Raw genomic sequence first — 68,051 nt, 5'->3', positions numbered from 1 at the left:
CATGTGATGTCGAGTATAGAGATTGAGCGAAACACCACAGAGAGGTATTCAGCAAAGTTTTAAAATGTTGTGAAAAAATCAAATGAGGCATTTGAACCATTAACGTGAGCCTTTTCCAATTCCTACATATCCAAGTGTAGAATTAAATTCACATATTAGTTCAACAACTGCAGCGTTTGTGCATGTTTTATAAGATAGTACTCACTGTACTTACTGGTGTTAATCAGATCAATGTCCCTGTTTTATAAGATAGTACTCACTGTATTGACTGGTGTTAATAATATCAATGTCCCTGTTTTATAAGATAGTACTCACTGTATTTACTGGTGTTAATCAGATCAATGTCCCTGTTTTATAAGATAGTACTCACTGTATTGACTGGTGTTAATCAGATCAATGTCCCTGTTTTATAAGATAGTACTCACTGTATTGACTGGTGTTAATCAGATCAATGTCCCTGTTTTATAAGATAGTACTCACTGTATTTACTGGTGTTAATCAGATCAATGTCCCTGTTTCCTAAGATAGTACTCACTGGTGTTAATCAGATCAATGTCCCTGTTTTATAAGATAGTACTCACTGTACTTACTGGTGTTAATCAGATCAATGTCCCTGTTTTATAAGATAGTACTCACTGTATTTACTGGTGTTAATCAGATCAATGTCCCTGTTTTATAAGATAGTACTCACTGTACTTACTGGTGTTAATCAGATCAATGTCCCTGTTTTATAAGATAGTACTCACTGTATTTACTGGTGTTAATCAGATCAATGTCCCTGTTTTATAAGATAGTACTCACTGTATTTACTGGTGTTAATCAGATCAATGTCCCTGTTTTATAAGATAGTACTCACTGTATTTACTGGTGTTAATCAGATCAATGTCCCTGTTTTATAAGATAGTACTCACTGTATTTACTGGTGTTAATCAGATCAATGTCCCTGTTTTATAAGATAGTACTCACTGTAAGATTACTCACTGGTTACTGTTAATCAGATCAATGTCCCTGTTTTATAAGATAGTACTCACTGTATTTACTGGTGTTAATCAGATCAATGTCCCTGTTTTATAAGATAGTACTCACTGTATTTACTGGTGTTAATCAGATCAATGTCCCTGTTTCATAAGATAGTACTCACTGGTGTTAATCAGATCAATGTCCCTGTTTTATAAGATAGTACTCACTGTAATTACTGGTGTTAATCAGATCAATGTCCCTGTTTTAAAAGATAGTACTCACTGTATTTACTGGTGTTAATCAGATCAATGTCCCTGTTTCATAAGATAGTACTCACTGTATTTACTGGTGTTAATCAGATCAATGTCCCTGTTTTATAAGATAGTACTCACTGTATTTACTGGTGTTAATCAGATCAATGTCCCTGTTTTATAAGATAGTACTCACTGTATTTACTGGTGTTAATCAGATCAATGTCCCTGTTTTATAAGATAGTACTCACTGTATTTACTGGTGTTAATCAGATCAATGTCCCTGTTTTATAAGATAGTACTCACTGTATTTAATTGTGTTAATCAGATCAATGTCCCTGTTTCATAAGATAGTACTCACTGGTGTTAATCAGATCAATGTCCCTGTTTCATAAGATAGTTACTGTATTTAATGGTGTTAATCAGATCAATGTCCCTGTTTTATAAGATAGTACTCACTGTATTCACTGGTTTTAATCAGATCTCCAGTCTTCTCTTCTTCGTCCTCCTCCAATGTGACAGTAATCTCCTCCTCCTCTTCCTCCTTCACTCCAAAAACGTCTTCCTCTTCTTTCACTGTAACAGTCATGTCTCCTTCCTCCTTCATTCCAAAAACTGCATCCTCCTCTTCTTCTTTCAAGGTAGCCAACATCCTCCTCCTCTTTCACTCTGAAAGCGTCTTCCTCTTCTCCTTTCACTGTAACCTCTCCCTCTTTTATTGTAACATCCTCACCCTCTACTTGTTTTTAATTACTGTGACAGCCTTCTCTTCTTTCTCCGTCCAGCAGACCCCCTCTTCTTTAACAGGAGGAGAGTTAACTTAGTGACCTCCTGTCATGGGGTGTTAGCTTGCTACCTAACTAGCATCAGCGACTAGTCTTATTGCTAACTTAACCAGCTAGCTAGATGTCTAACAACGTCAATATGAAATTAAACGGGGTAACAGCTAGACGACATAAAGGTGTTTAAAACACATATATAAGCCAGAAAGCCGTTCGCACTACCTTCTGAAAGCTTCTAAAGAGCTCCAATATTTCGGCCCTGTTGGTTAGTAAGCTCCCGAGGTGGCTGAACTGCTCATGTTGATGACGCGTTCCGTCCACTAGATTATACGTCACACTCTGGCAGCGTCGCCTGAAAGACGCACATCGCCATCTGCTGACTGGAGTGGTCAACGCAGTTGAGACACGTTTTTTATTTATTTTTTATTTCCATACAAAACGTGGTTCATTTAATTTAATTCATGAATATATTATTGTATTGAGACGTACAAAGGAAAGCATGTGTTGATTGATGATCATTTAAAATTAGTGGTGAATGATGATGGAGGAAAACAAACCTAACTGAATCCCCAGGCCTTGGTATATTACCAGACTGCATACAAACCTAACTGCATTCCCAGGCCCTGGTATATCAACAGACTGCATACAAAGTGGCACTGAACACTGCACACAAGTTATACTTTACCAATCTCATTGGAAATGGTGAGGGGAACCCCAATATACAATTTTCTGTCATAAATAAATTAGGTCAACTCCAGATAACTCCCCCTTTACCCCCGTGCTTAACTTGGACAGGAGCTCACCAGAGCTGAGTACCCGGCACCTCAAATGCTCTACTATTTGCATAATCGTTGTTATTAATATATATGTTATACGTTATTGACATGCTATTAATACATATATATATATACATTTTAATAACAAGGATTATGTAAATATTGGAAGGATGACTTTATCTCCACGGAACATGTTGGTATCCGGTTACTAAGCAACCGGTCTGTCTAATAGTTGCTGGCTCAACGTCTAAATTCTTAAAAAATAAACACTGCATTTCCAACCACAAAACGTTATCTTCTTGATTATTTTATTCCTCACAATACAATTTTACATGGTTCATTAACAGTTTAATAATAGTCGTTGACTTTGTTATAAATTCGAATGACATATTTTTTTGAGGCTCCACATGTTGTCCTGGAAAAATACTAATGTTATTTACAACAACCAAAGAGCAACTTCGTCTTAAATTCAGCACATCTTGAACGTTGAGACTTTGGCAATATATTATCTAAAGAGACTAGTACTCAGACTAGGAAAGTAGCTAAGGATTCGCTGTCATTTTCCATTAAATGTCTTGTGTTATGTGTTGTTTTTGACCCGGAAGTGGATACTATCCACGTTGCACTGGCCGACAAACTGGACAGGAAGAACAACTAGGCTATATTCAGGTTGATCACCGTAGATTTGAGTCCGATTAATTCCTTATAAATGGGGAACGAATTCTGGTTACAAACACGTATAAAACGTAGCTAATTAATTGGTATGTCCAAGAACAAGCCACAAAAAACCCAGTATGGTCTGTTCCAAAGCCGGGGAGATGGCAGCACTTCTAGAAACCCCCCTATCTTATCTTGTTTCTCAAATTCCCCTTTCACTACCGTGTTTCGTCGCCGGCTGTCCTTACCCAACACCGAAGCACAACCTCCCCCTGTAAAATCCCTAAAGTCGATGTCCGCACCCGGAAATCGAATTAATAAATCAGTCAATTTAAGATACATATATGTTGTTGTTTTTTTTGCATTTGATATGTCCCACTTCCGCGGTGAAAGGCGACAGATGTAGAGCAGTGTTAGTCAGACTATGAGACAAACAATTGTCAGGAGACTCTTCTGAAGTCGGTACAGCCGATCTGCCCGCTTCTGTCTGAATGCATAGCCCCTCGTTGATGATCCCTTACTGATGTAAAGGGGAGAATGAGTATGATCAGGAGACAAGGAAAACCCGTTTGGACGATTTCTGATGATGTCATCCAAATAAATCAACATCAGCAGGTTTTTTGTTCAGCAGGTTTTTACTTGATTAAGTACAATTCAATTTGACATTAATGTTAGGATTTTTTTAAATTTATATTCCTAAAATGTAAGTATAAAATTATGCTATCGTTGCTTTCCTGTTGACAAGACATTTTGATAAATACCCCAATGTCAAAACATACTTTTAACGTGTCCACAGGGCCGGGTTAAGAAATCACAGGCAGTGACATGCTGCCCAAACTACAACCTTCCGGACTGTAAGGCATATTGGTAACTACCAAAATAAAGGAAACACTTGAGTAAACGAGGGATACAAAGTATTCGTTATGATGTGATGTGCCTTTTACTGAGGAGTGGCTTTTGACTGACGACTCTACCATAAAGGCCTGATTTATAGGGAGTGCTGCAGAGATGGTTGTCCTTCTGGAAGGTTCTCCCATCTCCACAGAGGAACTAGAGCTCTGTCAGAGTGACCATCGTGTTCTTGGTCACCTCCCCTGACCAAGGCCCTTCTCCAACAATTGCTCAGTTTGGCCGGGCGGCGAGGTCAAGGAAGAGTCTTGGTGGTTCCATTCAAGAATGATGGAGGCCACTGTGTTCTTGGGGACCTTCAATGCTGCAGAAATGTTTTTGTACCCTTCCCCAGATCTGTGCCCCAACATAATCCTGTCTCAGAGCTCTACAGACCTCTACATTTGACCTTGTGGCTTGGTTACCTGTGGGACGTTATACAGACAGGTGTGTGCCTTTCCAAATCATGTCCAATCAATTGAATTTACCACAGGTGGACTCCAATCATGATCAGTGGATACAGGATGCACCTGAGCTCAATTTAGAGTCTCATAGCAAAGGGTCTGAATACTTATGTAAATAAGGTATTTCTGTTTTTAATACATTTGCAAACATTTCTAAAAACCTGTTATCGCTTTGTCATTATGGGGTATTGTGATGTCATTATGGGTTATTGTGATGTCATTATGGGCTATTGTGATGTCATTATGGGGTATTGTGTGTAGGTTGATGGACAAAAACAATTGAATCGATTTTAGAAAACGGCTGTAACATAACAAAATGTAGGAAAACTCAAAGGGTCTGAATACTTTCCAAATGCACTATATACAGCAACCACCTCCCCCATAATGCACTGCACACGGCAACCACCTCCCCCATAATGCACTGTACACAGCAACCACCTCTCCTATAATGCACTGTACACAGCAACCACCTCCCCCATAATGCACTGTACACAGCAACCACCTCTCCCATAATGCACTGTACACAGCAACCACCTCCCCCATAATGCACTGTACACAGCAACCACCTCTCCCATAATGCACTATATACAGCAACCACCTCTCCCATAATGCACTATATACAGTGCCTTGCGAAAGTATTCGGCCCCCTTGAACTTTGCGACCTTTTGCCACATTTCAGGCTTCAAACATAAAGATATAAAACTGTATTTTTTTGTGAAGAATCAACAACAAGTGGGACACAATCATGAAGTGGAACGACATTTATTGGATATTTCAAACTTTTTTAACAAATCAAAAACTGAAAAATTGGGCGTGCAAAATTATTCAGCCCCCTTAAGTTAATACTTTGTAGCGCCACCTTTTGCTGCGATTACAGCTGTAAGTCGCTTGGGGTATGTCTCTATCAGTTTTGCACATCGAGAGACTGAATTTTTTTCCCATTCCTCCTTGCAAAACAGCTCGAGCTCAGTGAGGTTGGATGGAGAGCATTTGTGAACAGCAGTTTTCAGTTCTTTCCACAGATTCTCGATTGGATTCAGGTCTGGACTTTGACTTGGCCATTCTAACACCTGGATATGTTTATTTTTGAACCATTCCATTGTAGATTTTGCTTTATGTTTTGGATCATTGTCTTGTTGGAAGACAAATCTCCGTCCCAGTCTCAGGTCTTTTGCAGACTCCATCAGGTTTTCTTCCAGAATGGTCCTGTATTTGGCTCCATCCATCTTCCCATCAATTTTAACCATCTTCCCTGTCCCTGCTGAAGAAAAGCAGGCCCAAACCATGATGCTGCCACCACCATGTTTGACAGTGGGGATGGTGTGTTCAGAGTGATGAGCTGTGTTGCTTTTACGCCAAACATAACGTTTTGCATTGTTGCCAAAAAGTTCAATTTTGGTTTCATCTGACCAGAGCACCTTCTTCCACATGTTTGGTGTGTCTCCCAGGTGGCTTGTGGCAAACTTTAAACAACACTTTTTATGGATATCTTTAAGAAATGGCTTTCTTCTTGCCACTCTTCCATAAAGGCCAGATTTGTGCAATATACGACTGATTGTTGTCCTATGGACAGAGTCTCCCACCTCAGCTGTAGATCTCTGCAGTTCATCCAGAGTGATCATGGGCCTCTTGGCTTCATCTCTGATCAGTCTTCTCCTTGTATGAGCTGAAAGTTTAGAGGGATGGCCAGGTCTTGGTAGATTTGCAGTGGTCTAATACTCCTTCCATTTCAATATTATTGCTTGCACAGTGCTCCTTGGGATGTTTAAAGCTTGGGAAATCTTTTTGTATCCAAATCCGGCTTTAAACTTCTTCACAACAGTATCTCGGACCTGCCTGGTGTGTTCCTTGTTCTTCATGATGCTCTCTGCGCTTTTAACGGACCTCTGAGACTATCACAGTGCAGGTGCATTTATACGGAGACTTGATTACACACAGGTGGATTGTATTTATCATCATTAGTCATTTAGGTCAACATTGGATCATTCAGAGATCCTCACTGAACTTCTGGAGAGAGTTTGCTGCACTGAAAGTAAAGGGGCTGAATAATTTTGCACACCCAATTTTTCAGTTTTTGATTTGTTAAAAAAGTTTGAAATATCCAATAAATGTCGTTCCACTTCATGATTGTGTCCCACTTGTTGTTGATTCTTCACAAAAAAATACAGTTTTATATCTTTATGTTTGAAGCCTGAAATGTGGCAAAAGGTCGCAAAGTTCAAGGGGGCCGAATACTTTTGCAAGGCACTGTACAGCAACCACCTCCCCCATAATGCACTATATACAGCAACCACCTCCCCCATAATTCATATACAGCAACCACCTCCCCCATAATTCACTGTACACAGCAACCACCTCTCCCATAATGCACTGTATACAGCAACCACCTCTCCTATAATGCACTGTACACAGCAACCACCTCCCCCATAATGCACTGTACACAGCAACCACCTCCCCCATAATGCACTGTACACAGCAACCACCTCCCCACTGTACACAGCAACCACCTCCCCCATAATTCACTGTACACAGCAACCACCTCCCCCATAATTCACTATAATGCACTGTACAGCAACCACCTCTCCTATAATGCACTGCACACAACGCAACTACCTCCCCCATAATGCACTGTACACAGCAACCACCTCTCAGAACAACGTATAATGCACTGTACACAACGTTATCAACCACCTCCCCCATAATGCACTGTACACGGCAACCACCTCTCCTATAATTCACTGTACACAGCAACCACCTCCCCCATAATGCACTGCACACGGCAACCACCTCTCCTATAATGCACTGTACACAGCAACCTTCTCCCCAGAACATAATGCACTGTAATGAACGTGTACTCAGTGCCGTTCCATCATTTGATTTTTATTCAGACAAAAATAAATGTTGCATCAATCAAATGCTTTTTCACAATCAGCACCTGTTTTCTTCCTCATCACATCAACGTGGTGGATTAATACATTTGGGAAGATCATCAACGTTATGAGGCAGCAAACAACGAATCTTCTTCATGTCACAACTCTTACATCAACGTTATCAGAACAACGTCATCACATCAACGTCATCAGAACAACGTCATCACATCAACGTCATCACATCAACGTTATCAGAACAACGTCATCACAACAACGTCATCACATCAACGTCATCACATCAACGTCATCAGAACAACGTCATCACATCAACGTCATCAGAACAACGTCATCACATCAACGTCATCAGAACAACGTCATCACATCAACGTCATCAGAACAACGTCATCACATCAACGTTATCAGAACAACGTCATCACATCAACGTCATCACATCAACGTTATTAATATGTTCTTCATGTCAACAACAAGAACGTCATCATGACATTTTCATACAGTACACTTTAGTTTGAAGACCAGTACACTGTCACTGTCACGTGGCCCTTTGGGGTGTATATCATGACTAGTACACTGTAATTTCTGGACTATTAAGCGCCCCCTGAATATAAACACTGTCACCCACTGAATAAATTTTTTTTTTTTATATCATTTTGTACTGGATAAATAATATAAACCGCACCCACTGAATCATAAATAAGCCGCAGGTCTATAAGCCTAGGTGCCTACCGGTACATTGAAACAAATTAACTTTACACAGCCTTTAACGAAACACGGCTTGTAACAAAAATAAAAAAAATAGCAGTAAACAGTAGCCTACCAAGAAAGTCATTGGTCACCATCTTCCTCCTCCTGTGCACTGAAACCACTGAAGTCATCTCCTTCGGTGTCGGAGTTGAATAGCCTCAGAGCTGCTGACACAGACTCGTCCGTACCCTGATGGACAGGCCTTTACGTCTCATAAAGCTTAGACACCACGATGGTCCACCTCTAAAATCCTCAAACTTCACTGCGGTGGCGATTGTTTTGGCTTTCAGTCGGATCTGCACAGTTGAAACACCCCGGCCGTCTGCTCTCTGTGTGTTGACCCAGTCTTCAAGCTCATTTTTCTAGTTCGGGCCATCTGCTTTTCTTCCCTCTGAAAGCATTTGTTGTCTTTTTGCACGGAGTCAGTTCCTCACGCTGCTGTTTCCAACGTCTTATCATCGGCTTATAGTCCGGAAATTACTCACGACGTGGCCCTTTGGGGTGTATATCGTGACTAGTACTGTCACGACGTGGCCCTCTGGGGGTGTATCAAGAAGTACACATTTTATTAAATCTATTTAATAAAATCTACAACTTTCCAAATCACATCATTAACATCTCAATGGTTCATACTTGTATTCAATCAAATCCATAATCAAAATAAAATACACATTTTTAAAATGTTAATCTGATTTCAGACATGATCATGTCTCGAGAGGAAAAAACTCAACTAGGCCTATTTTTTCATACAAACATGATTTCACATGGCATCAACAACATTATCATAGTGGAACATTGGAAAGGCTTTTCTACTGTGTGTTCCCTCTCATGTGTTTTCAGGCATCAACAACATTCTCAGCCAAAAACATGTCAGAACACAGCATCTATATTGTCTTATTCTAGGTCCTGTGTCTTTCCACAATTAGGTTCCCTAACTGACTGAACCCTCTTTCCACACTGGGAATCTATTCCACCAGCTCAGAGCCTCGAACCAGGATCTCTAGAGGCACAGCTCGCACTACGATGCCTTAGACCACTGCGCCACTCGGGAGGCTGTATTTTCTGATAGTTAATCAGAGATTTTTTACCAGAGTATCTCTTGCCACATTGATTTCTCTCCTGTGTGTCCGCTGGTGTATAATCAGACTGCTAGATGTAACAAAACTCTTCCCACATTGAGCACAGCCATAAGGTTTCTCTCCTGTGTGTGTTCTCCGGTGTATAGTCAGACGGCTAGAAGTAACAAAACTCTTCTCACACTGATCACAGCTATAAGGTTTCTCTCCTGTGTGTGTTCTCTGGTGTACTATCAGGCAGCTTGAGTGAGTAAAACTCTTCCCACATTGATCACAGCTATAAGGTTTCTCTACTGTGTGTGTTCTCTGGTGTGATGTTAAATGTCCTGACTTAAGAAAACGCTTTCCACAGTCAGAGCAGTGGTAAGGCTTCTCTCCTGTGTGTGTTCTCTGGTGTATAGTCAGCTGGCTAGATGTTGTGAAACTCTTCCCACATTGATTACAGCTATAAGGTTTTTCTCCTGTATGGATTCTCTCATGTCTTTTAAGGTCTGCTGAAGAGGTAAATCTCTTCCCACAGTCAGAGCAGCAGTGAGGTTTCTCTCCTGTGTGAATTCTCAGGTGTACTTTTAGTGAATCTGATCTTGAGTAAGTCTTCCCACAGTCCGGGCAGTGGTGATATTTCTTCCCTGTGGATCTCTGCAGGTGTTTCTTGGGGTGTTCTAATGTGGAGAGACTCTTCTCTGCCTCGTCAGCATCATGATGTTGTTGAGGCTCTCCAGATGATCCCCGATAGTCACATCTCTCTCCTGTGTGAACAACAAAGTCAGACAGATGGTTAAAGGCCCACAACAGCAGAAATCCACTGTTTATTTGAGGTTAAAGTTTATGCCCAGAGCAGGAAGTTGTACAACAACTGACGTCTGAAAATAATGTTTAAATGCTTTTACAAACTTATTTTGACAATTGTCTTAATATGAGTCGAGCAATAATATATTTTGTTAGAAAAAAATAGCACTTAGTAGTAAAGTTGATGATTGTAGTTAGTGGTAACTAGAAATTGAGAAATAAGTTATTAAAGTTGTTGAAATCCTAAGCAGTGTGCCAGATGACTTTTGGTCACCAATACAGGCCCCTTTCTGTGTTAAGCTAAAATTGCGGCACGATGTACAATTCGGTTGTAGAAACTCCTCCCTGCTAATGAGGAAACCGCTAGTTATGGATGTAGTAAACGCAGCAAAAAAAAAAGAAACCTTCTTTCAAAGATAATAAGTACAAATCCAAATAACTTCACAGATCTTCATTGTAAAGGGTTTAAACACTGTTTCCCATGCTTGTTCAATGAACCATAAACAATTAAAGAACATGCACCTGTGGAACGGTCATTAATTAAGACACTAACAGCTTACAGACAGCAGGCAAGTAAGTTATGAAAACTTAGGACACTAAAGAGGCCTTTCTACTGACTCTAAAAAACACCAAAAGAAAGATGCCCAGGGTCCCTGCTCATCTGCATGATTGTGCCTTAGGCATGCTGCAAGGAGGCATGAGGACTGCAGATGTGGCCAGGGCAATAAATTGCAATGTCCGTACTGTGAGACGCCTAAGACAGCGCTACAGGGAGACAGGACGGACAGCTGATCGTCCTCACAGTGGCAGACCACGTGTAACAACACCTGCACAGGATCGGTACATCCGAACATCACACCTGCGGGACAGGTACAGGATGGCAACAACAACTGCCCGAGTTATACCAGGAACGCACAATCCCTCCATCAGTGCTCAGACTGTCCGTAATAGTCTGAGAGAGGCTGGACTGAGGTCTTGTAGGCCTGTTGTAAGGCAGGTCCTCACCAGACATCACCGGCAACGACGTCGCCTATGGGCACAAACCCACCCACTTTTTGCCAGTGACGAGTTTATTGTCGAAGGAATGAGCGTTACACCGAGGCCTGTACTCTGGAGCAAGATCAATTTGGAGGTAGAGGATCCGTCATGGTCTGGGGCGGTGTGTCACAGCATCATCGGACTGAGCTTGTTGTCATTGCAGGCAATCTCAACGCTGTGCGTTACAGGGAAGACATCCTTCTCCCTCATGTGGTACCCTTCCTGCAGGCTCATCCTGACATGACCCTCCAGCATGACAATGTCGCCAGCCATACTGCTCGTACTGTGCGTGATTTCCTGCAAGACAGGAATGTCAGTGTTCTGCCATGGCAAGCGAAGAGCCCAGATCGCAATCCCATTGAGCACGTCTGGGACCTGTTGGATCGGAGGGTGAGGGCTAGGGCCAATTCCCCCCAGAAATGTCCGGGAACTTGCAGGTGTCTTGGTGGAAGAGTGGGGTAACATCTCACAGTAAGAACTAGTAAATCTGGTGCAGTCCATGAGGAGGAGATGCACTGCAGTACTTAATGCAGCTGGTGGCCACACCAGATACTGACTGTTACTTTTGATTGTTTTATGAAAATAAACGCAGTTGACAGTGAGGACGCTTGTTTTATTGATGAGTTTATATCTGCATTTTTCACAATGCATTATCTACTAATTCAGAGTGCATTATCTACTCATTCGCAGTGCATTGTCTACTAATTTGCAGTGCATTATCTACTAATTCGCGGTACATTATCTACTAATTTGCGGTACATTATCTACTAATTCGTGGTGCATTATCTGCAAATTCGCAGAGCATTGTCTAATTCACAGTGCATTATCTATGAATTCGCAGTGTGTTATCTATGAATTCGCAATGTATTATCTATTCGTTCACAGTACATTATCTGCTAATTCACAGTGAATTGTCTGCTAATTCACAGTGCATTATCTACTAATTCACAGTGCATTATCTACTAATTCACAGTGCATTATCTACTAATTCTATTATCTACTAATTTACAGTACATTTACTACATTTCCGATATGTATAATGGTAAGGAGACAGGGATACTGAAGTGATGGAGGTAGATATGTATAGGGGGAAGGAGACAGGGATACTGGAGTGATGGAGGTAGATATGTATAGTGGGAAGGAGACAGGGATACTGGAGTGATGGAGGTAGATATGTATGGGGGAAGGAGACAGGGATACTGGAGTGATGGAGGTAGATATGTATAGGGGTAAGGTGACTATATACAGGGTCAGTACCATATGAACAATGTACAGGGATACTGGAGTGATGGAGGTAGATACAGTGCCTTAGGAAAGTATTTGGAGAACTTTGCGACCTTTTGGACATTTCAGGCTTCAAACATAAAGATATAAAACTGTATTTTTTTTGGAAGAATCAACAACAAGTACAGGATACAATGGATGATGGAACGGTTTAGATATTTCAAACTTTTTAACAAATCAAAAACTGAAAAATTGGGCGTCAAAATATTCCATTTACAATCAGTGCAGCAAACTCTCTCCAGAAGTTCAGTGAGGATCTCTGAATGATCCAATGTTGACCTAAATGACTAATGATGATAAATACAATCCACCTGTGTATAGTAATCAGTCTCCGTATAAATGCACCTGCACTGTGATAGTCTCAGAGGTCCGTTAAAAGCGCAGAGAGCATCATGAAGAGTGATGGAGGTCCGAGATACTGTATGAAGGGGGATTTGGATACAAAAGATTTCCCAAGATTTAAACATCCCAAGGAGTGATGGAGGTAGATATTGTAATGGGAAGGAGACAGATACTGCAAATCTATGGACCTGGCCGATCCCTATAAAGGAGACAGGGATACAAGGAGAAGACTGATAGAGATGTAGCAAAGGGCCCAGGATCACTCTGGATGATGGAGAGATCTACAGCTGAGGTGGGAGACTCTGTCCATAGGACAACAATCAGTCGTGATATTGCACAAATCTGTTTATGGAAGAGGGCAAGAAGAAAGCCATTTCTTAAAGATATCCATAAAAAGTGTCGTTTAAAGTTTGCCACAAGCCACCTGGGAGACACACCAAACATGTGGAAGAAGGTGCTCTGGTAGGTGATGAATTTTTGGCAACAATGAAAACTTATGTTTGGCGTAAAAGTACACAGCTCATCAACCTGAACAGGGATCCCCACTGGAAACATGGAGGTGGCAGATCATGTTTAGGGCCTGCTTTTCTTCAGCAGGGACAGGGAAGATGGTTAAAATTGATGGGAAGATGGATGGAGGAAATACTGGACCATTCTGGAAGAAAATATGATGGAGTCTGCAAAAGACCTGAGACTGGGACGGAGATTTGTCTTCCAACAAGACAATGATCCAAAACATAAAGCAAAATCTACAATGGAATGGTTCAAAAATAAACATATCCAGGTGTTAGAATGGCCAAGTCAAAGTCCAGACCTGAATCCAATCGAGAATCTGTGGAAAGAACTGAAAACTGCTGTTCACAAATGATCTCCATCCAACCTCACTGAGCTCGAGCTGTTTTGCAAGGAGGAATGGGAAATAATTTCAGTCTCTCGATGTGCAAAACTGATAGAGACATACCCCAAGCGACTTACAGCTGTAGTGAGCAAAAGAGGTAGACAAAGTATTAACTTAAAGGGGCTGAATAATTTTGGAATTTTTTCAGATTTTGATTTGTTAAAAAGTTTGAAATATCCAATAAATGTTGTTCCACTTCATGATTGTGTCCCACTTGTTGTTGATTCTTCTTCTTCTTCAAAAAGTTTTATATCTTTATGTTTGAAGCATGAAATGTGGCAAATATGTATAAAAGTTCAAGGGGGCCAAATACTGGCAAGGCACTGTATTTATATGTATACGGCTATAGGCCACCAAGGCAATGTTTGTATAGGGGGAAGGAGACAGGGATACTGTAGTGATGGAGGTAGATATGTATAGGGAGACGGAGACAGGGATACTGGAGTGATGGAGGTAGATATGTATAGGGGAAGGAGACAGGGATACTGTAGTGATGGAGGTAGATATGTATAGGGGTAAGGTGACTATATACAGGGTCTGTTCCAGTACCATAGGGGTACAGGGATACTGGAGTGATGGAGGTAGATATGTATAGGGGGAAGGGACTATATACAGGGTCAGTACCATATTAACAATGTACAGGGATACTGTAGTGATGGAGGTAGATATGTATAGGGGAAGGAGACAGGGATACTGGAGTGATGGAGGTAGATATGTATAGGGGGAAGGAGACAGGGATACTGGAGTGATGGAGGTAGATATGTATAGGGGGAAGGAGACAGGGATACTGGAGTGATGGAGGTAGATATGTATAGGGGGAAGGAGACAGGGATACTGGAGTGATGGAGGTAGATATGTATAGGGGGAAGGAGACTATATACAGGGTCAGTACCATATTAACAATGTACAGGGATACTGGAGTGATGAGGTAGATATGTATAGGGGGAAGGAGACAGGGATACTGGAGTGATGGAGGTAGATATGTACAGGGGTAAGGAGACAGGGATACTGGAGTGATGGAGGTTGATATGTATAGTGGGAAGGAGACAAGGATACTGGAGTGATGGAGGTAGATATGTATAGTGGGAAGGAGACAAGGATACTGGAGTGATGGAGGTAGATATGTATAGGGGTCAGGAGACAGGGATACTGGAGTGATGGAGGTAGATATGTATAGGGGTAAGGTGACTATATACAGGGTCTGTTCCAGTACCATATGAACAATGTACAGGGATACTGGAGTGATGGAGGTAGATATGTATAGGGGGAAGGAGACCGGGATACTGGAGTGATGGAGGTAGATATGTATAGGGGTAAGGTGACTATATACAGGGTCTGTTCCAGTACCATATGAACAATGTAGGATACTGGAGTGATGGAGGTAGATATGTATAGGGGTAAGGAGACAGGGATACTGTAGTGATGGAGGTAGATATGTATAGGGGACAGGAGACAGGGATACTGGAGTGATAGAGGTAGATATGTATAGGGGTAAGGAGACAGGGATACTGGAGTGATGGAGGTAGATATGTATGGGGGAAGGTGACAGGGATACTGGAGTGATGGAGGTAGATTTGTATAGGGGTAAGGTGACTATATACAGGGTCTGTTCCAGTACCATATGAACAATGTACAGGGATACTGGAGTGATGGAGGTAGATATGTATGGGGGAAGGAGACAGGGATACTGGTGATGGAGGTAGATATGTATAGGGGTAAGGTGACAGGGATACTGGAGTGATGGAGGTAGATATGTATAGGGGAAGGAGACAGGGATACTGGAGTGATGGAGGTAGATATGTATAGGGGTAAGGTGACTATATACAGGGTCTGTTCCAGTACCATATGAACAATGTACAGGGATACTGGAGTGATGGAGGTAGATTTGTATAGGGGTAAGGTGACAGGGATACTGGAGTGATGGAGGTAGATATGTATAGGGGAAGGAGACAGGGATACTGGAGTGATGGAGGTAGATATGTATAGGGGTAAGGTGACTATATACTGGGTCTGTTCCAGTACCATATGAACAATGTACAGGGATACTGGAGTGATGGAGGTAGATATGTATGGGGGAAGGAGACAGGGATACTGTAGTGATGGAGGTAGATATGTATAGGGGAAGGTGACTATATACAGGGTCAGTACCATATTAACAATGTACAGGGATACTGTAGTGATGGAGGTAGATATGTATAGGGGGAGGAGACAGGGATACTGGAGTGATGGAGGTAGATATGTATAGGGGAAGGAGACAGGGATACTGGAGTGATGGAGGTAGATATGTATAGTGGGAAGGAGACAGGGATACTGGAGTGATGGAGGTAGATATGTATAGGGGAAGGAGACAGGGATACTGGAGTGATGGAGGTAGATATGTATAGGGGAAGGAGACAGGGATAGTGGAGTGATGGAGGTAGATATGTATGGGGGAAGGAGACAGGGATACTGGAGTGATGGAGGTAGATATGTATAGGGGTAAGGTGACTATATACTGGGTCTGTTCCAGTACCATATGAACAATGTACAGGGATACTGGAGTGATGGAGGTAGATATGTATAGGGGGAAGGAGACAGGGATACTGGAGTGATGGAGGTAGATATGTATAGGGGAAGGGACTATATACAGGGTCAGTACCATATTAACAATGTACAGGGATACTGGAGTGATGGAGGTAGATATGTATAGGGGGAAGGAGACAGGGATACTGGAGTGATGGAGGTAGATATGTATAGGGGTAAGGTGACTATATACAGGGTCAGTACCATATTAACAATGTACAGGGATACTGGAGTGATGGAGGTAGATATGTATAGGGGGAAGGAGACAGGGATACTGGAGTGATGGAGGTAGATATGTATAGGGGTAAGGAGACAGGGATACTGGAGTGATGGAGGTAGATATGTATAGGGGTAAGGAGACAGGGATACTGGAGTGATGGAGGTAGATATGTATAGGGGAAGGAGACAGGGATACTGCAGTGATGGAGGTAGATATGTATAGGGGTAAGGAGACAGGGATACTGGAGTGATGGAGGTAGATATGTATGGGGGAAGGAGACAGGGATACTGTAGTGATGGAGGTAGATATGTAGAGGGGTAAGGTGACTATATACAGGGTCTGTTCCAGTACTATATTAACAATGTACAGGGATACTGGAGTGATGGAGGTAGATATGTATCGTGGGAAGGAGACAGGGATACTGGAGTGATGGAGGTAGATATGTATAGGGGTCAGGAGACAGGGATACTGGAGTGATGGAGGTAGATATGTATAGGGGTAAGGTGACTATATACAGGGTCTGTTCCAGTACCATATGAACAATGTACAGGGATACTGGAGTGATGGAGGTAGATATGTATAGGGGTAAGGTGACTATATACAGGGTCAGTACCATATGAACAATGTACAGGGATACTGGAGTGATGGAGGTAGATATGTATAGGGGTAAGGTGACTATATACAGGGTCAGTACCATATTAACAATGTACAGGCATACTGGAGTGATGGAGGTAGATATGTATAGGGGTAAGGTGACAGGGATACTGGAGTGATGGAGGTAGATATGTATAGGGGAAGGAGACTATATACTGGGTCAGTACCATATTAACAATGTACAGGGATACTGGAGTGATGAGGTAGATATGTATAGGGGGAAGGAGACAGGGATACTGGAGTGATGGAGGTAGATATGTAGAGGGGTAAGGAGACAGGGATACTGGAGTGATGGAGGTAGATATGTATAGGGGAAGGAGACAGGGATACTGGAGTGATGGAGGTAGATATGTATAGGGGTAAGGAGACAGGGATACTGGAGTGATGGAGGTAGATATGTATAGGGGGAAGGAGACAGGGATACTGGAGTGATGGAGGTAGATATGTATAGGGGTAAGGAGACAGGGATACTGGAGTGATGGAGGTAGATATGTATGGGGGGAAGGAGACAGGGATACTGTAGTGATGGAGGTAGATATGTATAGGGGTAAGGTGACTATATACAGGGTCAGTACCATATGAACAATGTACAGGGATACTGGAGTGATGGAGGTAGATTTGTATAGGGGTAAGGTGACAGGGATACTGGAGTGATGGAGGTAGATATGTATAGGGGGAAGGAGACAGGGATACTGGAGTGATGGAGGTACATATGTATAGGGGTAAGGTGACTATATACAGGGTCTGTTCCAGTACCATATGAACAATGTACAGGGATACTGGAGTGATGGAGGTAGATATGTATAGGGGTCAGGAGACAGGGATACTGGAGTGATGGAGGTAGATATGTATAGGGGTAAGGTGACTATATACAGGGTCTGTTCCAGTACCATATGAACAATGTACAGGGATACTGGAGTGATGGAGGTAGATATGTATAGGGGTAAGGTGACTATATACAGGGTCAGTACCATATTAACAATGTACAGGGATACTGGAGTGATGGAGGTAGATATGTATAGGGGAAGGAGACAGGGATACTGGAGTGATGGAGGTAGATATGTATAGGGGAAGGAGACTATATACAGGGTCAGTACCATATTAACAATGTACAGGGATACTGGAGTGATGAGGTAGATATGTATAGGGGGAAGGAGACAGGGATACTGGAGTGATGGAGGTAGATATGTAGAGGGGAAGGAGACAGGGATACTGGAGTGATGGAGGTAGATATGTATAGGGGAAGGAGACAGGGATACTGGAGTGATGGAGGTAGATATGTATAGGGGAAGGAGACAGGGATACTGGAGTGATGGAGGTAGATATGTATGGGGGAAGGAGACAGGGATACTGGAGTGATGGAGGTAGATATGTATAGGGGGAAGGAGACAGGGATACTGGAGTGATGGAGGTAGATATGTATAGGGGGAAGGAGACAGGGATACTGGAGTGATGGAGGTAGATATGTATAGGGGTAAGGTGACTATATACAGGGTCAGTACCATATTAACAATGTACAGGGATACTGGAGTGATGGAGGTAGATATGTATAGGGGTAAGGTGACAGGGATACTGGAGTGATGGAGGTAGATATGTATAGGGGGAAGGAGACAGGGATACTGGAGTGATGGAGGTAGATATGTATAGGGGTAAGGTGACTATATACAGGGTCTGTTCCAGTACCATATGAACAATGTACAGGGATACTGGAGTGATGGAGGTAGATATGTATGGGGGGAAGGAGACAGGGATACTGGAGTGATGGAGGTAGATATGTATAGGGGTAAGGTGACTATATACAGGGTCAGTACCATATTAACAATGTACAGGGATACTGTAGTGATGGAGGTAGATATGTATAGGGGGAAGGAGACAGGGATACTGAAGTGATGGAGGTAGATATGTATAGGGGGAAGGAGACAGGGATACTGGAGTGATGGAGGTAGATATGTATAGTGGGAAGGAGACAGGGATACTGGAGTGATGGAGGTAGATATGTATAGGGGGAAGGAGACAGGGATACTGGAGTGATGGAGGTAGATATGTATAGGGGGAAGGAGACAGGGATAGTGGAGTGATGGAGGTAGATATGTATAGGGGGAAGGAGACAGGGATACTGGAGTGATGGAGGTAGATATGTATAGGCGTAAGGTGACTATATACAGGGTCTGTTCCAGTACCATATGAACAATGTACAGGGATACTGGAGTGATGGAGGTAGATATGTATAGGGGGAAGGAGACAGGGATACTGGAGTGATGGAGGTAGATATGTATAGGGGAAGGGACTATATACAGGGTCAGTACCATATTAACAATGTACAGGGATACTGGAGTGATGGAGGTAGATATGTATAGGGGAAGGAGACAGGGATACTGGAGTGATGGAGGTAGATATGTATAGGGGGAAGGGGACTATATACAGGGTCAGTACCATATGAACAATGTACAGGGATACTGGAGTGATGGAGGTAGATATGTATAGGGGAAGGAGACAGGGATACTGGAGTGATGGAGGTAGATATGTATAGGGGGAAGGAGACAGGGATACTGGAGTGATGGAGGTAGATATGTATAGGGGGAAGGAGACAGGGATACTGGAGTGATGGAGCTAGATATGTATAGGGGGAAGGAGACAGGGATACTGGAGTGATGGAGGTAGATATGTATAGGGGGAAGGAGACAGGGATACTGGAGTGATGGAGGTAGATATGTATGGGGGGAAGGAGACAGGGATACTGTAGTGATGGAGGTAGATATGTATAGGGGTAAGGTGACTATATACAGGGTCAGTACCATATTAACAATGTACAGGGATACTGGAGTGATGGAGGTAGATATGTATAGTGGGAAGGAGACAGGGATACTGGAGTGATGGAGGTAGATATGTATAGGGGAAGGAGACAGGGATACTGGAGTGATGGAGGTAGATATGTATAGGGGTAAGGTGACTATATACAGGGTCTGTTCCAGTACCATATGAACAATGTACAGGGATACTGGAGTGATGGAGGTAGATATGTATAGGGGAAGGGACTATATACAGGGTCTGTTCCAGTACCATATTTACAATGTATAGGGATACTGGAGTGATGGAGGTAGATATGTATGGGGGAAGGAGGGATACTGGAGTGATGGAGGTAGATATGTATAGGGGTAAGGTGACTATATACAGGGTCTGTTCCAGTACCATATGAACAATGTACAGGGATACTGGAGTGATGGAGGTAGATATGTATAGGGGTAAGGTGACAGGGATACTGGAGTGATGGAGGTAGATATGTATAGGGGAAGGAGACAGGGATACTGGAGTGATGGAGGTAGATATGTATAGGCGTAAGGTGACTATATACAGGGTCTGTTCCAGTACCATATGAACAATGTACAGGGATACTGGAGTGATGGAGGTAGATATGTATAGGGGGAAGGAGACAGGGATACTGGAGTGATGGAGGTAGATATGTATAGGGGGAAAGAGACAGGGATACTGGAGTGATGGAGGTAGATATGTATAGGGGTAAGGTGACTATATACAGGGTCAGTACCATATTAACAATGTACAGGGATACTGTAGTGATGGAGGTAGATATGTATAGGGGTAAGGTGACTATATACAGGGTCAGTACCATATTAACAATGTACAGGGATACTGGAGTGATGGAGGTAGATATGTATAGGGGGAAGGAGACAGGGATACTGGAGTGATGGAGGTAGATATGTATAGGGGGAAGGAGACAGGGATACTGGAGTGATGGAGGTAGATATGTATAGGGGGAAGGAGACAGGGATACTGGAGTGATGGAGGTAGATATGTATAGGGGAAGGAGACAGGGATACTGGAGTGATGGAGGTAGATATGTATAGGGGGAAGGAGACAGGGATACTGGAGTGATGGAGGTAGATATGTATGGGGGAAGGAGACAGGGATACTGGAGTGATGGAGGTAGATATGTATAGGGGTAAGGTGACAGGGATACTGGAGTGATGGAGGTAGATATGTATAGGGGGAAGGAGACAGGGATACTGGAGTGATGGAGGTAGATATGTATAGGGGTAAGGTGACTATATACAGGGTCTGTTCCAGTACCATATGAACAATGTACAGGGATACTGGAGTGATGGAGGTAGATTTGTATAGGGGGTAAGGTGACAGGGATACTGGAGTGATGGAGGTAGATATGTATAGGGGAAGGAGACAGGGATACTGGAGTGATGGAGGTAGATATGTATAGGGGTAAGGTGACTATATACAGGGTCTGTTCCAGTACCATATGGTACAGGGATACTGGAGTGATGGAGGTAGATATGTATGGGGGAAGGAGACAGGGATACTGGAGTGATGGAGGTAGATATGTATAGGGGTAAGGTGACTATATACAGGGTCAGTACCATATTAACAATGTACAGGGATACTGGAGTGATGGAGGTAGATATGTATAGGGGGAAGGAGACAGGGATACTGGAGTGATGGAGGTAGATATGTATAGGGGGAAGGAGACAGGGATACTGGAGTGATGGAGGTAGATATGTATAGGGGGAAGGTGACAGGGATACTCTAGTGATAGAGGTAGATATGTATAGGGGTCAGGAGACAGGGATACTGGAGTGATGGAGATAGATATGTATAGGGGTAAGGAGACAGGGATACTGGAGTGATGGAGGTAGATATGTATGGGGGGAAGGAGACAGGGATACTGGAGTGATGGAGGTAGATATGTATTGGGGTAAGGTGACTATATACAGGGTCTGTTCCAGTACCATATGAACAATGTACAGGGATACTGGAGTGATGGAGGTAGATATGTATAGGGGAAGGAGACAGGGATACTGGAGTGATGGAGGTAGATATGTATAGGGGAAGGGACTATATACAGGGTCAGTACCATATTAACAATGTACAGGGATACTGGAGTGATGGAGGTAGATATGTATAGGGGAAGGAGACAGGGATACTGGAGTGATGGAGGTAGATATGTATAGGGGAAGGGGACTATATACAGGGTCAGTACCATATTAACAATGTACAGGGATACTGGAGTGATGGAGGTAGATATGTATAGGGGAAGGAGACAGGGATACTGGAGTGATGGAGGTAGATATGTATAGGGGGAAGGAGACAGGGATACTGGAGTGATGGAGGTAGATATGTATAGGGGAAGGAGACAGGGATACTGGAGTGATGGAGGTAGATATGTATAGGGGAAGGAGACAGGGATACTGGTGATGGAGGTAGATATGTATAGGGGTAAGGAGACAGGGATACTGGAGTGATGGAGGTAGATATGTATGGGGGAAGGAGACAGGGATACTGGAGTGATGGAGGTAGATATGTATAGGGGTAAGGAGACTATATACTGGGTGATCAGTACCATATTAACAATGTACAGGGATACTGGAGTGATGGAGGTAGATATGTATAGGGGAAGGGGACAAGGATACTGGAGTGATGGAGGTAGATATGTATAGGGGGAAGGAGACAGGGATACTGGAGTGATGGAGGTAGATATGTATAGGGGTAAGGTGACTATATACTGGGTCTGTTCCAGTACCATATGAACAATGTACAGGGATACTGGAGTGATGGAGGTAGATATGTATAGGGGTAAGACTATATACTGGGTCTGTTCCAGTACCATATTTACAATGTACAGGGATACTGGAGTGATGGAGGTAGATATGTATGGGGAAGGAAGGGATACTGGAGTGATGGAGGTAGATATGTATCGGGGTAAGGTGACTATATACAGGGTCTGTTCCAGTACCATATGAACAATGTACAGGGATACTGGAGTGATGGAGGTAGATATGTATAGGGGTAAGGTGACAGGGATACTGGAGTGATGGAGGTAGATATGTATAGGGGGAAGGAGACAGGGATACTGTAGTGATGGAGGTAGACATGTAGAGGCGTAAGGAGACAGGGATACTGGAGTGATGGAGGTAGATATGTATAGGGGAAGGAGACAGGGATACTGGAGTGATGGAGGTAGATATGTATAGGGGGAAGGAGACAGGGATACTGCAGTGATGGAGGTAGATATGTATAGGGGGAAGGAGACAGGGATACTGGAGTGATGGAGGTAGATATGTATGGGGGAAGGAGACAGGGATACTGGAGTGATGGAGGTAGATATGTGTAGGGGTAAGGTGACTATATACAGGGTCAGTACCATATTTACAATGTACAGGGATACTGGAGTGATGGAGGTAGATATGTATAGTGGGAAGGAGACAAGGATACTGGAGTGATGGAGGTAGATATGTATAGGGGTCAGGAGACAGGGATACTGGAGTGATGGAGGTAGATATGTATAGGGGTAAGGTGACTATATACAGGGTCTGTTCCAGTACCATATGAACAATGTACAGGGATACTGGAGTGATGGAGGTAGATATGTATAGGGTAAGGTGACTATATACAGGGTCTGTTCCAGTACCATATTTACAATGTATAGGGATACTGGAGTGATGGAGGTAGATATGTATGGGGGAAGGAGGGATACTGGAGTGATGGAGGTAGATATGTGTAGGGGGAAGGTGACTATATACAGGGTCTGTTCCAGTACCATATGAACAATGTACAGGGATACTGGAGTGATGGAGGTAGATATGTATAGGGGTAAGGTGACAGGGATACTGGAGTGATGGAGGTAGATATGTATAGGGGGAAGGAGACAGGGATACTGGAGTGATGGAGGTAGATATGTATAGGGGTAAGGTGACTATATACAGGGTCTGTTCCAGTACCATATGAACAATGTACAGGGATACTGGAGTGATGGAGGTAGATATGTATAGGGGTAAGGTGACAGGGATACTGGAGTGATGGAGGTAGATATGTATAGGGGGAAGGAGACAGGGATACTGGAGTGATGGAGGTAGATATGTATAGGGGTAAGGTGACTATATACAGGGTCAGTACCATATTAACAATGTACAGGGATACTGGAGTGATGGAGGTAGATATGTATAGGGGGAAGGAGACAGGGATACTGGAGTGATGGAGGTAGATATGTATAGGGGTAAGGTGACTATATACAGGGTCAGTACCATATTAACAATGTACAGGGATACTGTAGTGATGGAGGTAGATATGTATAGGGGGAAGGAGACAGGGATACTGGAGTGATGGAGGTAGATATGTATAGGGGGAAGGGGACAGGGATACTGGAGTGATGGAGGTAGATATGTATAGGGGGAAGGAGACAGGGATACTGGAGTGATGGAGGTAGATATGTATAGGGGGAAGGAGACAGGGATACTGGAGTGATGGAGGTAGATATGTATAGGGGTAAGGAGGGATACTGGAGTGATGGAGGTAGATATGTATGGGGGAAGGAGACAGGGATACTGGAGTGATGGAGGTAGATATGTATAGGGGAAGGTGACAGGGATACTGGAGTGATGGAGGTAGATATGTATAGGGGGAAGGAGACAGGGATACTGGAGTGATGGAGGTAGATATGTATAGGGGTAAGGTGACTATGGGTCTGTTCCAGTACCATATGAACAATGTACAGGGATACTGGAGTGATGGAGGTAGATATGTATAGGGGTAAGGTGACAGGGATACTGGAGTGATGGAGGTAGATATGTATAGGGGAAGGAGACAGGGATACTGGAGTGATGGAGGTAGATATGTATAGGGGAAGGTGACATATACTGGAGTGATGGTTCCAGATACCATATGAACAATGTACAGGGATACTGGAGTGATGGAGGTAGATATGTATGGGGGAAGGAGACAGGGATACTGTAGTGATGGAGGTAGATATGTATAGGGGAAGGGACTATATACAGGGTCAGTACCATATTAACAATGACAGGGATACTGGAGTGATGGAGGTAGATATGTATAGGGGAAGGAGACAGGGATACTGGAGTGATGGAGGTAGATATGTATAGGGGAAGGGGACTATATACAGGAGTCAGTACCATATTAACAATGTACAGGATACTGGAGTGATGGAGGTAGATATGTATAGGGGGAAGGAGACAGGGATACTGGAGTGATGGAGGTAGATATGTATAGGGGGAAGGAGACAGGGATACTGGAGTGATGGAGGTAGATATGTATAGGGGGAAGGAGACAGGGATACTGGAGTGATGGAGGTAGATATGTATGGGGGGAAGGAGACAGGGATACTGGAGTGATGGAGGTAGATATGTATAGGGGTAAGGAGACAGGGATACTGGAGTGATGGAGGTAGATATGTATAGGGGGAAGGAGACAGGGATACTGTAGTGATGGAGGTAGATATGTATAGGGGTAAGGTGACTATATACAGGGTCAGTACCATATTAACAATGTACAGGGATACTGGAGTGATGGAGGTAGATATGTATAGTGGGAAGGAGACAAGGATACTGGAGTGATGGAGGTAGATATGTATAGGGGAAGGAGACAGGGATACTGGAGTGATGGAGGTAGATATGTATAGGGGTAAGGTGACTATATACAGGGTCTGTTCCAGTACCATATGAACAATGTACAGGGATACTGGAGTGATGGAGGTAGATATGTATAGGGGTAAGGTGACTATATACAGGGTCTGTTCCAGTACCATATTTACAATGACAGGGATACTGGAGTGATGGAGGTAGATATGTATAGGGGAAGGGACAGGGATACTGGAGTGATGGAGGTAGATATGTATAGGGGTAAGGTGACTATATACAGGGTCTGTTCCAGTACCATATGAACAATGTACAGGGATACTGGAGTGATGGAGGTAGATATGTATAGGGGTAAGGTGACAGGGATACTGGGTGATGGAGGTAGATATGTATAGGGGGAAGGAGACAGGGATACTGGAGTGATGGAGGTAGATATGTATAGGGGGAAGGTGACTATATACTGGAGTGATGGAGTACCATATGAACAATGTACAGGGATACTGGAGTGATGGAGGTAGATATGTATAGGGGTAAGGTGACAGGGATACTGGAGTGATGGAGGTAGATATGTATAGGGGGAAGGTGACTATATACAGGGTCAGTACCATATGTACAATGTACAGGGATACTGTAGTGATGGAGGTAGATATGTATAGGGGAAGGAGACAGGGATACTGGAGTGATGGAGGTAGATATGTATAGGTGACTATATACAGGGTCAGTACCATATTAACAATGACAGGGATACTGTAGTGATGGAGGTAGATATGTATAGGGGAAGGAGACAGGGATACTGGAGTGATGGAGGTAGATATGTATAGGGGAAGGAGACAGGGATACTGGAGTGATGGAGGTAGATATGTATAGGGGAAGGAGACAGGGATACTGGAGTGATGGAGGTAGATATGTATAGGGGAAGGAGACAGGGATACTGGAGTGATGGAGGTAGATATGTATAGGGGAAGGAGACAGGGATACTGGAGTGATGGAGGTAGATATGTATGGGGGAAGGAGACAGGGATACTGGAGTGATGGAGGTAGATATGTATAGGGGTAAGGTGACTAGGGATACAGGGTCTGTTCCAGTACCATATGATACAATGTACAGGGATACTGGAGTGATGGAGGTAGATATGTATAGGGGAAGGTGACTATATACAGGGTCAGTACCATATTAACAATGTACAGGGATACTGGAGTGATGGAGGTAGATATGTATAGGGGGAAGGAGACAGGGATACTGGAGTGATGGAGGTAGATATGTATAGGGGAAGGAGACAGGGATACTGGAGTGATGGAGGTAGATATGTATAGGGGAAGGAGACAGGGATACTGGAGTGATGGAGGTAGATATGTATAGGGAAGGAGAGGGATACTATATACAGGGGTAGTACCATATTAACAATGACAGGGATACTGGAGTGATGGAGGTAGATATGTATAGTGGGAAGGAGACAGGGATACTGGAGTGATGGAGGTAGATATGTATAGGGGTCAGGAGACAGGGATACTGGAGTGATGGAGGTAGATATGTATAGGGGAAGGAGACAGGGATACTGGAGTGATGGAGGTAGATATGTATAGGGGTAAGGGGACTAGGGATACTGGGTCAGTACCATATTAACAATGTACAGGGATACTGGAGTGATGGAGGTAGATATGTATAGGGGAAGGAGACAGGGATACTGGAGTGATGGAGGTAGATATGTATGGGGGAAGGAGACAGGGATACTGGAGTGATGGAGGTAGATATGTATAGGGGTAAGGGGACATATACAGGGTCAGTACCATATTAACAATGTACAGGCATACTGGAGTGATGGAGGTAGATATGTATAGGGGGAAGGAGACAGGGATACTGGGTGATGGAGGTAGATATGTATAGGGGAAGGGACAAGGATACTGGAGTGATGGAGGTAGATATGTATAGGGGTAAGGAGACAGGGATACTGGAGTGATGGAGGTAGATATGTATAGGGGGAAGGTGACTATATACAGGGTCTGTTCCAGTACCATATGAACAATGTATAGGGATACTGGAGTGATGGAGGTAGATATGTATGGGGGAAGGAGACAGGGATACTGGAGTGATGGAGGTAGATATGTATAGAGGTAGGTGACTATATATAGGGTCTGTTCCAGTACCATATTAACAATGTACAGGGATACTGGAGTGATGGAGGTAGATATGTATAGGGGGAAGGTGACAGGGATACTGGAGTGATGGAGGTAGATATGTATAGGGGTAAGGAGACAGGGATACTGGAGTGATGGAGGTAGATATGTATAGGGGTAAGGTGACTATATACAGGGTCTGTTCCAGTACCATATTAACAATGTACAGGGATACTGGAGTGATGGAGGTAGATATGTATAGGGGGAAGGAGACAGGGATACTGTAGTGATGGAGGTAGATATGTATACAAGGTACAGGATACTGGAGTGATGGAGGTAGATATGTATAGGGGAAGGTGACAGGGATACTGGGTGATGGAGTAGATATGTAACAATGTAAGGAGACAGGGATACTGGAGTGATGGAGGTAGATATGTATAGGGGGAAGGACAGGGATACTGGAGTGATGGAGGTAGATATGTATAGGGGAAGGAGACTAGGGATACTGGGTGATGGAGGTAGATATGTATAATGGGTAAGGTGACAGGGATACTGGGTGATGTTCCAGTACCATATGAAGGATGTACAGGGATACTGGAGTGATGGAGGTAGATATGTATAGGGGAAGGTGACTATATACTGGGTCAGTACCATATTAACAATGTACAGGGATACTGTAGTGATGGAGGTAGATATGTATAGGGGAAGGAGACAGGGATACTGGAGTGATGGAGGTAGATATGTATAGGGGAAGGAGACAGGGATACTGGAGTGATGGAGGTAGATATGTATAGGGGAAGGGGACAGGATACTGGAGTGATGGAGGTAGATATGTATAGGGGTAAGGAGACAGGGATACTGGAGTGATGGAGGTAGATATGTATAGGGGGGGAAGGGACTATATACTGGGTAGATGTATTAACAATGTACAGGATACTGTAGTGATGGAGGTAGATATGTATAGGGGGAAGGAGACAGGGATACTGGAGTGATGGAGGTAGATATGTATATGGGGAAGGGACTATATACAGGGTCAGTACCATATTAACAATGTACAGGGATACTGGAGTGATGAGGTAGACATGTATAGGGGTAAGGAGACAGGGATACTGGAGTGATGGAGGTAGATATGTATAGGGGTAAGGTGACTATATACAGGGTCAGTACCATATGAACAATGTACAGGGATACTGGAGTGATGGAGGTAGATATGTATAGGGGGAAGGAGACAGGGATACTGGAGTGATGGAGGTAGATATGTATAGGGGGAAGGAGACAGGGATACTGGAGTGATGGAGGTAGATATGTATAGGGGAAGGGACAGGGATACTGGAGTGATGGAGGTAGATATGTATAGGGGGAAGGAGACAGGGATACTGGAGTGATGGAGGTAGATATGTATAGGGGGAAGGAGACAGGGATACTGGAGTGATGGAGGTAGATATGTATAGGGGGAAGGGGACAGGGATACTGGAGTGATGGAGGTAGATATGTATGGGGGGAAGGAGACAGGGATACTGGAGTGATGGAGGTAGATATGTATGGGGGAAGGGTGACAGGGATACTGGAGTGATGGAGGTAGATATGTATAGGGGGAAGGAGACAGGGATACTGGAGTGATGGAGGTAGATATGTATAGGGGAAGGGGACAGGGATACTGGATGATGGAGGGATATGTATAGGGGAAGGAGACAGGGATACTGGAGTGATGGAGGTAGATATGTATAGGGGTAAGGAGACAGGGATACTGGAGTGATGGAGGTAGATATGTATGGGGGAAGGAGACAGGGATACTGGAGTGATGGAGGTAGATATGTATGGGGAAGGGGACAAGGATACTGGAGTGATGGAGGTAGATATGTATAGGGGGAAGGAGACAGGGATACTGGAGTGATGGAGGTAGATATGTATAGGGGGGAAGGAGACAGGGATACTGGAGTGATGGAGGTAGATATGTATAGGGGGAAGGAGACAGGGATACTGGAGTGATGGAGGTAGATATGTATAGGGGGAAGGGGACAGGGATACTGGAGTGATGGAGGTAGATATGTATAGGGGGAAGGAGACAGGGATACTGTAGTGATGGAGGTAGATATGTATAGGGGGAAGGTGACTATATACTGGAGTGATATTAACAATGTACAGGGATACTGGAGTGATGGAGGTAGATATGTATATGGGGGAAGGAGACAGGGATACTGGAGTGATGGAGGTAGATATTTATGGGGGAAGGAGACAGGGATACTAGAGTGATGGAGGTAGATATGTATGGGGGAAAGGAGACTATATACAGGGTCAGTACCATATTAACAATGTACAGGGATACTGGAGTGATGGAGGTAGATATGTATAGGGGGAAGGAGACAGGGATACTGGAGTGATGGAGGTAGATATGTATAGGGGGAAGGAGACAGGGATACTGGAGTGATGGAGGTAGATATGTATAGGGGGGACAGGATACTGGATGATGGAGTAGATATGTATAGGGGAAGGAGACAGGGATACTGGAGTGATGGAGGTAGATATGTATGGGGGAAGGAGACAGGGATACTGGAGTGATGGAGGTAGATATGTATGGGGGAAGGAGACAGGGATACTGGAGTGATGGAGGTAGATATGTATGGGGGAAGGAGACAGGGATACTGGAGTGATGGAGGTAGATATGTATAGGGGGAAGGGGACAGGGATACTGGAGTGATGGAGGTAGATATGTATAGGGGGAAGGGACAGGGATACTGGAGTGATGGAGGTAGATATGTATAGGGGTAAGGTGATAGGATACTGGAGTGATGTAGATATGTATAGGGGAAGGGGACAGGGATACTGGAGTGATGGAGGTAGATATGTATAGGGGTAAGGTGACAGGGATACTGGAGTGATGGAGGTAGATATGTATAGGGGGAAGGTGACTATATACAGGGTCAGTACCATATTAACAATGTGCAGGGATACTGGAGAAGAGATCGACCGATTAATCAGAATCAGAATGGCCAATTAATTAGGGCCGATTTCCAGTTTTCATAACTAATCGGTATTTTCGGACACCGATTTTTAAATATGAGATAAAGGGTGAGGGAATAGAAGCTTATTTGACGTGTTAAATAGTGTTATAATCAAATAGTGTTGTTATCAAATAGTGTTATTATCAAATAGTGTTATTGTCAAATAGTGTTATTGTCAAATAGTGTTATTGTCAAATAGTGTTATTATCAAATAGTGTTATTGTCAAATAGTGTTATTGTCAAATAGTGTTATTATCAAATAGTGTTATTATCAAATAGTGTTATTGTCAAATAGTGTTATTGTCAAATAGTGTTATTATCAAATAGTGTTATTGTCAAATAGTGTTATTGTCAAATAGTGTTATTGTCAAATAGTGTTATTATCAAATAGTGTTATTATCAAATAGTGTTATTTGACACGTATCTTTTTGACACGCAAAGACCTAAACGGCGTTCCGTAGTATGCTTTGACATCGGTTTTGCACATTGGCTTTAATAAACTAGACGTTGGGCCGATACCGATGTTGGCATTTAGTTAATAATATCGTCCCTACTTTATATCTTATTATAACGACATGACAAAATGGGACATTATTATTAATGACTTATTAAACAGCTGTAACAAGATGTCCACCACAGGAAATCCTCTCTGGCACTCGACGTTATAGAAAGATCCATATATAGCGACTGATTCTTGAAGAATATAACTGATAAACGCCTCATATACACAGAGTTTCCAAAACATCAGGAAACACCGTCTCTTACCAGGACAGACTGACCCTCATGGATGTCACTTGTTAAAATCCACTTCAAAATCAGTGTAGAGGAAAAGGAAGAGACAGGTTAAAACACGTTTTTTTTAAAGCCCTGAGACAACTGAGACATGGATTGTGTATGTGTGCCTATTCAGAGGGTGGGTGAAGATTTAAGTGCCTTCAAACAGGGTATTGTAGTAGGTACCAGGAGCATGAGGCATTCATAGTGTGTGCTTCTGTTATTAAGACGTTACTTACTGGTGTTAATCAGTTCTCCAACCTCTTCTTCTTCCAATATGACAGTTATCTCTCCCTCCTCTTCTTTTACTGTAATATCTTCCTCCTCCTTCACTCTGAACGCGTCTTCCTCTTCTTTCACTGTAACATCCTCACCCTCTACTTCTTGTTTTACTGTAACAACCTCCTCTTCCTCTACTTTTGTTACTGTGACATCCTCCTCTTCCTCTTCCTCTTTCACGACAACGTTCAGCCACCGACCCTCTTTCTCCGTCCAGCAGACCTCCTCTTCTCCAACAGGAGGAGAGTAGCTTAGGAGCTCATGGTCGGTGATATTAGCTAACAGTTAGCTAGGCTTAAGCTAACTTAACCAGCCAGCTAGCAGACCAATAACAACGTAAATATGAAATTAAATCGGGTAACTAACTAGACGATAGAAGTGGGTTTAAAACACAGTGGCTAATATACACTAAAGCGTCTAAAGAGCTTTATTGGTTCGGCTATTTGTCTATCAAGCTACCGAGGTGTCTGACTAACTGTTGCTGCTGTTGAAAGAAGCGTTCCGTCCACTAGATTATACGTCACACCAACAGCATCGCCTTAAATTCCCAGACCGCCATCTGCTGACTGGAGTGGGTAACGCAGTTGAGTAAAATGTTTATTTAAAATTTGATGCAAAAAGTCAATCACTTTTTAACGATTGTTTTTATTTGATTTCAATCATAATATTATAACATTATATGAAATGTTTATATATAAAGGGAATTCATTTCAAATTGGCTTTATTGCCATGGAAACAAAATTGAGATGACAAAACAACCCAAACAAACAAATGGAAACATCTCAAATATATTTCGAGTGTTATATTACCAGTGTTTTAGCAATGTGCAAATAGTTGTAGTACGAATAGTAGGTAGATAAATAAACAAATAAATATACGTGGTATTTACAATGTTGTTTGTGTTCCACTGGTTGCCCTGTTCTCATGGCAACGGGCCACATATTTTGACAGTGGTGGAAAAAGTACTAGAAAATGACTCAAGTAAAAGTGAAAGTCACTCAGTAAAATACTACTTGAGTAAAAGTCTAAAAGTATTTGGTTTTAAATATACTTAAGAATCAAAAGTAACTGGAATTGTTCAAATGTATCAAAAGTAAAAAATATAAATAATTTAAAATTCCTTATACTAAACAAACCAGATGGCCCCAATCTTTATTTTAATTAACGATAGCCAAGGGCACACTCCAACACTCAGACATAATTTACAAACAAAGCATTTGTGTTTAGTGAGTCTGTCAGATCAGAGGCAGTAGGGAGACGACCATGTGACATGATTAAGGACGTTTCAAGTTTCTACGTCAGAACCCATCACTGCCGACACACAGTGTGAGGTTGCTATGGAGACAATTACATTATTAGTAACGGAGTGTTTTCCAGACGAGGGTGGATATAGATGGCTAACAGTAGCTAGCTTACGTTAGCTAACGCCAGTCAAAGATAGCATGAACAAACATGTTTACTCTGCTGAAGGTAGCTACCAGTCTAGCAGTGACTCCCAGTACCGTGGCGTAAGTGACATTGATTAACAATGTGTAAATATCTATATGATTTAGCTAATGGCAATCAGAGTTTAATACAGAACCAGCTAGGCTAGCAAGCTAACTTACCCAGCCAGGCTAGCAATCAAATCAAATCAAAATGTATTTGTCACATACACATGGTTAGCAGATGTTAATGCGAGTGTAGCGAAATGCTTGTGCTTCTAGTTCCGACAATGCAGTAATAACGAGCAAGTAATCTAACTAACAATTCCAAAAAACTACTGTCTTATACACAGTGTAAGGGGATAAAGAATATGTACATAAGGATATATGAATGAGTGATGGTACAGAGCAGCATAGGCAAGATACAGTAGATGATATCGAGTACAGTATATACATATGAGATGAGTATGTAAACCAAGTGGCATAGTTAAAGTGGCTAGTGATACATGTATTACATAAGGAATCAGTCGATGATAGAGTACAGTATATACGTATGCATATGAGATGAATAATGTAGGGTAAGTAACATTATATAAGGTAGCATTGTTTAAAGTGGCTAGTGATATATTTACATCATTTCCCATCAATTCCCATTATTAAAGTGGCTGGAGTAGAGTCAGTGTCATTGACAGTGTGTTGGCAGTAGCCACTCAATGTTAGTGGTGGCTGTTTAACAGTCTGATGGCCTTGAGATAGAAGCTGTTTTTCAGTCTCTCGGTCCCAGCTTTGATGCACCTGTACTGACCTCGCCTTCTGGATGACAGCGGGGTGAACAGGCAGTGGCTCGGGTGGTTGATGTCCTTGATGATCTTTATGGCCTTCCTGTAGCATCGGGTGGTGTAGGTGTCCTGGAGGGCAGGTAGTTTGCCCCCGGTGATGCGTTGTGCAGACCTCACTACCCTCTGGAGAGCCTTACGGTTGAGGGCGGTGCAGTTGCCATACCAGGCGGTGATACAGCCCGCCAGGATGCTCTCGATTGTGCATCTGTAGAAGTTTGTGAGTGCTTTTGGTGACAAGCCGAATTTCTTCAGCCTCCTGAGGTTGAAGAGGCGCTGCTGCGCCTTCCTCACGATGCTGTCTGTGTGAGTGGACCAATTCAGTTTGTCTGTGATGTGTATGCCGAGGAACTTAAAACTTGCTACCCTCTCCACTACTGTTCCATCGATGTGGATGGGGGGTGTTCCCTCTGCTGTTTCCTGAAGTCCACAATCATCTCCTTAGTTTTGTTGACGTTGAGTGTGAGGTTATTTTCCTGACACCACACTCCGAGGGCCCTCACCTCCTCCCTGTAGGCCGTCTCGTCGTTGTTGGTAATCAAGCCTACCACTGTTGTGTCGTCCGCAAACTTGATGATTGAGTTGGAGGCGTGCGTGGCCACGCAGTCGTGGGTGAACAGGGAGTACAGGAGAGGGCTCAGAACGCACCCTTGTGGGGCCCCAGTGTTGAGGATCAGCGGGGAGGAGATGTTGTTGCCTACCCTCACCACCTGGGGGCGGCCCGTCAGGAAGTCCAGTACCCAGTTGCACAGGGCGGGGTCGAGACCCAGGGTCTCGAGCTTGATGACGAGCTTGGAGGGTACTATGGTGTTGAATGCCGAGCTGTAGTCGATGAACAGCATTCTCACATAGGTATTCCTCTTGTCCAGATGGGTTAGGGCAGTGTGCAGTGTCAATCTAACTTACCCAGCCAGGCTAGCAAGCTAACTTACCCAGCCAGGCTAGCAAGCTAACTTACCCAGCCAGGCTAGCAAGCTAACTTACCCAGCCAGGCTAGCAAGCTAACTTACCCAGCCAGGCTAGCAAGCCAACTTACCCAGCCAGGCTAGCAAGCCAACTTACCCAGCTAGGCTAGCAAGCTAACTTACCCAGCCAGGCTAGCAAGCTAACTTACCCAGCTAGGCTAGCAAGCTAACTTACCCAGCTAGGCTAGCAAGCTAACTTACCCAGCTAGGCTAGCAAGCTAACTTACCCAGCTAGGCTAGCAAGCTAACTTACCCAGCTAGGCTAGCAAGCTAACTTACCCAGCTAGGCTAGCAAGCTAACTTACCCAGCTAGGCTAGCAAGCTAACTTACCCAGCTAGGCTAGCAAGCTAACTTACCCAGCTAGGCTAGCAAGCTAACTTACCCAGCCAGGCTAGCAAGCTAACTTACCCAGCCAGGCTAGCAAGCTAACTTACCCAGCCAGGCTAGCAAGCTAACTTACCCAGCCATGCTAGCAAGCTAACTTACCCAGCCAGGCTAGCAAGCTAACTTACCCAGCTAGGCTAGCAATCTAACTTACCCAGCTAGGCTAGCAAGCTAACTTACCCAGCCAGGCTAGCAATCTAACTTACCCAGCTAGTCTAGCTAACTTACCCAGCTAGTCTAGCTAGCCAACTTACCCAGCTAGTCTAGCTAGCCAACTTACCCAGCTAGGCTAACTAATGTTACGAATCTTCTGTTTTGTTGTGAAGGGAAAAATAATCTATGGTATCGCATCACTTCTCAGCTGTCGTCGAAATGGACTCACCATCAGTTCAGCCTGAAAATCCCTCTGATAATCTTTTGGTCACTGCGTCATTCTTGATAGCCACACTGGCATAAACTTAGGTTTTCTGGGTCTCTTTTATTTGGTTGGTTGGGTTTTGAATAAGACTCTACCAACCTTGCACAACTCATATATTCATAGTTTTTTTGTGACAATTGCTGAAGCTCAGTAAATTTTGATTGGGAATCATTGATGGAATAGATGGCTAACCATCTGTTAGGTTCTAATTTTTCAGAGTAAATAACTCACGGACACTAGAGAAGCTTAAGCAAGTTTAATTCTTCCAAAAGGGTCTTTACAGCTGTAATTCAGACAACATGTTTCCACCATCACCAGTATATACACACCACTTGGGACACTCATCTCCAATCCTGACATCTTCTGGTTCGACAGGAAGAGGGTAATGAACCATAATTACTCCCTTCAGGGGATCTGACCTCAACCCCTCTTTCGCCTAATCCACAGATGTCCATCCACTTCCCCTATAGCAATCCTGTGATCTCCTCCAGTCCACCCAACACATTCCACAGCCATTACCCAGCTAGTCTAGCAAGCTAACGTACCCAGCTAGGCTAGCATCTGTCTTTCTACAGAGAACCATTAACCTCTGACATACAAACCCAGTCTCTCTTCCACTCCTTTATTTACTTACGCGTATAACAATGTTCCGAGTTTACCATGTCTCTGATTTTCAGGTAGATATAAATCAGGACTGAGACTGGACCAGTCAGGAACACACAACACTTCTTGGAAAGACATTCTGGTGTGCATTTGGCATTAACATGTGTGTCATTGTCCCCACTGGAAAGTAAGACTCAATCCCAGGGTTAGGGTCCCAGGGTTAGGGTCCCAGGGTTAGGGTCCCAGGGTTAGGGTCCCAGGGTCAGGGTCCCAGGGTCAGGGTCCCAGGGTTAGGGTCCCAGGGTTAGGGTCCCAGGGTCAGGGTCCCAGGGTCAGGGTCCCAGGGTCAGGGTCCCAGGGTTAGGGTCCCAGGGTCAGGGTCCCAGGGTTAGGGTCCCAGGGTTAGGGTCCCAGGGTCAGGGTCCCAGGGTTAGGGTCCCAGGGTTAGGGTCCCAGGGTCAGGGTCCCAGGGTTAGGGTCCCAGGGTTAGGGTCCCAGGGTCAGGGTCCCAGGGTTAGGGTCCCAGGGTCCCAGGGTTAGGTCCCAGGGTTAGGGTCCCAGGGTTAGGGTCCCAGGGTCAGGGTCCCAGGGTTAGGGTCCCAGGGTTAGGGTCCCAGGGTTAGGGTCCCAGGGTTAGGGTCCCAGGGTCAGGGTCCCAGGGTTAGGGTCCCAGGGTTAGGGTCCCAGGGTTAGGGTCCCAGGGTCAGGGTCCCAGGGTCAGGGTCCCAGGGTCAGGGTCCCAGGGTCAGGGTCCCAGGGTTAGGGTCCCAGGGTTAGGGTCCCAGGGTCAGGGTCCCAGGGTTAGGGTCCCAGGGTTAGGGTCCCAGGGTTAGGGTCCCAGGGTTAGGGTCCCAGGGTCAGGGTCCCAGGGTTAGGGTCCCAGGGTCAGGGTCCCAGGGTCCCAGGGTTAGGGTCCCAGGGTCAGGGTCCCAGGGTCAGGGTCCCAGGGTTAGGGTCCCAGGGTTAGGGTCCCAGGGTCAGGGTCCCAGGGTTAGGGTCCCAGGGTTAGGGTCCCAGGGTTAGGGTCCCAGGGTTAGGGTCCCAGGGTTAGGGTCCCAGGGTTAGGGTCCCAGGGTCAGGGTCCCAGGGTCAGGGTCCCAGGGTCAGGGTCCCAGGGTTAGGGTCCCAGGGTTAGGGTCCCAGGGTTAGGGTCCCAGGGTCAGGGTCCCAGGTCATGGTCCCAGAAGACTGAAATGGGTTTTCTTAGCTTACTCTGTTTCTGAAGAGGGATGGAAATGATGGTTGATTTGGAAAAATGGCATATACTCTCAGCCAATCAGCCAGCAGCCACAGGTAATCAGGATGCTTTCATACCTACTTTTCCAACATGAACTTGCTCAGGCTTTTGGAGAGCAACGTCAGTGAAACCTGGAGTCGAGGCTACATGATATTAGAAACTCCTTTTTCTGTTTATATGCAGCAATATCTGGAATGTGAACACTTCTAGGGTCTCCAACTACATCAAAACATCACATTTATTGTCCTGATGCTCCATCTATAACATGTTCTATAAATGTTCCACCATTTACAAATTTAAAATTGTGATAATTTGACATTAGATCAATCAAAAGTGGTAGGATTTTTAAATACAAGTTGAACACACACACACACTACCACATCAAAAGTTATCACAAATAGATCATTCCACACTCTGTGTTCTACTACCCAGGTCTGGTGTTGGAGATCATTCTACACTCTCTGTTCTACTACCCAGGTCTGGTGTTGGAGATCATTCCACACTCTGTGGCTCTTGCCTTGTGTTTTGCCAGGGAGTCTGATCGAAGAAAACCCTTCCCACACTGATCACAGCTATAAGGCTTCTCTCCTGTATGTTTTCTCTGGTGTCTTCTCAGGCCACTTGAGGCTGAAAAGCTAATTCCACAGTCAAGGCAGTGGTAAGGTTTCTCACCTGTGTGTATTCGTTTATGAATAGATAGGGTTGTGGAGAGAGAAAAACTATCCCCACATACATCACAGCTATACGGTTTCTCTCCGGTATGTTTAGCCTGGTGTGTTTTCAGGCCGCTGAAGGTAATATAGCGCATTCCACAGTCGGAGCAGTGAAATGGTTTCTCCCTAGCGTGGATTCGTTTGTGAGTAGCCAGGGCTGTCCGGGCAGCAAAAGTCTTCTCAGTGTGTACTCTCTGGTGTGATATCATTCCACCGGAGGTTGTAAAACTCATCCCACAGTCAGAGCAGATGTATGGTTTCTCTCCAGTGTGGATTCTCTGATGTGAGATCAGTCTACATGAGGTAGTAAAACCCATCCCACAATCTGAGCAGTGGTACGGTTTCTCTCCAGTGTGGGTTCTCTGGTGTAATTGCATTCCGACTGAGGAAGTAAACCTCCTCCCACAGTCTGAGCAGTGGTATACTTTCTCTCCGGTGTGGAACCTCTGGTGTTTTTTAAGAGCTGATGAATATTTGTAACCTTTCCCACAGTCAGAGCAGCAGTGAGTTTTCGTTTTGGGTCTCCGCTGGTGTTTCTTGAGGTGTTTTGAAGTGGAGAGACTCTCCTCTGCCTCGTCAGCATCATGATGTCGTTGAGGCTCCCCAGAGGATCCACGATTGTCACATGTCTCGCCTGTGTGAACGACAGAGTCAGACGGTTAACTCTGACCTTCTATTGCGACCTCAGTCACTTGTTTTAATAAGGCATCTCTGAAGAAAAAACATGAAAGATGGAGTCTTTAGGAACCGCTGTTAAACTCCAGTCGTACAGTAGCATAACTGTCTTACTACTAGAGATATTAGATCCAACATGGAGGATAACTGTCTCATTGCTAAAGATATTAGATCCAACATGGAGGATAAATGTCTTATTGCTAAAGATCTGACTAGTCTATTGATCTATTAGGTCTATTACATGTATCCTATACTGACTAGTCTATTACATGTATCCTATACTGACTAGATTAGATCCAACATGGAGGATAGGTGTCTTACTACTAGAGATATTAGATCCAACATGGAGGATAAGTGTCTTACTACTAGAGATATTAGATCCAACATGGAGGATAACTGTCTCATTACTAGAGATATTAGATCCAACATGGAGGATAACTGTCTCATTACTAGAGATATTAGATCCAACATGGAGGATAAGTGTCTTATTACTAGAGATATTAGATCCAACATGGAGGATAACTGTCTCATTACTAGAGATATTAGATCCAACATGGAGGATAACTGTCTCATTACTAGAGATATTAGATCCAACATGGAGGATAACTGTCTCATTACTAGAGATATTAGATCCAACATGGAGGATAACTGTCTCATTACTGGAGATATTAGATCCAACATGGAGGATAAGTGTCTTATTGCTAAAGATATTAGATCCAACATGGAGGATAAGTGTCTTATTGCTAAAGATATTAGATCCAACATGGAGGATAAGTGTCTTACAACTAGAGATATTAGATCCAACATGGAGGATAAGTGTCTTACTACTAGAGATATTAGATCCAATATGGAGGATAACTGTCTCATTACTAGAGATATTAGATCCAACATGGAGGATAACTGTCTCATTACTGGAGATATTAGATCCAACATGGAGGATAAGTGTCTTATTGCTAAAGATATTAGATCCAACATGGAGGATAAGTGTCTTATTGCTAAAGATATTAGATCCAACATGGAGGATAAGTGTCTTACGACTAGAGATATTAGATCCAACATGGAGGATAACTGTCTCATTACTAGAGATATTAGATCCAACATGGAGGATAACTGTCTCATTACTAGAGATATTAGATCCAACATGGAGCACGACATAAGTGTTTTCACCAGCATAGGGAATGAGACACCAAAATATTCTGGACATTCCTTGCATCAGAGTGGCCATTTTGTTGCTGATTAAATCTTGGATAGGAATCTGCAGCTGAAACGATAAAGCGTCTCGCTAATAAACTGAAGAATGGGCATGGAGAAATGTACACAACAGGTGGGTCTAATCCTGAATGCTGATTGGTTAAAACCGCATTCCAGCTGGTGTTTATTCCACAAGTTACCACCGGCTAAATCTATGATGTTAAAATGTCTATTTACTCTGTTCCATCTGACTGCACAATCCACTGTCTCATCAGCCCAGCCAGGCAATTTATAAACTTGATCTCCACTATTTAAAGCATCTAGACATTATCCCACATGTCTTTTAGACTAACATTTAGTTTTCAACAATGGAGATTTGTATAAACCTTGCTGTCTGTCTCTCTGACATTTGCAACATTGTTTGTGTAGGGGTCTGGAAGAGAGAGAGGCAGGTAAGCGTTTCTCATCCAGTCGAAATCATGAATCAGCTGGCATCATATATAGCATGGTCAACTATGGCTAACTGAAGCTGGAAAGACTGCAAACAAAATGCACTTCGTTTCGTTTGACCTTTTTCAATTTACATTTCCGTAATAACCCTTTTCAATGTAAATTGAAAAATGGCAATTTAATTTTCTATTCCAGGCGAAATCGTGCCTCATTATCTCATTGTTATGGATTTATCCAAATTAATGTTACTAGAAAACAGCTTAAACAAATGCAGCTACTTTGCTGTTATTCTGCCTGGCTGTACTGTTTGACGTGACTGTAAATTAGCCGTAGTTGGCTAGATGGCAAGCGAGGGATAAGAACGCTACCAGTCAGTATGGCAATGGAACATTTAGAACGAACGACTGGTTCAAAAAAGCGCCTATAGATATAGAACAAAAGAACAAACGACTGGGTCAAAAAGAACAAACGACTATAGATATAGAACAAAAGAACAAACGACTGGGTCGCGTCTATAGATATAGAACAAAAAGAACAAATGACTGGGTCGGGTCTACAGATATAGAACAAAAAGAACTACTGGGTCGCGATATAGAACTATAGCAAAAAGAACCCTAGATTTGTGTCTGGACTATATAATTGTGGAAGGATGAAATAGTATGAATAAATTAATAAAAAAAAGAACAAACGACGTTTTTAATGAAAATATGTCAATCATTATTTGAATATGTTGGTAACCCGTTGTATAAACCTGATAATTCCCATTGAAGCCGGTGTTTTGTTGGATATATTGGCACGGTTTGCCGGCCCAGACGAACAACACCTGTGCCAATATACAACAAACACCAGCTTCGTGGGCATTATCACTTAAGTAACCGTTCTCAAATTCATTGACAGACCTATGGATGCAAACCATCCATGATATCAACATTATAGCTTTAACCATGTTGAGGCTATACAGTGTTGGTTTACATTTAATTCGTTTACAGAGTAAAACAAGCTTCTATTTGGGGTTTCTGATGGTTATGACAGTTGAACTAAAGCTCATGAGGCATTCATAGTGTGCGCTCCTGTTAGGACAATACTTACTGGTGTTAATCAGATCGCCAATCTCATCCTCTTCCTCCTCCAGTATGACAGTTATCTCTCCTTCCTCCTTCATTACAAAAACGGTATCCTCCTCTTTCTCTTCCTCCTTCACCTTCACATCCTCCTCCTTTTTCACTCGGAACGCTTCTTCCTCTTCTTTCACTGAAATGTCCATCTCTTCATCCTCTTCTTTTACTGTAACATCCTCATCCTCCTCTTTCACTCTGAACGCGTCTTCCTCTTCTTTCACTGAAACGTCTTCCTCTTCTTGTTTCACTGTAACAGCCTCCTCCTCCTCCTCCTCTTTCACTTCTTTAACAGGAGAGTAGCTTAGTGACCTCATGGTCGGAGATGTTAGCTAGCTATGCTAGTGCTAACTTAACCAGCCAGCTAGCTGACCAAAAACAACAACGTAAATATTAAATTAATTGTGATAACTAACTAGATGACATAAATGTGTCCAAACACCGTGGCTAATATACCAGAAAGCGTAAAGAGAGCTTTAATGTTTCAGCTATTTTTGGTTTCCGAGATGGCTGACGAGCTGTTGTTGTGTTAAAGAAAAAGAAGAGTTCCGTCCACTAAATAACACGTCACAGTCAGCAGCCATCTGGGTAACGCAGTTGAGGGGAAACATTTTATTTGATTTAGATGCAAAAAGTGAATCACTTTTAACGATTTGTTTAAAAAAATATATATATATATTTCATATTTCAATGATAATATTATAACATTATGTGAAACGTACATAAAGGGAACCATGCATTGATTTAATGCAAATACAAAGTGATGATTTGAAACATTTAGGCTGAGTCAATCAGAATCTGCTTAGTGTCATCGTCCATTTCTCTCTCTCTCTCTCTCTCTCTCTCTACTTATATATATATATATATATATATATATATATATATATATATATATATATATATATATATATATCGTCTGACTCACTCTCAGTCTTTCTGTATCTATACCACTTTCTCTCTCTCTCTGTTTAGCCTCTCTGTATCTATACCACTTTCTCTCTCTCTCTGTTTATTTCTCTCTGTCTATTGCTGTCTCATCCTCTCCTCTCCAATAAACAAAATAGAGACACAAAACGTCAACAACAAAAATATTATTATACTCAAAAAGGTGTAAAAAATACCAAAGACGTGTCGAGTGTTATGTTACCAGTGTTTTAGCAATGTGCAAATAGGTGTAGTACGAATAGTAGGTAGATAAATACACATATAAATATGGGTGATATTTACAATGTTGTTTGTTCTCCACTGGTTGCCCTGTTCTCATGGCAACGGGCCATACATCTTGCTGCTGTGATTTCACACTGTGGTATTTCACCTAATAGATATGGGAGTTCATCAATGTTTGATTTAAAAAAAATAAAAAAAAAATCTTTGTGGGTCTGTGATTTGTGGGAAATATGTATCTCTAATGTGGTTTAGGAAGTGCAGCTCGGTTTCCACCTCAGTTTGTGGGCAGTGGGCACATGGCCAAGAATTTCCTTCATTTCTTTACATGTTCTTCTTTGTGTGCTCTCTGTTTAGGGACAAATAATAACCACATTTCCTTTTTTGGTTAATTCTTTCCAATGTGTCAAATAGTTATCTTTGTTGCTTTCTCATAATTTGGTTGGGTCTAAATGTGCTGATATCCTGGGGCTCTGTGATGTCACCTCTCTCTGTAGAGGACTCTTCTCCAGGTTAATCTCTCTGTAGGTGACTCTGTGATGTCACCTCTCTCTGTAGAGGACTCTTCTCCAGGTTAATCTCTCTGTAGGTGACTCTGTGATGTCACCTCTCTTTGTAGAGGACTCTTCTCCAGGTTAATCTCTCTGTAGGTGACTCTGTGATGTCACCTCTCTCTGTAGAGGACTCTTCTCCAGGTTCACCTCTCTCTGTAGGTGACTCTGTGATGTCACCTCTCTATGTAGAGGACTCTGTGATGTCACCTCTCTCTGTAGAGGACTCTTGATGTCCAGGTCTCTCTGTAGGTGACTCTGTGATGTCACCTCTCTCTGTAGAGTGAATCTTCTCCAGGTTATGTCACTGTAGGTATCTGTGATGTCACCTCTAGTCTGTAGAGGACTCTGTGTGTCCCTGTTTGACTGTAGAGGACTCTGTGATGTCACCTCGTGGTTTTCTGTAGAGGACTCTGTGATGTCACCTCTCTCTGTAGAGGACTCTGTGATGTCACCTCTCTCCGTAGAGGACTCTGTGATGTCACCTCTCTCTGTAGGTGAATGCTCTGTGATGTCACAGGTATCACCTGTTTTTCCCATTAGTCCTGAGTACTTATTCCTGTGTTCCCTGTTTGACTGTTGCCAGTTTGTCTTGTCAACCAGCGTGGTTTTCCGTGCGCCTGTTTTTCCTTATTGCTGTTTTTCTAGTTCTCCTACTTTTGACCCTTGCCTGCCTTGACACTGAACCTGTCTGCCTGACCTTGAGCCTGCCTGCCACTCTGTACCTCCTGGACTCTGACCTGGTTATGATCTCTTGCCTGTCCTGACCTCGAGCCTGCCTGCCACTCTGTACCTCCTGGACTCTGACCTGGTTATGATCTCTTGCCTGTCCTGACCTCGAGCCTGCCTGCCACTCTGTACCTCCTGGACTCTGACCTGGTTATGATCTCTTGCCTGTCCTGACCTCGAGCCTGCCTGCCACTCTGTACCTCCTGGACTCTGACCTGGTTATGATCTCTTGCCTGTCCTGACCTCGAGCCTGCCTGCCACTCTGTACCTCCTGGACTCTGACCTGGTTATGATCTCTTGGATTATAATAAATATCAGAGACTCGAATCATCTGCATCTGGGTCTTGCCCTTATAGAAGTCTTTATATATATATATATATATATATATATACACAGTGGGTCAACAAAGTATTTAGTCAGCCACCAATTGTGCAAGTTCTCCCACTTAAAAAGATGAGAGGCCTGTAATTTTTTTTCAACTACTTCAACTATGACAGACAAAATTAGGAAAAAAAATCCAGAAAATCACATTGTAGGATTCGTAATGAATTTATTTGCAAATTATGGTGGAAAATAAGTATTTGGTCAATAACAAAAGTTTATCTCAATACTTAAAAATCCTACAATGTGATTTTCTGGATTTTTTTTCTCATTTTGTCTGTCATAGTTGAAGTGTACCTATGATGACAATTACAGGCCTCTCTCATCTTTTTAAGTGGGAGAACTTGCACAATTGGTGGCTGACTAAATACTTTTTTGCCCCACTGTAGATTATATCTTTAAGCACCAGCTGTCAGAGCAGCTCACAGGTCACTGCACCTGTACATAGCCCATCTGTAAATAGCCCATCCAACTACCTCACCCCCATACTGTTACTGCACCCCAGTATCTCTACTTGCCCTTATAAGTTATCTGTGGTGTTGATGTTTAGGCCAAGGTAGGTATAGTTATTTGTGTGCTCTAGGGGCAACGGTGTCTTAATTGTCAACGTAACAGGACTCAGCAGGTTGTCCTGGGGAACAGACACCAGGGGGAAGATCTATTTTATTTTGTTCAAACTAAACTACAGAACTTACTTTTGTGTCAAATCTCCCTCCTCTTCTTGTAGTTCCATTCAGCCTCAGTGTTTTCCTGCAGTCTATATTTCTGATGAAGAATGATGTAGCGCAAGAGAGGTTCTAGAGAGGTGAGGTCATAAAGAGGTTCTAGAGAGGTGAGGTCATGAAAAGGTTCTAGAGAGGTGAGGTCACAGAGATTCAAGAGAGGTTCTAGAGGGGTGAGGTCATAAAGAGGTTCTAGAGAGGTGAGGTCATAAAGAGGTTCTAAAGAGGTGAGGTCATAAAGAGGTTCTAGAGAGCTGAGGTCTTAAAGAGTGGTTTCCTCCAAAGAAAATAGATTTTACGGTCTTGTGTTTTTACACAAAGGTTCTCCTGTAACATGATTTCTCTCCACCCACTGTAAATTCACATCTGGAAACGCTCTCAGTCATTCCTCTCCAGTTCCTCGTTTCCTCTTAGGGACGCCATGATGAGATTCAAACACGCAACCTTTGGGTTGCTAGACGTTCACGTTACATGCCTGAACAGCCATCCTGACCAAACACCCTGACCATCCACCTTGACCATCCAACCTGACCCTGACCATCCACCCTGACCACCCACCCTGACCACCACCCTGACCAACCACCCTGACCCTCTGACCATGACCACCCCCTGACCATCCACCCTGACCATCCACCCTGACCACCCACCCTGACCACCCACCCTGACCAACCACCCTGACCACCCACCCTGACCACCCACCCTGACCAACCATCCACCCTGACCAACCACCCTGACCATCCACCCTGACCCATCCACCCCCTGACCCTGCCCATCCACCCTGACCATCCACCCTGATCCCACCCTGACCACCCACCCCCCATCCACCCCCACCCATTTACCATCCACCCTGCCTCAACCCCCCACCCCCATTTACCATAACCTCTTCCTGTTTCTCATCTCCCCCCCATTTACCCCCAATCTATCTTCCTGTTTCTCATCTCCCCTCCCCCATCCACCCTCCACCCTGACCACCCTGACCACCCACCCTGACCACCCAGCCTGACCACCCAGCCTGACCATCCACCCTGATCCTGACTATCCACCCTGACCACCCACCCTGACCACCCAGCCCCATTTACCATCCACCCTGATCCACCCTGACCATCCACCCTGACCACCCACCCCCACCCTGACCATCCCTGACCCCCAGCCTGACCATCCACCCTGACCCATCCACCCTGACCACCCACCCTGACCACCCTACCCACCCTGACCATCCACCCTGACCATCCACCCCCTGACCACCCTACCCATCCACCCTGACCACCCACCCTGACCATCTACCCTGATCCTGACCATCCACCCTGACCATCCACCCTGACCACCCACCCTGACCCCACCTGACCATCCACCCTGTCCATCCACCCTGACCACCCACCCTGACCATCCACCCTGATCCATCCACCCTGACCATCCACCCTGACCACCCACCCTGACCATCCACCCTGACCATCCACCCTGATCCTGACCATCCACCCTGACCACCCACCCTGACCACCACCTACCCTGACCATCCACCCTGACCACCACCCTGACCACCCCTGACCACCCACCCTGACCAACCACCCTGACCAACCACCCTGACCAACCACCACCCTGACCACCCACCCTGACCAACCACCCTGACCATCAACACCCTGACCACCCACCCTGACCAACCACCCTGACCACCACCCACCCTGACCCCACCCACCACCCACCCTGACCACCCCCTGACCCATCCACCCCCATGACCACCCCCTGACCATCCACCCTGACCACCCACCCTGACCAACCACCCTGACCATCCATCCTGACCATCCACCCTGACCACCCTGACCCATCCACCCTGACCACCCACCCCTGACCAACCACCCTGACCCCACCCTGTCCACCCCCCTGACCATCCACCACCACCTGACCCACCCTGACCATCCACCCTGACCAACCACCCTGACCCAACCACCCTGACCATCCACCCTGATCAACCACCCTGACAATCCACCCTGACCAACCACCCTGACCATCCACCCTGACCACCCACCCTGACCATCCACTCTGACCAAACACCCTGACCATCCACCCTGACCAATCCACCCTGACCAACCACCCTGACCATCCACCCACCATCCTGACCATCCACCCTGACCACCCACCCTGACCATCCACCCTGACCACCCTACCCATCCACCCTGACCACCCACCCTGACCATCCACCCTGATCCTGACCATCCACCCTAACCATCCACCCTGACCACCCACCCTGACCACCCACCCTGACCATCCACCCTGTCCATCCACCCTGACCACCCCCTGACCATCCACCCCGATCCTGACCCACCCACCCTGACCACTCACCCTGACCAACCACCCTGACCATCCACCCTGACCATCCACCCTGACCCTGACCATCCACCCTGACCCACCCACCCTGACCATCTACCCTGACCATCCACCCTGACCACACACCCTGACCACCCACCCTGACCAACCACCCTGACCAACCACCCTGATCAACCACCCTGACCACCCACCCTGACCAACCACCCTGACCATCCACCCTGACCATCAACACTGACCACCCCGACCAACCACTCTGATCACCCCCCCACCCTACCCATCCACCCTGACCACCCTACCCATCCACCCTGACCACCCACCCCATGACCATCCATCCACCCTGACCATCCACCCTGACCACCCCCTGACCCATCCACCCTGACCACCCACCCTGACCAACAACCCTGACCATCCACCCTGACCATCCACCCTGACCCCCTGACCATCCACCCTGACCACCCACCCTGACCATCCACCCTGACCAGCCACCCTGACCATCCACCCTGACCACCCACCCAGACCATCCACCCTGACCCTAACCATTCACCATGACCACCCACCCTGACCATCCACCCTGACCATCTGACCAACCACCCTCCCCCCCCTCCCCCATTTACCATAAAGGCCTCAATCTAACCTCTTCCTGTTTCTCATCTCCCCATTTACCATCTAGGCCTCAATCTAACCTCTTCCTGTTTCTCATCTCCCCTCCCCATTTACCATATAGGCCTCAATCTAACCTCTTTCTGTTTCTCATCTCCCTCAATCCCCATTTACCATTTACAGGCCTCAATCTATTTTCTTCCTGTTTCTCATCTCCCCCCCCATTTACCATCTAGTCCTCAATCTAACCTCTTCCTGTTTCTCATCTCCCTCCCCCATTTACCACATAGTCCTCAATCTAACCTCTTCCTGTTTCTCATCTCCCTCCCCCATTTACCATCTAGTCCTCAATCTAACCTCTTCCTGTTTCTCATCTCCCCATTTACCATCTAGTCCTCAATCTAACCTCTTCCTGTTTCTCATCTCCCCTCCCCCATTTACCACATAGTCCTCAATCTAACCTCTTCCTGTTTCTCATCTCCCCCATTTACCACATAGTCCTCAATCTAACCTCTTCCTGTTTCTCATCTCCCCCATTTACCACATAGTCCTCAATCTAACCTCTTCCTGCAGATGCTCTTATCCAGAGCAATGACTCACAGCGAGTAGGTCCACCCTCTCTAAAAGTGGAAAAAAAGTGTTTTACCAGTGAACAGAGACAGAAAAGGTCAACCAATGAGACCTGATAAAAACACCATTACATATATCCCCCCCCCAACAAGACGTGAGGTCGATTTCACCCCGCCCCCAAAAAAATCATGAATCTATAAATCAATCAGTTTATTGATGAAAAACAAAATAAACATTGATAGAAACATTCAACATTATTCAGTTGATATCATGAAATAAGATACAAGCTACAGTGGCTTGCGAAAGTATTCACCACCCTTGGCATTTTTCCTATTTTGTTGCCTTACAACCTGGAATTAAAATAGATTTTTGGGGGATTGTATCACTTGATTAACACAACATGCCTACCACTTTGAAGATTCAAAATATTTTTTATTGTGAAACAAACAAGAAATAAGGCAAAACAACTGAAGACTTGAGCGTGCATAACTATTCACCCCCTCAAAAGTCAATACTTTGTAGAGCCACCTTCTTTAGGTAATACCACAGATTCTCAATTGGATTGAGGTCTGGGCTTTGACTAGGCCATTCCAATACATTTAAATGTTTCCCCTTAAACCACTCAAGTGTTGCTTTAGCAGTATGCCTAGGGTCATTGTCCTGCTGGAAGGTGAACCTCCGTCCAGTCTCAAATCTCTGGAAGACTGAAACAGGTTTCCCCTCAAGAATTACCCTGTATTTAGCGCCATCCATCATTCCTTCAATTCTGACCAGTTTCCCAGTCCGTGCCAATGGTGCATGATGTGCCTTGCTTCACTGTGATGGTGTTCTTGGGGTGATGAGAGGTGTTGGGTTTGCGCCAGACATAGCGTTTCCTTGATGGCCAAAAAGCCCAATTTTAGTCTCATCTGACCAGAGTACCTTCTTCCATATGTTTTGGGAGTTTCCCACATGCCCTTTGGCAAACACCAAACACGATTGCTTACTTTTTTCTTTAAGAAATTGCTTTTTTCTAGACACTCTTCCATAAAGCCCAGCTCTGGGGATTGTACGGCTTAAAGTGGTCCTACGGACAGATACTCCAATCTCCGCTGTGGAGCTTTGCAGCTCCTTCAGGGTTATCTTTGGTCTCTTTGTTGCCTCTCTGATTAATGCCCTCCTTGCCTGGTCTGCAAGTTTTGGTGGACGGCCCTCTCTTGGCAGGTTTGTTGAGGTTCCATATTCTTTACATTTTTTAATAATAATAATAATAATGGGATGTTCAAAGTTTCTGATATTTTTTATAACCCAACCCTGATCTGTACTTCTCCACAACTTTGTCCCTGACCTGTTGGGAGAGCTCCTTTATCTTCATGGTGTCGCTTGCTTGGTGGTGTTGTAGACTCTGGGGCCTTTCAGAACAGGTGTATATATACTGAGATCATGTGACACTTAAATAAAGTCTACCTGTGTATAATCTAACTAATTATGTGACTTCTGAAGGTAATTGGTTGCACCAGATCTTATTTAGGGGCTTCATAGCAAAGGGGTGAATACATATGCACACACCACTATTTTTTTAATTTTTTATATATATATATTTTTTGAAATAAATATCTTTTTTCATTTCACTTCACCAATTTGTACTATTTTGTGTATGTCCATTACAAGAAATCCAAATAAAAATCCATTTAAATTACAGGTTGTAATGCAACAAAATAGGAAAAATGCCAAGGAGGGGTGAATATAAAAATGCCAAGGAGGGGTGAATTTACGCTATACCATGAGACTGAGGACCAACAGTTTATATATTAAACTCCTGGATACCGTGATGTCATCCAGAGGAATGAATGGTATTCACCAGTAGTTCAGTTAAATGTTTCCATACAAAATTACATGTATTTAACAGAATTACATGTATTTAACAGAATTTAACAGAATTACATGTATTTAACAGAATTACATGTATTTAACAGAATTACATGTATTTAACAGAATTAACAGAATTACATGTATTTAACAGAATTACATGTATTTAACAGAATTTAACAGAATTACATGTATTTAACAGAATTACATGTATTTAACAGAATTACATGTATTTAAGTATTTTGCTTGTTAGGTAAAGTAACATTAGTACTTTTCTATTAAAAAACAACTATACTTTAAACATTTTAATATTTTTAAAATTATTTTTATGTTATAAGCTCACATAATATAATTTGAAAATATTAAGTATTAAGGTGTATAAGAGAATAAACATGTTTGAATTAATATTAACATATTAACATTAATACATTAATTTCCACAGCTTCCTAAAGATGTTTTTTTACAAGATAGAACACACAGTGGCCTCTACTACCCAGGTCTGGTGTTGGAGGTCATTCTACACTCTGTGATCTACTACCCAGGTCTGGTGTTGGAGGTCATTCCACACTCTGTGTTCTACTACCCAGGTCTGGTGTTGGAGGTCATTCTACACTCTGTGATCTACTACCCAGGTCTGGTGTTGGAGTTCATTCTACACTCTGTGTTCTTTACCCAGGTCTGGTGTTGGAGGTCATTCCACACTCTGTGTTCTACTACCCAGGTCTGGTGTTGGAGTTCATTCTACACTCTGTGTTCTTCTACCCAGGTCTGGTGTTGGAGATCATTCTACACTCTGTGTTCTACTACCCAGGTCTGGTGTTGGAGGTCATTCTACACTCTCTGTTCTATTACCCAGGTCTGGTGTTGGAGATCATTCTACACTCCGTGATCTTCTACCCAGGTCTGGTGTTGGAGGTCATTCTACACTCAGTGTTCTACTACCCAGGTCTGGTGTTGGAGATCATTCCACACTCTGTGTTCAACTACCCAGGTCTTGTCTGCGTCATTCCACACTCTGTGTTCTACTACCCAGGTCTGGTGTTGGAGATCATTCCACACTCTGTGTTCAACTACCCAGGTCTTGGCGGAGGTCATTCCACACTCTGTGTTCAACTACCCAGGTCTTGGCGGAGGTCATTCTACACTCTGTGTTCTACTACCCAGGTCTTGGCGGAGGTCATTCCACACTCTGTGGATCTCCTGAGTGTATTTTCTGATGTTTAATCAGAGAACTTGAATGAGAGTATCTCTTGTCACACTGATCACAGCCATAAGGCTTCTCTCCAGTGTGTGTTCTCTGGTGTACTGCCAGGTTGCTTGAGGTAGAACAACTCGTCCCGCAGTCAGAGCAGTGGTAAGGTTTCTCTCCAGTGTGGGTTCTCTTGTGTGATATCAGGTTACTTGAGGTAGTACATCTCTTCCCACAGTCTGGACAGTGGTAAGGCTTTTCACCAGTGTGGGTTCTCTGATGTACTATCAGTATGTCTAATAAAGCAAAACTCTTCCCACATTCAGAGCAGTGGTGAGGCTTCTCTCCTGTGTGTATTCTCTGGTGAGATTTTAAATGTGATGATCTAACAAAACCCTTCCCACAGTCAGAGCATTGGTAAGGTTTTTCTCCTGTGTGTATTCTCTGGTGTACAATCAGGTGACTTGGCTGAGTAAAACTCTTCCCACATTGATCACAGCTATAAGGCTTCTCTCCTGTATGTGTTCTCTGGTGTGTTATCAGATAGCTTGAGGTAGTAAAGCTCAATCCACAGTTGGAGCAGCGATAAGGTTTCTCTCCAGTGTGTATTCTCTTGTGTACAGTCAGGTTTGATGACTGAGTGAATCGCTTCCCGCATTGATCACAGCCATATGGCCTTTCTCCTGTATGTGTTCGCTGGTGTATAATCAGTTCACTTGAGGAGATTAAGCTTTTCCACAGTCTGAGCAGTGGTAAGGCTTCTCTCCAGTGTGCGTTCGTTGGTGCAGCTTTAAACGCTGTGATGTTGAAAAGGTCCTCTCACAGTCAGAGCAGTGGTAAGGCTTCTCTCCTGTGTGTGTCAACTGGTGTTTTGTCAGGTTCCCTAGTTGAGAAAATCTCTTCAAACAGTCAGTGCAGCTATAAGGTTTCTCTCCTGTATGGATTCTGTGGTGTATTTTAAGTTCTGTTGAAGAGGTGAAACTCTTCCCACAGTCAGAGCAGTGGTGAGGTTTCTTCCCTGTGGATCTCCGCTGGGGTTTCTTGAGGTGTTCTGATCTGGAGAGACTCTTCTCAGCCTCGTCAGCATCATGATGTTGTTGAGGCTCCCCAGAGGATCCACGACAGTCACGTCTCTCTCCTGTGTGAACAACAAAGTAAGACAGTCAATGTAGTGAATGTTTAAATGCTTTTACAATCTTTTTTTGACAACTGTCTTCTAACAACAAGATGGTCAAGTGAAGAACAATAGTCATATTTTGTCTTAATTTTTCACATGAGTAGTAATGTCTATGACTTTGGTCTTACAATATGTTATTACAGTTGTTGAAACCTTCAGCAGTGATTCAGACGACTTTAGGTCACCAGTATTACTAATGGTATTATTTTATTATCAGCTTTACTGATTATCAGCTAAACCACAGCCAATAAAAACCACAGCCAATAAGACCACAGTCAAAAAAACCACAGCCAATAAAAACCACAGCCAATAAAAACCAGAGGAAATAAAACCACAGCCAATAAAACCACAGCCAATAAAACCAGAGCAAATAAAATAGCCACAGCCAATAAAACCAGAGGAAATAAAACCACAGCCAATAAAAACCACAGCACAGCCAATAAAACCACAGCCAATAAAACCACAGCCAATAAAAACCACAGCCAATAAAACCACAGCCAATAAAACCACTGCCAATAAAACCAGAGGAAATAAAACCAGAGCAGCCAAGCCAATAAAACCAGAGGATCAATTAAAACCACAGCCAATCAATAAAATAAAACCAGCCAATAAAACCAGATTAGACAATTCATGACCTTCTGACCTTCATGACCTTTTAAAGGGGTGATCCAGGAAGGGTCCATTTTTGGACCTTATTATATAAATGGGACTTTCTATTAATAAAGGGGACAATTTGTATTTATGGATCCCCATCAGTTCATTAGTTCCTGTCAAGCAAGCCAGCAGCTACTCTTCCTGGGGTTTATTATGGATCCCCATCAGTTCCTGCCAAGGCAGCAGCTACTCTTCCTCCATCAGTTCCTGGGCAGCAGCTTTTCCTGGGGTTTATTATGGATCCCCATCTCCAGCAGCTACTCTTCCTGGGGTTTATTATGGATCCCCATCCTGCCAAGGCAGCAGCTACTCTTCCTGGGGTTTATTATGGATCCCCATTAGTTCCTGCCAAGGCAGCAGCTACTCTTCCTGGGGTTTATTATGGATCCCCATTAGTTCCTGCCAAGGCTGCAGCTACTCTTCCTGGGGTTTATTATGGACCCCCATTAGTTCCTGCCAAGGCAGCAGCTGGGGTCCAGCAAAATTAAGGGAGTTAATACATTTAAAAACAAGACTACAATACATTTATAACAGATTTCACAACATACAGTGTTAAGCCCTCAGGGCTCTAACTCTACCACTTATCTATAACACAGCATCCATGTGTATCTGTGTGTATAGTGCTGTTATGTAATGTGTGTTGGTTTGACATGTCTATGTTTGTGTCTCTGTATTTTTTTTATCGGTTTCTTTTAAATCTGATTCTATGATTCTATATATTATTTGATTCTACTGTTTGCATGAGTTACCTGATGTGGAATAAAGTCCCATGTAGTCATGGCTCTATGTAGTACTGTGTACCTCCCGTAGTCTGTCCTAGACTTGGGGACTGTGAAGCGACCTCTGGTGGCATGTCTTGTAGGGTATGCATGGGTGTCTCTGAGCTGTGTGCCTGAAGTTTAGACAGAGAGGTCGGTGTATTCAACATGTCAATACCTCTCATAAATAAAAATGGTAGTGATGAAGTCAATCTCTCTTCCACTTTGAGCCAGGAGAGATTGACATGCATATCTGTGTACATCCAAGAGCCAGCCGTGGTGCCCTGTTCTGAGCCAATTGCAATTTTATTTTATTTTATGTGGCACCTGACCACACGACTGAACAGTAGTCAATGTGTGACAAAACTAGGGCCTGCAGGACCTGCATTGTTGATAGTGTTGTCAAGAAGGCAGAGCAGAGCTTTTTATGGACAGACTTCTCTACATCTTATCTACAGTTGTATCAACATGTTTTGACAATGACAGTTTACAATCCAGGGTTACTCCAAGTAGTTTAGTCTCCTCAACTTGCTCAATTTTAAAGGTTAGGGTTTAGTAAATGACTCATCCCAAAAACAATGCTTTTAGTTTTTGAAATATTTAGGACTAACTTATTTCGTGTATCGTGTTGAGTCATCCACATAAATGGACACTGGCATTATAACTGAAATGTTGTCATTAGTAAAGATTGAAAAAAGTAAGGGGCCTAGACAGCTGCCCTGGGGAATTCCTGATTCTATCTGGATTTTATTGGAGAGGCTTCCATTAACTTCTTGACGCACCCATCCCGTTACCAGGATCATTTTCATCAACATCCGCTGAATTGCAGAGCGCCAAATTCAAATTAAATTACTAAAAATATTTACATTTCATGAAATCACAAGTGCAATATAGCAAAACACAGTTTAGCTTGTTGTTAATCCATCTGGCATGTCAGATTTTAAAAAAGCTTTTCGGCGAAAGCAAACGATGCTATTATCTGAGGATAGCACCTCCGTGAACAAAGAGAGTAGCATATTTCAACCCTGCAGGCGCAACACAAAACGCAGAAATAAAAATAGAATTAATGTCTTATCTTACCTTTGACGAGCTTCTTTTGTTGGCACTCCAATATGTCCCATAAATATCACAAATGGTCCTTTTGTTCGATTAATTACGTCGATATATATCCATTTATTTGGAGCGTTTGATCCAGAAAAACACTGGTTCCAACTTGCGCAACGTGACTACAAAATATCTCAAAAGTTACCTGTAAACTTTGCCAAAACATTTCAAACTACTTTTGTAATACAAAGGTATTTTTTAAAGTAAATAATCGATAAAATTGAAGACGGGATGATCTGTGTTCAATACAGGAAGAAAACAAACTGACGCTACTTTTCTGGTCACGCGCCTCTATCTAACAGTACACTTGAAGTGACCCTTGTTTTGAACAGGGCTACTTCTTCATTACACAAAGGAAAAACCTCAACCAATTTCTAAAAGACTGTTGACATCCAGTGGAAGCGATAGGAACTACAAGAAGGTCCCTTAGAAATCTGGATTCCCAATGAAACCCATTGAAAAGAGTGACCTCAAAAAAAAAATCTGAATGGTTTGTCCTCTGGGTTTTGCCTGCTACACAAGTTCTGTTATACTCAAAGACATGATTCAAACACTTTTAGAAACTTCAGAGTGTTTTTATCCAAACGAATAATATACATATCTTATCTTCTGGGGATGAGTAGCAGGCAGTTGAATTTGGGCATGCATTTCATCCAAATATCAAAACACTGCACCCTACACTCAACAGGTTAAAGAACAGCCTCTGTTTTCTGTTTTGGTTTTAATCATACTACACTGGCTCCGACACTCGTCTATTACAGACTAGAGGTCAACCGATTAATCTGAATGGATTTGTAGATATTTTTGGGCGCCGATTTTGCAGATATTTTTTATATTTTTTTATACCTTTATTTAACTAGGCAAGTCAGTTAAGAACACATTCTTATTTTCAATGACGGCCTAGGAACGCTGGATTAACTGCCTTGTTCAGGGGCGACAGATTTGTACCTTGTCAGCTCGGGGGATCTAATCTTGCAACCTTACAGTTAACTAGTCCAACGCAACAACGACCTGCCTCTCTCTCGTTGCACTCCACAAGGAGACTGCCTGTTACGCGAATGTAGTAAGCCAAGGTAAGTTGCTAGCTAGCATTAAACTTATCTTATAAAAAACAATCAATCAATCATAATCACTAGTTAACTACACATGGTTGATGATATTACTAGATATTATCTAGCGTGTCCTGCGTTGCATATAATCTGACTGAGCATACAAGCATACAAGTATCTGACTGAGTGGTGGTAGGCAGCAGCAGGCTCGTAAGCATTCATTCAAACAGCACTTTCGTGCATTTTGCCAGCAGCTCTTCGTTGTGCGTCAAGCATTGCGCTGTTTATGACTTCAAGCCTATCAACTCCCGAGATGAGGCTGGTGTAACCGAAGTGAAATGGCTAGCTAGTTAGCGGGGTGTGCGCTAATAGCGTTTCAAACGTCACTCGCTCTGAGACTTGGAGTGGTTGTTCCCATTGCTCTGCATTGGTAACGCTGCTTCGAGGGTGGATGTTGTCATTGTGTTCCTGGTTCGAGCCCAGGGAGGAGCGAGGAGAGGTATGGAAGCTATACTGTTACACTGGCAATACTAAAGTGCCTATAAGAACATCCAATAGTCAAAGGTTAATGAAATACAAATGGTATAGAGGGAAATAGTCCAATAATTCCTATAATAACTACAACCTAAAACTTCTTACCTGGGAATATTGAAGACTCATGTTAAAAGGAACCACCAGCTTTCATATGTTCTCATGTTCTGAGCAAGGAACTGAAACGTTAACTTTCTTACATGGCACATATTGCACTTTTTCTTCTCCAACACTTTGATCTTGCATTATTTAAACCAAATTGAACATGTTTCATTATTTATTTGAGGCTAAATTGATTTTATTGATGTATTATATTAAGTTAAAATAAGTGTTCATTCAGTATTGTTGTAATTGTTATTATCACAACTAAATAAATAAAAAATATATATAAAAAAAAAAATTGGCCGATTAATCGGAATCCGCTTTTTTGGTCCTCCAATAATCGGTATCGGCGTTGAAAAATCATAATCGGTCGACCTAATTATGGATGAATTCTGGACCTCTAGTCCAGGCTGTGCCCAGGCAGTCGATTGACTAGAACAGGGAGTAGCTGGAGGGACATCCACTGAGAGAACACCCCCCCCTGGCAGAAGACAGCTGGTCTCAAGGCGATTTTGAAAGTATAAAGTCCCGGACACGAGGGTAAGGCAGGCAGGCGCTCGCCGAGAACGATCCTTCTCCTTATTTCTGGTTCCGACACCCCATCCATTTCACCTGGAGTCGAACAACGAGCCATTTCCTGGTTGGAGCTAGTAGAGGGGTACAGTGGTGGAAACTGATCGTAGTCCAGGAAGGACCCATCCTATTGGATGTTTTGACAGGGAAGCATTTAAAGATGCCTAGAGTCTCTTAGAACCCTTATTCGGATCAAAGTGTTCGGTCAAAATTGGTTTCTTTCATCACAGTGCTAGCTGTGCCACCAGAGACTCTGGGTTCAAGCCCAGGCTCTGTCGCAGCTAGCCGCGACCGGGAGGTCCATGGGGCAACGCACAAATTGGCCTAGCGTCGTCCGGGTTAGGGAGGGTTTGACCGGTAGGGATATCCTTGTCTCTTCGCGCACTAGCGACTCTCCATGCGAGTCCCCAGCAGATTGATACATTTTAATAGCACGTGAGTCCCCAGCAGATTCATATCCGTTTTCACTGCTGTCGACAGTCCAACGGGAACAAACATTTCTTAGATTGAGATCAACATTTCAAAATGATTTGAAACAAAATATTTTATACAGTTCCAATAATTAATAAAAGACAATAGAATATGCCAGCTGCTTAGTTAGTTACCAACCAGCCGGCTGGGAGAGTGGGGTGTACATTCAACCAACCAACCAGCTGGCTGGGTGGTGTGTACATTCAGCCAATCAGCTGGCTGGGAGAGTGGGGTCAACCAACTATTATGTCATGTTTCATGTTCTGTGTGAACCCCAGGAAGAGTTTAGCTGGCTGGGAGGTTTCAGTCAACATTTCATTGTTATAAACATCCTTATAAAATATCAAACAAGATATGTGACAAATTAGTCTATAAACCATGGCTGAGGTGGAGTGTACATAGAACCAACCAACCAGCTGGCTGGGAGAGTGGAGTGTACATTCAACCAATGGCAGTTTTGATTGGGAGAGGGTTCCCTGTTGTGATGGCTGGGAGTGCACAGACGGCCCCTGGCTGCATTAACCAACCAGGGGGCCCTCTGAATCACCAGGATACCTACATCTAATACCAGGGGCCCCCCGGAAGAGTTTAGCTGACCACAACAGTTCATGGTTATAAACATCTGCATATAAACAAGATATGTGACATTAACACCAGGGGCTTGAATCGCCCTGTTGTGATTGGTGCACAGACGGCCCCTATTAACACCAGGGGGCCCTCTGAATACCAGGATACCTACATTAACACCAGGGGCCCTCCATTACCACAGGGCAACTGCATTAACCTGCATTAACACCAGGGCGCCTACATTAACACCAGGGCGCCTACATTAACACCAGGGCGCCTACATTAACACCAGGGCGCCTACATTAACACCAGGGCGCCTACATTAACACCAGGGCGCCTACATTAACACCAGGGCGCCTACATTAACACCAGGGCGCCTACATTAACACCAGGGCGCCTACATTAACACCAGGGTGCCCACATTAACCCCAGGGCGCCTACATTAACCAGAAAGGCCAGCAAAGCTTTCAGCTCTTAGGGGACTCGGCATATCAGACAGACAGCTCGGTGCATTCAACATGACAATACCTCTCATAAATAAAAGTAGTGATGAAGTCAATCTCTCCTCCACTTTGAGCCAGGAGAGATTGACATGTATAGTATTAATATCAGCTCTCTGTGTTCATCCAAGGGCCAGCCGTGCTGCCCTGTTCTGAGCCAATTGGCCCTTGGAGTCCCTCTTTGTGGCACCCGACTGAACAGTAGTCTAGGTATGACAAAACTAGGGCCTGTAGGACCTGCCTTGTTGATAGTGCTGTTAAGAAGGTAGAAACTAGGGCCTGTAGGACCTGCTTTGTTGATAGTGTTGTTAAGAAGGTAGAAACTAGGGCCTGTAGGACCTGCCTTGTTGATAGTGCTGTTAAGAAGGTAGAAACTAGGGCCTGTAGGACCTGCCTTGTTGATAGTGCTGTTAAGAAGGTAGAAACTAGGACCAGCCTTGTTGATAGTGTTGTTAAGAAGGTAGAAACTAGGGCATGTAGGACCTGCCTTGTTGATAGTGTTGTTAAAAAGGTAGAAACTAGGGCCTGTAGGACCTGCCTTGTTGATAGTGCTGTTAAGAAGGTAGAAACTAGGGTCTGTAGGACCTGCCTTGTTGATAGTGCTGTTAAGAAGGTAGAAACTAGGGCCTGTAGGACCTGCCTTGTTGATAGTGCTGTTAAGAAGGTAGAAACTAGGGCCTGTAGGACCTGCCTTGTTGATAGTGTTGTTTAAGAAGGTAGAAACTAGGGCCTGTAGGACCTGTCTTGTTGATAGTGCTGTTAAGAAGGTAGAAACTAGGGCCTGTAGGACCTGCCTTGTTGATAGTGTTGTTAAGAAGGTAGAGCAGCGCTTTATTATATACAGACTTCTCCCCATCTTAGCTACTGTTGTATCAATATGTTTTGACCATGATAGTTACAATACAGGGTCACTCCAAGCAATTTAGTCACCTCAACTTGCTCAATGTTCACATTATTCATTACGAGATGTTGTTGAGGTTTAGGGTTTAGTGAATAATTTGGCCCAAATACAATTATTTTAGTTGCATAAATATTTAGGGCTAACTTATTCCTTATTTTAGTTGTATAAATATTTAGGACTAACTTATTCCTTATTTTAGTTGTATAAATATTTAGGGCTAACTTATTCCTTATTTTAGTTGTATAAATATTTAGGGCTAACTTATTCCTTATTTTAGTTGTATAAATATTTAGGACTAACTTATTCCTTATTTTAGTTGTATAAATATTTAGGGCTAACTTATTCCTTATTTTAGTTGTATAAATATTTAGGGCTAACTTATTCCTTATTTTAGTTGTATAAATATTTAGGGCTAACTTATTCCTTATTTTAGTTGTATAAATATTTAGGGCTAACTTATTCCTTATTTTAGTTGTATAAATATTTAGGACTAACTTATTCCATTTTACATCAAAATATTTCAACCATGTTAACATTTATTTTAGTTTATAAACACTTAGGGTAAAAGGGATTCATCTTATTTTAAATCCCGATGGGGAACCACAGCTGAACTTAGGTCACGGGGCATTTCTAAGTTATATTCTAGAAGAATCAATGACATCATTAATTTATAGTCCAAATATGGATGTAGGAACTGCAGATTGACCCTTTAAAATCATACATCAGTTAAACTGCAGAGTGCCTCCGTTTTTAAGATAGTACTTACCAGTGTTAATCAGATCTCCTGTCTCTGCCTCCTCCTCTTCCTCCTCTTTCACTCTGAACGCGTCTTCCTCTTCTTTCACTGAGACGTCTTTCTCTTCTTCTTTCACTGTACCATCCTCACCCTCTACTTCTTGTTTTATGGTAACATCCTCTTCTTCCTCCTCCTCTTTCACGATAACTTCTTTCTCCGTCCAGCAGACCTCCTCCTCCTCTTCCTCTTCTTTAACAAGAGCGAAGCTAAGTGAGCTCATATCGGGGATTAGCTAGGCTATTGCTAACTTAACGAGCCAGTCGGCAAAACAACAAAACGTAAATATGAAATTAAAATAGGGGTAACAAGTAAACACGACAGAATGGTGTTTTAAACACAGTGGCTAATAAATCTCTGTAAAGAGCTTTATTATGTCGGCTATATCGGACAGAGGTTTCTAACTGTTGTTTGAAGAAGCGCCCCCCGTCCATTATATTATACGTCACTCTGACACCTTCAAGACCTTCGTCGCCATCTGTTGACTGACGTGGGTAACGCAGTTGAGGGAAAAGTGTATTTTATTTTTTAGACAAAGTTCATAACGTTAACCCCCTCAATCCCTCCCTCTTTCCTCTGACCCTCTCTACCAAGTTTTTCTGACCCTCTCCCACTTTTTCTGTCCCTCTCTCCCTCTCTCTCCCTCTTTCTGACCCCCTCTCTCTCTCCCTATGTAATGTGCACAACACACCAACGCAGTCGACTCATAGCAGTAACAAAACAAAACAAAAGTTTATTTTTTATTTTTTATAAAATAATTAATAATCGATTGATCCACACAATAATACCAAAGTCAATATCAGCATGTGAAGTAGCTAGTTATCTGTAAAATTGCCCTAAACAAACTGCGCTATCAATACAGGCATCTACAATCTCACCATGAGAGAGAGGTATTGGCATGTTGAATGCACCGAGCTGTCTGTCCTAACTACTGGCACACAGCTCGGACACCCATGCATACCCCACAGGACATGCCACAAGAGGTCTCTTCACAGTCCCCAAGTCCAGAACAGACTATGGGAGGCACGTAAAGATGAACTGAGCAAAGTAGAGAGAGGGAGAGATCGTTGATGAAAACCTGCTCCAGAGAGCCTAGGACCTCAGACTGGAGCGAAGGTTCACCTTCCGACAGGACAACGACCCCTAAGCACACAGCCAAGACAACGCAGGAGTGGCTTCGGGGACAAGTCTCTGAATGTCCTTCAGTGTCGCAGCCAGAGCCCAAACATGAACCTGATCTAACAGCTCTGGAGAGACCTGAAAATAGCTGTGCAGCGATGCTCCCCATCCAACATGACAGAGCTTGAGAGGATCTGCAGAGAAGAATGGGAGAAACTCCCCAAATACAGGTGTGCCAAGCTTGTAGTGTCATACCCAAGAAGACTCGAGGCTTTAATCACTGCCAAAGGGGATTCAACAAAGTACTGAGTAAAGGGTCTGAATACTTATGTAAATGTGATATTTCATTTTTTATTTGATAAATTAGCAACAAAAAAAATAAACACTGTTTTTGCTTTGTCATTATGGGTATTGTGATGTCATTATGGGGTATTGTGATGTCATTATGGGGTAGTGTGATGTCATTATGGGGTAGTGTGATGTCATTCTGGGGTATTGTGATGACATTATGGGGTATTGTGATGTCATTATGTAGTATTGTGATGTCATTATGTTTTTTTTTTGTGTAGATTGATGAGGAAAATAACTATTTAATTAATGTGTGAGAGTGTGTGGCGTCAGTATGCATGTGTGTGTGGAGTGTCAGTATGTGTTTCTGTGTGTGGAGTGTCAGTATGTGTGTGTGAGGAGAGTCCAGTGTGTGGGTAGAGTTCATTTGGTGCATTGGTAACGCATGCCGTGTAATAGCAGAGAGAACAGTCTTTGGCTTGGGTGGCTTTGAAAATGCGGGGGCCATTCCTCTGACCCCACCTGGTATAGAGGTCCTGGATGGAAGGGAGCTCGTCCCCAGTGGTGTACTGGGCTGTACCCACTACCCTCTGACACCACCTGGTATAGAGATCCTGGATGGCAGGGGGCTCGTCCCCAGTAAAGTACTGGGCAATACGCACTATACTCTGTAGCGCCATACCAGGCAGTGATGCAACCAGTCAAGATTCTCTCTATGGTGCAGCTGTAGAACGTTTTTGAGAATCTGAAGGCCCATGCCAAATCTTTTCAGCCTCCTGCCATCTTCACTACTGTGTTGGTGTGTTTGGACCATGATAGGTCCTTAGTGATGTGGACACCGACGAACTTGAAGGACTCAACCCGCCCCACTACAGCCATGTTGATGTGATTTGGGGTGTGCTCGGTCCTCTGTTTCCTGTATCCACGATCAGCTCCTTGGTCTTACTGAGGTTGAGGGAGAGGTTGTTGTCCCGGCAACACACTGCCAGGTCACTGACCTCCTCCCTATAGGCTGTCTCATCGTCACCGGGGATCAGGACTACAACCGTCGTGTCGTCAGCAAACTTGATGATGGTGTTGGAGTCGTGCGCGACCACTCAGTCTTGGGCGAACAGGGAGTACAGGAGGGGACTGAGCACGTACCCCTGAGGGACCCCTGTGTTGAGGATCAGCGTGGCGGATGTGTTGTTAACTCCCCTTTCCACCTGGGGAAGTCCAGGATCCAGTTGCAGAGGGAGGTGTTTAGTCCCAGGATCTTTAGCTTAGTGATGAGCTTTGACGGCACTATGGTGTTGAACGCTGATCTATAGTCAATGAACAGCATTCTCACGTAGGTGTTCCTTTTGTCCAGGTGGGAAAGGGCAGTGTGGAGTGCAATAGAGATTGCGTCATCTGTGGATCTGTTGGGACGGTATGCGAATTGGAGTGGGTACAGAGTGACTGGGATGATGGTGTTGATGTGAGCCATGACCAGCCTTTCAAAACATTTCATGGCTACAGATGTGATTGCTACGGGGCGATAGCCATTTAGACAGGTAACCTTGGCATTCTTGGGCACAGGGACTATGGTGGTCTGCTTGAAAACATGCAGGTATTACAGACTGTGTCAGGGAGAGGTGGAAAATGTCAATGAAGACACTTGTCAGCGCATGCTCTGAGTACACGTAAACCATCTGGCCCTGAGGCCTTGTGAATGTTAACCTGTTTAATTAAAGGTCTTACTCATATTGGCTACGGAGAGCATAATCACACAGTCATCAAGAACAGCTGGTGCTCTCACGCATTGGTTAAGTGTTTCTTGCCTAGAAGGCATTTAGCTCGTCTGGTAGGCTTATAATCCGTTATATCCGACGAGCGTCAGAGCCGGTGATTCGATCTCTGTATTTATTTCAGATTTTATTTATTTCAGATTTTATTTATTTCATCACGGGCTGCAGGGTAGCCTAGTGGTTAGAGCATTGGACTAGTAACCGAAAGGTTGCAAGTTCAAATCCCTGAGCTGACAAGGTACAAAATCTGTCGTTCTGCCCCAGGCAGTTAACCCACTGTTCTTAGGCCATCATTGAAAATAAGAATTTGTTCTTAACTGACTTGCCTAGTAAAATAAAGGTAAAATAAATTTAAAAACATTCCCAGTGGGTCAGAAGTTTACAAACACTCAATTAGTATTTGGTATCATTGCCTTTGAATTGTTTAACTTGGGTCAAATGTTTCGGGTAGCCTTCCACAAGCTTCCCATAATAAATTGGGTGAATTTTGGCGCATTCCTCCTGACAGAGCTGGTGTAACTGAGTCAGGTTTTGTAGGCTTCCTTGCTCGCACACGCCTTTTCAGTTCTGCCCACAAATGTTCTATATGATTGAGGTCAGGGCTTTGTGATGGCCACTCCAATACCTTGACTTTGTTGTCCTTAAGCCATTTTGCCACAACTTTGGAAGTATGCTTGCCTAGAAGGCATTTAGCTCGTCTGGTAGGCTTGTGTCACTGGTCAGCTCGTGGCGGGGTTACCCCAGTGTCCATTTGGAAGATCCATTTTCGACCAAGCTTTAACTTCCTGACTGATGTCTTGACATGTTGCTTCAATATATCCACATCATTTTCCATCCTCATGATGCCATCTATTTTGTGAAGTGCACCAGTTCCTCCTGCAGCAAAGCACCCCCACAATATTATGCTGTCACCCTGTGCTTCATGGTTGGGATGGTGTTCTTCGGCTTACAAGCATCCCCCTTTTTCCTCCAAACATAACGATGGTTGTTTTGGCCAAACAGTTCTATTTTTGTTTCATCAGACCAGAGGACATTTCTCCAAAAGATCTTTCTCCCCATGTGCAGTTGCAAACCGTAGTCTGTCTTTTTTATGGGGGTTTTGGAGCAGTGGCTTCTTCCTTGCTGAACGGCCTTTCAGGTTATGTCAATATAGGACTCGTTTTACTGTGGATATAGATACTTTTGTACCTGTTTCCTCCAGCATCTTCACAAGATCCTTTCCTGTTGTTCTGGGATTGATTTGCACTTTTCTCACCAAAGTACGTTCATCTCTAGGAGACAGAACGTGTCTCCTTCCTGAGCGGTATGACGGCTGCGTGGTCCCATGATGTTTATACTTGCGAACTATAATTTTTTCAGACGAACGTCATACCTTCAGGCTTTTTGAAATTGCTCCCAGGGATGAACCAGACAGATTGTTTTTCTGAGGTATTGTCTGATTTCTTTTGATTTTCCCATGATGTCAAACAGAGAGGCACTGAGTTTGATGGTAGGCCTTGAAATACATCCACAGGTACACCTCCAATTGACTCAAATAATGTCAATTAGCCTATCAGAAGCTATCTAAAGCTATGACATAATTTTCAGGAATCAACTTAGTGTACGTGTATGTAAACTTCTGACCCACTGGAATTGTGATACAGTGAAATCATCTGTCTGTAAACAATTGCTGGAAAAATTACTTGTCATGCACAAAAGTAGATGTCCTAATCGACTTGCCATAACTATAGTTTGTGAAAACGGAATTTGTGTAGCGCTTGAAAAATGAATGAGTTTTAATGACTGCAACCTCAGTGTATGTAAACTTCCAACTTCAACTGTAAGATGCCATTTATTGATTTGATAAACTCCTCAAAGCCAACAAACATCATTACCTGCTCTGGCATCTGTTCCTGTCCCATTAAAACACTCATGACCTGCTCTGTCATCTGTTCCTGTCCCATTAAAACTCTTATGACCTGTTCTGTCATCTGTTCCTGTCCCATTAAAACACTCATTACCTGCTCTGTCATCTGTTCCTATCCCATTAAAACACTCATTACCTGCTCTGTCATCTGTTCCTGTCCCATTAAAACACTCATTACCTGCTCTGTCATCTGTTCCTGTCCAATTAAAACACTCATTACCTGTCCTGTCATCTGTTCCTGTCCCATTAAAACACTCATTACCTGCTCTGTCATCTGTTCCTGTCCAATTAAAACACTCATTACCTGCTCTGTCATCTGTTCCTGTCCAATTAAAACACTCATTACCTGCCCTGTCATCTGTTCCTGTCCCATTAAAACACTCATTACCTGCTCTGTCATCTGTTCCTGTCCCATTAAAACACTCATTACCTGCTCTGTCATCTGTTCCTGTCCCATTAAAACACTCATTACCTGCTCTGTCATCTGTTCCTGTCCCATTAAAACACTCATTACCTGCTCTGTCATCTGTTCCTGTCCCATTAAAACACTCATTACCTGCTCTGTCATCTGTTCCTGTCCCATTAAAACACTCATTACCTGCCCTGTCATCTGTTCCTGTCCCATTAAAAGCTAACAGCTTCCTGCTCACCGTTTAAACTGTGTGTTAATTAAAACAGAGCAGCGCGCCTCTTGTGGCGATCACTATAGTCCGCCTGTCCCCCCCCCTCCCCACACTCACACCACAGGAAACGCCGGGAGGACTAATGTTGGCTCTACCTTAGTACTACTGCCACCTCTCTCTCTCTCTCTCTCTGCCTCTCTCGCTTTCACACACACACAGACACACACACACACCCACGCAGAGCACCTCCATGCACACAGACACAAACACGCCCCGTGCGTCTCATTTACAGGCTGTCTTTCCCGCTGACAACACTCCGGTTTCCGTTGGAGAGGGACAGAGAGAGAGAGTGTGGAAAAAATGGGGCGGGGAATTCCAGCCTTGTTCACTTCTCTTCTCTGGGATGGTCGGGAGACTCGGCTGGGAGGAGAAAAGTGAGGGATGGTCGGGAGACTCGGGGAAAAAAGTGAGAGGGGGGAGTGAAATCAAGGTTTTCTCTTGTCTTGGTTTTGTCAGCGAGTGTTTGGGCAGATTGAGGACTGGTAACGATTACGCAGCGCACAGCTCTCTCCTGACCTCAGCTGTCTGGATGGAATTATTGGACCGACTGTCACTGAGATGTGTACAGACACAAGATGCGGCGGCTACACATCTCTTGGTCGGGGTTGGGACTACTACTTCTCTTCATTTTCACCACAGGTAAGACATGACATATATTTTGTCTTTATATATATATATATATACATTTATTTGACAATTGTGTCAGACAATAGGTGTGTGGATAGTCCTGATCTGAACCCTGGAAGCAGTGAGAAAGGATTTAGGTATTTAAACCCTAAAATGTTAAGTTTTTTTTAAAAATCTTTAGATTGTTGACCAAAATGCTGTTTCTGTACAGTAGGTCTGATGACTGGGGCTCCACATAGTTCATTTGTGTTGTTCATAGACAACTTTTTTTGTCTGAGAGTTGAGTACAGTATGAGAGTGGGTCACTGTATCTACCTCTATACGCTGAGGAATGTGGCTGATGTTTATAGCGCCTGGCCTGTTAAACCAAACTAATTAGATTACAGGAGAGGCCAGAGGAGGAGAGGGTCGGTTTTCTTTCTTTTGTTGTTTTTTAACCTTTATTTAACGAGGTCAATTAAGAACAAATTCTTATTTATAATGACGGTCTAGAAACAGTGGGTTAACGGTCTTGTTGAGGGGCAGAATGACAGGTTTTTACCTTGTCAGCTC

At 43.7% G+C, this 68,051-nt stretch overlaps 2 protein-coding genes and 1 pseudogene across 2 annotated transcripts; all 3 read right to left on the bottom strand.

Moving 5' to 3' along the window:
• Positions 1-8,489: 8,489 nt before the first annotated feature.
• Positions 8,490-36,529, bottom strand: LOC112238736 (gastrula zinc finger protein XlCGF17.1). The gene is made up of 3 exons (XM_042313615.1): positions 36,502-36,529; positions 31,800-32,117; positions 8,490-10,235 (listed from the first exon to the last, which is right to left on the bottom strand). Exons 1-3 carry the CDS (start codon positions 36,527-36,529, stop codon positions 9,484-9,486), a joined length of 1,098 nt encoding a protein of 365 aa, XP_042169549.1. The 3' UTR covers positions 8,490-9,483.
• A 1,024-nt stretch (positions 36,530-37,553) lies between these two features.
• LOC121843797 (zinc finger protein 2-like) lies at positions 37,554-42,082 on the bottom strand. Its single transcript, XM_042313616.1, has 2 exons — positions 41,826-42,082; positions 37,554-39,054 (listed from the first exon to the last, which is right to left on the bottom strand). Exons 1-2 carry the CDS (start codon positions 41,998-42,000, stop codon positions 38,177-38,179), a joined length of 1,053 nt encoding a protein of 350 aa, XP_042169550.1. The 5' UTR covers positions 42,001-42,082; the 3' UTR covers positions 37,554-38,176.
• Positions 42,083-51,756: 9,674 nt separating this feature from the next.
• LOC112238737 lies at positions 51,757-53,069 on the bottom strand (annotated as a pseudogene).
• Between the last annotated feature and the right edge of the window lie 14,982 nt (positions 53,070-68,051).

The sequence above is a fragment of the Oncorhynchus tshawytscha genome, unplaced genomic scaffold (assembly GCF_018296145.1).
Source record: "Oncorhynchus tshawytscha isolate Ot180627B unplaced genomic scaffold, Otsh_v2.0 Un_contig_9372_pilon_pilon, whole genome shotgun sequence".
Taxonomy (NCBI): domain Eukaryota; kingdom Metazoa; phylum Chordata; class Actinopteri; order Salmoniformes; family Salmonidae; genus Oncorhynchus; species Oncorhynchus tshawytscha.
This window is presented reverse-complemented; position numbering and strand designations above follow the sequence as displayed.

Bases quoted from the DNA above. Each gene is read 5' to 3' on its own strand.
- LOC121843797 (XM_042313616.1), bottom strand. From the start codon at position 42,000: ATGGACATTTCAGTGAAAGAAGAGGAAGAAGCGTTCCGAGTGAAAAAG. The intron at 39,055-41,825 runs GTAAGTATTGTC...TCGTTCACACAG, and splicing joins TGGCGATCTGATTAACACCA to GCGAGACATGTGACAATCGT.
- LOC112238736 (XM_042313615.1), bottom strand. From the start codon at position 36,529: ATGGTAAACTCGGAACATTGTTATACGC. The intron at 32,118-36,501 runs GTAAGTAAATAA...GCTAACTGTTAG, and splicing joins CTCGGAACATTGTTATACGC to CTAATATCACCGACCATGAG. The intron at 10,236-31,799 runs GTAAGTAACGTC...TTGTTCACACAG, and splicing joins TGGAGAACTGATTAACACCA to GAGAGAGATGTGACTATCGG.